Source organism: Urtica dioica, chromosome 4, assembly GCF_054948205.1.
Source record: "Urtica dioica subsp. dioica isolate 48M chromosome 4, U.dioica_male_clone48M_v1_H2, whole genome shotgun sequence".
Lineage (NCBI taxonomy): Eukaryota > Viridiplantae > Streptophyta > Magnoliopsida > Rosales > Urticaceae > Urtica > Urtica dioica.
In genome coordinates this window covers 30,422,146-30,494,234 of record NC_142759.1, presented here as the reverse complement: position 1 = coordinate 30,494,234, position 72,089 = coordinate 30,422,146, and the positions used below count along the sequence as shown (strand labels likewise).

At 37.0% G+C, this 72,089-nt stretch overlaps 3 protein-coding genes across 3 annotated transcripts; 1 reads left to right on the top strand and 2 right to left on the bottom strand.

The window, feature by feature from the left end:
- Positions 1-36: 36 nt before the first annotated feature.
- Positions 37-546, top strand: LOC149401475 (uncharacterized). Its single transcript, XM_089610735.1, has one exon. The coding sequence runs from the start codon at positions 37-39 to the stop codon at positions 544-546; it is 510 nt and encodes a 169-aa protein (XP_089466861.1).
- Positions 547-16,217: 15,671 nt separating this feature from the next.
- Positions 16,218-18,652, bottom strand: LOC149401474 (9-cis-epoxycarotenoid dioxygenase NCED2, chloroplastic-like). The gene has a single exon (XM_089611505.1). It carries the CDS (start codon positions 18,445-18,447, stop codon positions 16,636-16,638), a length of 1,812 nt encoding a protein of 603 aa, XP_089467631.1. The 5' UTR covers positions 18,448-18,652; the 3' UTR covers positions 16,218-16,635.
- An 18,758-nt stretch (positions 18,653-37,410) lies between these two features.
- Positions 37,411-39,681, bottom strand: LOC149401473 (uncharacterized). The gene is made up of 4 exons (XM_089610734.1): positions 39,507-39,681; positions 38,490-39,077; positions 38,324-38,408; positions 37,411-37,675 (listed from the first exon to the last, which is right to left on the bottom strand). Exons 1-4 carry the CDS (start codon positions 39,679-39,681, stop codon positions 37,411-37,413), a joined length of 1,113 nt encoding a protein of 370 aa, XP_089466860.1.
- Between the last annotated feature and the right edge of the window lie 32,408 nt (positions 39,682-72,089).

Below are 72,089 nucleotides of genomic sequence, written 5' to 3'. Positions count from 1 at the left end.
CTCAAAGCCAAAAGGCAGGGATATTTCAGGTCCACAATGATAGCTAATAGCTCGCAATGGGCTATGAGGTACGACAAATGTCAGAGGCACGCACCCATAGTCCGACAACCGGCAGAAGAGTTATCTTCTGTGTCTGCACCTTATCGCTTCATGAAGTGGTCTATGGACATAGTGAGACCAATGACCCTAGCTCCGAGTGGGAAAAGAATCCTAATCATTCTCACTGATTATTTATCTAAGTGGATCGAAGCGGAAGCATTCCCCAATGTGAATGACGTTCACATTGATGGTTTCGTCTGGAAAAACATTATATCACACCACGGAGCACCGAGGGAGATAGTGGCAAACAACGGATCACAATTCATCCCAGCTCGCCTCGATGGTTTCTGCAAAAGATGGGGAGTAAGGTTGAGCAAATCCACCCCACGCTATCCTCGGGGAATAGACATGCAGAGGCCGCAAACAAAACTATCATTAGTAACCTCAAGAAGCGGCTCGAAGAGAAAAAAAAGACGGTGGGTAGACGAGCCCCATGGAGCATTATGAGTATATAGAACAAGTCCCCGTCGAGCCACCGATGAATCCCCGTTCTCCTTGGTATACGGCATGGAAGCCGTGATACCAGCCGAGATAGAAGTGCCAAGCCCAAGGAGATAACTGGCTTGGAAGAGAGGTACGAACTGGCATTAATCCGCATCCAAGGGTACCAGCAGGCTGCAGCTCGGTACTATAACTCAAAAGTTAGGGAAAGACGATTCTCAGTAGGGGAGCTCGTCCTTAGGCAGGTATTCCAAAATACGGCCGAACCTAACTCTGGCAAACTTAGCACGAATTGGGAAGGACCATACTAACTTGCATGGTCAAACTGGGGGCTACAAACTGGAAACTATAAGTGGCATCCCGATGTTGTGTTCTTGGAATGCCCAACACTTAAGGAGGTACTTCTGTTAATCGACAGCACACCGAACTACATCATGACTTGATCCCACTAAATGGGTATGTAGGCAGCCCGCATGGGCACAGTTACCCCCTTTTTAATCCGCCTCATTCTTGTAAGAACTCGCCTAAATCCATCCCACTTTGTCTCTTCGAGGTCCCGATTAATTTCGGAAGCTTTCCACATACCAAAAAGCCGAGTTCACATGCTCGCACTCTCGTAAGACGAACTCTTCGCATAGAAAAAGTCGAACCCCACAGTTCGCATCTTCAGACAAAGGGACTTAGAGAATCATTAATCCGAACCCACGCGTTCACGCACATCGAAGCCGGGTCTCACCCCACAGAGTGTTTTGACAAAGAAGAGAAATCACACACGAACAAGCTCAACGCATAAATATAAAAACAATTACCAAAAAGAAATTTTTATCGACATCGTGTTGCCCCACTTGGGAAAAACAGTACTATGTACCACCGCCAACGGTTTAGTTCGAAAAACAGAAATATTAAAGTTGGAAAATATTCAAAAACCACACTGGCCCACCCGGGCAAAACAGTGTGCTGAAATTGTATGGAACGCGAGAGAAATTTACTAAATATAAAAAAATATTTGTAATATGAATAGAAGGAGATTGATCACTATTGATTGGCTTGATCGGCTTGGTTCAAGGTCCCAGCTTGCTCTTTTGCCGCATCAGCAGCTCCGGTCCCAGCCGCAGAAGCACTCGCTACGAGGCCAGCATTAGAGCCGAACTCATCGACGCCTTCAGGAACCACCTGCACGGAGTCCGATGCACCAACCTCTGAATATAGAGTGAAGGTAACATCAGACAAGTTGAAAGGAGGAATAGTTGTTTGGAATTCTTACCCACGAGAAGATGCTTATGTAAATTCTCGTTGAAATCATTGATAAAATAAAATTTTGTCATTTATAATTTATTCGAATCGAAAGCGTTATTTATTATACATTAAGATTCATCAAAAATTCATCAACCCATAGTCTCCGTATCAAACTGAGTCACATGCTCGGCATCTGAGCTTGAGCGGTGAACTAAAACTGGTCGATAATTGATTCATGCTTGGGTAGCTGAATTTGAAATCATATATGTGGAACACAAGTGAAAGTTGATCACTTAGTGGGAGCATTCTACGCTTGATGTAAGTGTACGACCCGTACATGTCTTGGTTGTAGATGTGTCGTTCAAGGATCGTTACGACACACTAACCGAGGTCGCTAATGATGGTCACAATGAGACTTGATCTACATCTTGAAGTGATCATGGACACTGCCTCATGTTACCGCACTCGTTGACTCATTCGCTAAAAGGCACTATCATCCTAATCATAGCTTATGTCTTGGGAGTTTCGGAACATGGTTCGAGTGGGAAGTGATTTACAGATATGGAATCCAGCCTTCCTGAAAGAAGGAAAATGTTCTCTCACCTAAGGGTTGATTCCAGAACTGATAGGTAGCGCGGATTTCCAAAGTTTGTACATTCGGAAGAATCTTTCGCTGGGGAAGCAACAATGCTTAGGGCTTATAGGTGTCAAGAAAAGTATAACAAAATAATTGACGTTTCTCGACACGGGATGAACCTGGAGGATCATGATCACGAATTGACTATATCAGTGGACACTTGTCACGATGAGTAAATATAATTCTAGTACCAAGAAGGATTCAATCTTGGCTTGCAAGGTGGAGTCTGACCAAGATTAGACAAATCGATGTAGAAAAGAGAAAGGAATTTTTTGTCTTTTCATCGAATTTGTTAAGCTTCTAACACTAGGTCCATAGTCCCCGATTCGGCTCTGATAAAGACCAATAAGAACTTTCGAATAACAATGTTTCATTATTATAATCTCACAAGCTGTAATTGTGATTCACAGCATCAATTCTGGGGATTTGCATAATTATATAATTATTTATGGTAGTATTAATTATTTATTGTTTGATCATGTAAATAATTAATCAATTACTTATTTGTTTATTGTTGGACCAAGTAAATAAATAATTAATTGACTTAAAGCAATTAAGCCTTGCACAAAATGAGGTGGACGAATTTTTTTGGGATTTGAGCACAAGGATTTGCGTCATCATTTTGGCCGTGTGTGTCAAATTCGTCCATCATAATATTGGTACTTACCAATATTTTCCCTTTAGTTGTTTAAATAAATGAGAGATAAAAATATTTAAAAGGAAATAAGTTATTGTCCTTTATTCTTTCTCATGAATATTATGAGAGAATAATATTTGAAAGGAAATAAGATATTGTCATTTATTCTCTCTCATGAATATTTGGAGAGAATACTATTTAAAAGGAAATAGATATTGTCCTTTATTCTCTCTCATGAATATTTAGAGAGAATAATATTTAAAAGGAAATAAGATATTTTCTTTATTCTCTCATAATTAAATATTCTCTATTTAAACGGAAAATAAAATCTCATAGATATTGATCTAATGGCTAAGAGAGAAAGTATGATTCATGAGATGAGATCCAATGGCTAAGCTTTGATTCACTAGTGTGAACACAATAAAAGGAAATAATATATTTTGGAAACTACCAAGAATATATCATTTCCACTACTATAAATAGGGGTTCATGACAAGGCAAAAAACAAGTGATTTGCATTAGAAAAATTCGACCAAAGCTCTCTCCCTCTCCTTGGCCGACCTCTCTCTCCCCCTCTTGGAACTCCGTGATTCCAACCCCATAAACACGGTGCGATCTAAACACATCGTTCTAGATCGTAGTGAGATAAAGATTGTGCCCACTCATCTTTCTTATTCGCCTCGGAGATTACGTCTCGGAAGACTACAGTGTCATCATTGTCGAGTCTAGATCGTCGAGGAGCTAAAACTTGAAGATAGTCTTTATAAAACTGAAGACGGAGGAGTGAAAGCTTGAAGATTCTGTACCTGATCCAAATCATGTGAGTCTCTCTGAATCTTTAAACCTTTCTCTTATTGGTTGCTAGACATCGTTTTCATGAATAATTAATAAGTAAATCTAGATCTTGTTAGATAACAATAATATTAATTAGCTCTTGTTAGTGTAATTAATTAATTCCACAACTAATATGGTTATTAAGGTGCTATAATCACCAACAAAGGCATCCAAGCCCTCGGTAAAGGTCGTCTCAAGACCCTTCATGTCTGCCTCCGTGACCATCAGCTCGTCCTTGACGGTCGAAGCCTATTCAGCAAGCGACTTGAGAAGGGAGACATTGGCACAACATTCGGTCATGTTCAGCTCGGCCACCTCCGTCTCCTCCTTCACCGCATAATGGGCCTTCATGGCATTAATCAAGAGTTGGTACTTCATCGAAGTCGACCTCTTTCCCTCGCGGACCCGCTTCTTGACCTCCTAGCCAAAAGACGTCTTGAGCTGATCGTGGAGAGATTACAGCCGGTCGAAGTCGCCTTGGAGCTTCTTGAATTCCTCGGCCTGATCATTCAACTGATTGGGAGCTCGGAAGTAGTCGACCTTCGCCGCCTTAACCCTCTCTTTTTCGCCTGTAAGCTCAAGCTCGAGCTCTCCCTCCCTCTCATTACGGGCACCAACCTCCTTTGTAAGCTCATCGATCTTCGCCTGCATCTCAACCAGCTGTATTGTAGGCATCTCAGCCTTCTCAATCATCTCCTGGATGAAACCGTCCATCTCCATGTGCTTCATCTCGGGCTTATGCTGGAGCAGTTCAGTTCGGCCGCCACCTGGTAAAACAAAAAAGATGTATTACTTAAAACTCATTCGAATAGCATGAAAAATCTAATCTTTTTTACCTAAGTAATCACGGCTTGGGCCCGACACTACTACTCGAATTCAACCAGTTCTTTGATTGGGGCCAGCTTAACCCCGGGCTTGTTGACTAGTCGAAGAAGAACGGCCGCGTCCATCGAGTCCTCGTACAGAGGCCTGGAACCCCTGAAGTCAAACTTGATGTGCAGCGGAGGGGACTCAGGCTTGGTCGGAAAAACCACGTCCTTTCTGGAGCGCTGCTTTTTCTGCGAGCTCCTGAGGGTTCTTTAAGGACCACTTCTTCACATCATCATCACAAGCATCGAAATCAGGGGACCGAGAATCCTTCTCCGACTCTCCCTTTCCTTTCGCTTTCTTCAGGTCACAATCGTGACCTTCTTAGGAACGGGCTTAGAAGCCCCCTTGATAGGGACCCCATCTTCTTATACTTATTCTCCCTCCTCCCCATCATCCTCCTCAATCTTCTTCTTCTTGCGAGCTTGCTCGAGCAGCGAAGGCTCAGACAATTCGGACTCGGGATGGGAAACCACGTGAGTGATCACCACATCCGAGTCATCAGAGCCCACGCGGGACGCGGGCTGAGCAGCTAAAGAAGCAACCACCATCTCCTTCCCAGTGGCCGCCGCCCGCGCAGCCTCCTGATCGGCAGCCCGCTTCACCGCAGCCTCCTTCTTCGCCGCCTCCTTCCTCGCTCTCTAACTGTCAGCTCTCATCTTCTTCTCTTCTTCTCCAAGGTCTCCTTGTCTTAGATCTTGGTTTTCCCTCGCTTCTCCGGAACCTCCTTGTCCTGGCTCTTCGTCTTGACACCCGGACCTCGAACCTCCTTGTCTTGAATCTTCGTCTTGTCGCTCGGACCTCGGGCCTCCTTGTCTTGGATTTTGGTCTTGAAACTCAGCCCGAGATGACAGGTTGTCCACAACTGCATCCGACATCACAAAAAGTTATAATGATAAACCTCTCAATTCGGCACGGTGAAGGACAACCAATCAATCAAAGGACACCTACTAGGATTCTCTATGCCCAAGAAGACACGGTCGAACCGCCCTTGCGTGAAAGCCTCCAACTCCACCGATCCTCTCCTCAGCGTCTCGACGCGCTCCTCGAGCCGGATATCAGAATCGATGGTCTTCAGAGAAACTGCACAACAAGTAACGGAACTCTTTTAGAAATGATCTGAGGCCACAAGACAAAAGATATATATACAAAATACACAAACAGAATCCAACCCGATTCCTTAGACCAGGCGTAACGGACGTAAGGAGCATAGCCACCCATGGTAAGTGTGGAGACCTTGACAAAGAAGTATATCTCCTTCCACCTATCATGCCGAGTAGGAATCCCCTGGATGATGGTCATCGCATGCTTCCACGAAAAATAGAAAGTCTCGGGGTGATGGACATTCCTTTTCGTCGTGACCAGGCGAATCGAGTCCTTCAGGACGATCATAACTCCTAGTTCCTCGGCCAGGCAGGGTAGCCCACACACAGTCCTCAGAGAGGACGGAGTAAGCAGAGGAATAGTAACCTTCACCTGAGTCATATACGCTAACATGAGCCTAGGAATAGGAAGCCTAAGCCCATAGTTCTCTAGAAAATCTCATGGACGCATAGGAATCCCTCTTTTACACTCTCGGTCGTTTCATGTGGTCCAGGCACCAAAAGTTCTACGTCGGTGGGGATATAGAATTTTTGCCTGATGGATCTAGGTCAGCCATATCGAGAAGGAGGACATTCGCTAAGAAAATCGCCGCAATGATACTCAGGCCGCCTGGGTTTAGATCTTTTCGCCCGGCTAGAAGTGGAGGCCACCGGGAAAACAATAAAACTAAGGCTCCTTCTCAAGAAAGTTTGTTTTTTTTACCGACTACACAACGCAGAAGCTCTAAACCCTAGCAGAGAGAAAGCAAGAAAGCGAAAGAAGAAAAGATGAAAAGTTTGGAACGTACCTCTTCAAATGCAAGATGAGATAAATAAATAGAAAATATTGATGGAAATGTCCCCTCAATATATAGCCACGTAAGTTCAACAGACCTGCACTTAATGCGCCGTCAAATCAATTATTTTTATGCAGATGAGCGGAAGAAGCCCCTCGATCTTCTCGAGATCAAATCTTTATAGTTTTTAAATAATATAAATGTCATATTTTCGTTCGTTTGCTGCATAAATATCGGAACACGTGGAAAACCAGGTAGTTTGATACTAACAAGAAAAATGTTTAGGCTGGTTGGGCGACCCGGCCTATATGTTGTTTATTTATAGTTTATCCATTATTATATACTGAATAAACCGGGGGACTGACTGTTGATGTTGGACTTCGTCCTAGAAATAACAAGATAGGGACTCGGCTCAATGTAATAAAGTTGGGCCCAAGCCCACGAATTTATAATAACAGGTCTAGGAAAAGCGCCAGCCCGAAGGAAGATTTAAATTTAGCTCGAGATAACTGTTCCCCGAAGACTCGCAGGTGCCAAGCCAGTCAGCTCGGACAATCCGTAACCGCCCCCAACGAATGAGTCTTTGAACGACAGGTGTCCAGAAATGCAGTAGTGAACTTTAACTGACACACGACGTGTCACTAGTCAGACCTGGAGCTCGCGACCTCATTTTTAGTACTATAAATATAAGATGATTAAACCTACGAGAGACATTACGAAACCTCTGTTTTCTCCCCTCTCATTTCTCTCCTCTCCGAATTTGAACAATTGTATTATTTTCAACGATATAATAAATAGACTCGAGCTCACATTTGCATTCAGTTTCCTTCCATTTTCATTAGTTATTTTGCAATATACGAAATCCTTTGCGTTGTCCATTTGGTCTTGTAAAGGAGGAGACTTGAGGCCCAGTTATAAATCCAAAACGACCCATTTATTTGCTTAAATTGTCATGACTGCTTTGGTGTGATTTCCCGCATCAACAATAATAATAACAAATTCATGTTATTAATAATAATAATAATAATAATAATAATAATAATAATAATAATAATAATAATAAATTCATATTGATTGTATTGCAGCAATTAATATTCCAAAGCACCAAACCACAATTCCTATATGAAATTGAGCGAAAATAGAAATTGTAACATCAAAAAGCCATTAAGCTCCAACTTGACTACACTTTTGGCTTTTCATTTTCTTTCTGTCTGCAATATACGAAACAAGTAATTTATCTTTTCTTCTGCATGATCATCACAAGGGTAATAATAATTGAGAACTTATAGAATATCTGATTCAATGTGTGCGTAAAATATCCATTAAATTATTTAAAGATAATTTTGGAATGTCTTCCGCTACGTTGCAAAATTACTGCAATAATCACATTAACTACAGTGTGTATATATATATATATATATTTTACAAGCTTACTTCTCAAAATATTTTGTGAACCCCTATGAAGAAATACCCTCATAAAAAATAGTCTTTGTCAATTGTAGAAAATTTTACCTATACCAACTTTTAATATTTATAGATATCGAGACATCAATATAAAAGTTAAATTGCTATAATTGTAAGCGGCATCAAGCTACGAAGTTACTGACATATACGCCGCTTCTTTTGATTTATGGATATATGGGCAAATTGCTTATTAAGTTGCATATTAATGTAAACACTCAACACTGTGATAGCTTAATATTTAAGTAGTCCAGTTATATGTGATTCTTTATTTTTTTAAAAACACATGTTATGTGATTCTTAGATTGATATATCTAGATGTAATTCTATACCACCTTCATATAGATCGTGGGTTCGAATTCACCAGGCCTTGAAAAAGTAGCGATGTGATTTTGTTCCGTTTGAAACCTGATAATATTAAATATAAATAATATTAACAATGATAAATACTATTTTACGTGGCAAATGATGGATAAAACTGCAGGTAAATAAGAAGAGCGATCATATATGAATAACATTTACCGGTGGCTACATATAAGAAGAGTAATCGTGAGTTAGCTTGAGCAACTCAAACCTGAAATAACGTTCTTACATTATAAGCAAATATCGGCACGTGGATAATCTCCATTGATGTAAGCCCATCGATTTGCCTACAACCTTGCCGTTATAACTTTTTTGCAAAGTTGAAACTCGTATGAAAGATAAAAATATCTATCACAAAACCCCAAATTTAGAATTTGACACTCCAATATTCTTGAAATATCTTATCGCCATGGTGCTGTGATTTTTTTTAATTATCAATTGTACTGTTTTATATATGTTAATTGTTGTGAAATGTTCAACGAAATTAGCTGAATTTTTGTGGAACTTTTAATTTGCACGACACATATATGAACTCTAAATAGTTAAAGAGCCATGATATATGATAAGATCGAGACCGATCATTGTGTGAGATTAGCGAAGAGAGAATCAAGTTATGACATATAAGTTCATTTATAACCTGAAAATTAAGAGAGAAAGGAAAATAAAATTCTTCTTAAATAAGAAAAAAAAAGTAGGAGAAAAAATATAACTAATGACTAAATTTTATTTTTATGAAAAATTGAGTGTAACATAGAATCCATGCAAACAATTTATACACGCACGATTATATTTGTGTCTGTTGAAATCTAGCTCGGCAGCTCGCTTTCCTTTGTCACTTCGTCACCTCGTCAGGCTTCACCTCACCACTTCGCCTAAGTCAGGCTTGACCTCGTCACTTCGCCCTTCCTCCTGACAGGCGTGTCTTGGGAACCCTCACGTCTTGGAACCCATCTCACATGGGAAAAGTGTTGCATTTATTTGTCATCACTTTTTCTATGTCTTGTTCTCTGTGTAATATTTATTATTCTCTATTTCCTAGACATAATTATTTCACGCATTTATTACACTCTCATGTATCTAGTCTATACTAATGTATCCACCATATGTATAAATAGGTGATACAAGTTCATATAAAAAAATATAAGAAATATTCAAATTCTCGGAACACTCTCTCTCATTTCCGATTCTCTCTTTCTTTATCCTTTCAACATGGTATCAGAGCCCAGAAATTCAAACATCATGAACTCATCCGCCATCAACACCACTTCGACCACCTCACAGACCTCGCTCACTCAGTCTCAATCTGTCAGTCTCAATCTGAATCTTTTTCCCAACATATCACGAGCCACAAACTCAATGGCCATAACTTCCTACAGTGGTCCAAATCCGTGCTCATGTTCATATCTGGACGAGGTAAAGATGACTACCTCACAGGCGTGGCTACATCTCCAAAGATTGAAGATCCAGCGTTTAAGAGTTGGAAGGAAGAAAACAACATGGTGATGTCCTGGCTCATAAACTCTATGCATCCCGAAATCGGGGAAACTTTCCTCCTCTACCCAACGGCAGCAGAGATCTGGCAAGCAGCTACAGAAATCTTCTCAAACTCCGAAGATGTGTCCGAGCTGTTTGAAACTGAGAACAGTCTCCATGACCTACGTCAAGGAGAGATGTTTGTTACTCAGTTCTTCAGTTCGCTCACACATCTATGGCAGAAGATCGACCTCTAGGAACACCACCAGTGGACCTGCTCCGAAGACTCAAAACTCTACCGCAGGATAGTGGAGACCAAACGTGTGTTTAAACTATTATCCAGACTCAATCAAGATCTCGATGAGGTCAGAGGTCGGATACTAAGTACAAAACCACTACCATCTCTCCGTGAAGCCTTCTCAGTGGTCAGACACGAGGAAAGTATGAGGAAACTCATGCTTGGAGTTATCCCATCAAGCTGGAGTCCGAGCTCATCTCCAGACTCGTCTGCTCTAACCACGCATGCAGAGGATGTAATTGCAACTCGCGTCTCAACAGAGAGACATCGCAAACCTCGCCCCTACTGCGATCACTGCAGACGACCTGGACACCTTCGAGAAACCTGCTGGAAACTGCATGGGAAACCACCGAGCTCGAAGTCACCTCGAGACACTAAGAATCCGAACTTAGCCAGAAACTTAGTATCCACCTCGTCCGCTGCCTCGACCTCGACCTCCGACTCCTCTCCCTTCAGCAACGACCAGCTAGCTATCCTCCAAAGGCTTATCCAACAAGTCCAACACAGTGGAGAACACTCAAGCGTTGGTCCTCTAGGTAACTCCTCTAGAGCCCTCCTTGTAAGCTCAGAGAATCCCACAGCATGGATTGTCGACTCCGATGCCTCTGATCACATGACTGGTAATCGAATTCTATTCACAACTTACTCCGTTTGTAATAGAAGCATATCAGTTACCATCGCCAACGGAGCCAAACCTCAAGTCACTGGTATTGGCACCGTGATCTTGACGAAGTCCATGAGGCTAGAATCGGTGTTCTTTGTTCCTCAGCTACAGTGCAATCTCTTATCTGTGCATAAGCTCAACAAAGACTTTAAGTGCCGAACTATATTTGATGAAATTTCATGTGTATTTCAGGAACAGGTCACGGGGAGACAGATTGGTAATACCGAGCTGAGTACTGGACTCTATGTCATCAAGCCAGATCAGCCCGCCATGTGTCAACTCGCCCAACACTCACCCCAGTACAAAGAGATCATACTCAATCACCTTAGACTAGGGCATCCAAATTTCATGTATCTCAAAAGACTGTTTCCTTCTTTGTTTATCAATAAAAATATCACTTCCATTCAGTGTGAAATGTGTGAGTTCGCTAAACATTCTCGAAGCTCGTATCACCCCACCTCGTACAAACCATCTCGTCCATTTGCCACAATTCATAGTGATATATGGGGGCCCTCAAAAGTTCTCAATATCACTGGAGTTCAACGGTTCCTTCTCTTTGTTGACGACCACACTAGACTCAGTTGGATATACATGATGAAACAAAAATCCGAAACATCCAATCTATTCAAAACCTTTAACAAAACGGTCCAAACACAGTTCGACACCTCTATTCAAATTATCCACACCGACAACGCTCTAGATTACTTTAATTTCGAGCTCGGCGATTTCTTCAAAACACATGGCATAATTCACTCCAGCTCGTGCGTTCACACCCCGCAACAAAATGGGGTAGCCGAGCGAAAAAATCGACACATTCTCGAGGTCGCCCGAGCCATCGTGTTCTCCTCAAACGTTCCATCTCATTTTTGGGGAGAGGCAGTCTTCACAACCACCTACCTCATAAACAGAATGCCATCTCGTGTCCTTGGTTACAAAATCCTGGCCCAAGTCCTTCTAGAGACATAACCTCATTCTCGTCTCATCTCAACACTACATGCGAAAGTATTCGGCTGTTCAGTCTTCACCCATTCTTATGACCAAGGTAAACTAGAACCAAAATCGCTCAAGTGCATCTTCCTTGGCTATTCAGCAACTCAGAAAGGCTATAAATGCGATGAACCCCGGTCACGAAAATTCATAGTCTCCATCGATGTATCTTTTCATGAGTTCAGTCCTTACTTCGCCAATTCAGCTCGTCAGGGGGAGAATAATGAAAATGACTTCCCAAATTGGCTCATCATAAACCCAGAATTCACCGCGCCTCTTAGTCCACCTTGTTCGCCTTCAAGTCCGACCTCACCTATCCAAAACACAATCACCTCGCCCCAAAGTCCGACCTCACCTGTTCAAGAAACCCCCAGCACACCCAGTCAGTCTCTGACTCCCAGCTTGCAAACCTCTGAACCCTCTCCATGCGAACTGAACTTCACCCAGAGTCCGGTACAAGCTCGCGAGCAAGATGTCTCTCTGAACCTGAACCACGACACTATTGAACAAGGTAACACCTCATCTCCGGACTTACCCATTGCATTGAGAAAACCTGCTCGGTCATGTGATCAATACATGATGGAGGATTATGTGTACTGTGGGAATCTATCTACTGGCTACCAAGCCTATGTGGCAAAGATAGATGAAAGAAAAGTACCGAACTCCATCGAGGAAGCCCTTCAAAGTCCCGAGTGGCGAGATGCGAGTCATGCCGAGATCCAAGCCCTCGAACAAAATGATGCGTGGGATATCGTCGAGCTACCACCACGCAAACGAACTGTTGGATATAGATGGCTCTTCACCATCAAACACAATCCAGATGGCACATTGGAGAGATACAAAGCCCGCCTTGTCGCAAAAGGGTACACTCAGGCATATGGCATCGACTATCAAGAGACGTTCGCTCCAGTCGCGAAGTTCAATACCATCAAAATCCTCATTTCACTAGCAGCCAACTTAGATTGGCCTCTCATTCAGCTCGACGTGAAGAATGCGTTTCTAAATGGCGAACTGGAAGAGGAAGTCTACATACAACTCCCACCGAGATTTGACAATGATGAAGGTGCCAACAAAGTCTGCAAACTCAAGAAGTCTCTATACGGACTAAAACAGTCCCCTCGAGCATGGTTCGGAAAATTCACCAATGTGCTCAAACGTTGCGACTACGAGCAGAGTCAAGCAGATCCAACACTTTTCTCAAAGAACTCCACGCAAGGCAAGCACACCATCCTTAGTGTGTATGTGGACGATATAGTCATCACCTGAGACGACCTAGTCGAGATCAAGAGATTGTAGCAAACTTTGTCATCAGAGTTCGAAATTAAGGACCTCGGCAGCCTACGATACTTCCTTGGCATGGAGGTAGCTCGTTCTGAAAAGGGTATCTCTGTCTCACAGCGCAAGTACACTTTGGATATCCTCAAAAAGACTAGCATGCTTGGCTGCAAACCAGTAGACACTCCGATGGATACCAATGTGAAACTTCTAGCTCGCACCACCGAGGCCGCCACTGACAAAGAAAGATTTCAGCAGCTCGTGGGAAAACTCATCTACCTCACCCACACGAGATCAGATATTGGATTCGCAGTGAGTATGGTAAGTCGATTCATGCGTAACCCTTCGAAAACTCACATGGATGCAGTTATGAGGATCCTCCGATACCTCAAAGCTGCCCCAGGGACTGGTCTCTCCTTCAAGAAAAGACGAAGTCGTGGTGTCGAAGTGTTCACAGATCCGGACTGGGCCGGATATGTTCCAGACAGACGATCAACATCAGGCATGTGCACATACGTCTGGGGAAATCTTGTTACCTGGCGAAGCAAGAAGCAGTCTGTTGTCTCAAGAAGTAGTGCTGAAACCGAGCTCAGGTCTTTAGCAAGCGGAGTATGTGAAGGCATTTGGCTAAAGAGAGTTCACGAAGACCTCAAGATCATCATCGAAGGTCAAATCAAGATGTTTTGTGATAATCAAGCCGCTCTCAGCATAGCCAAAAATCCAGTCCACCATGACAGAACGAAACATATCGAAATCGATCGATACTTCATCAGTGAAAATATTGAAGCAAAGATTATCGACATGGAATACATTCTGTCAGGTCATCAGCTCGCCGACATTCTCACCAAAGCCTTTCCTCGAGTGACATTCTCCGAGCTATGTAGCAAGCTTGACCTCCTCAACATATACAATCAAGCTTGAGGGGGAGTGTTGAAATCTAGCTCGGCAGCTCGCCCTCCTTTGTCACTTCGTCACCTCGTCAGGCTTCACCTCACCACTTCGCCTAAGTCAGGCTTCACCTTGTCACTTCACCCTTCCTCCTGACTGGCGTGTCTTGGGAACCCTCACGTCTTGGAACACATCTCACATGGGAAAAGTGTTGCATTTATTTGTCATCATTTTTTCTATGTCTTGTTCTCTGTGTAATATTTATTATTCTCTATTTCCAAGACATAATTATTTCACGCATTTATTACACTCTCATGTATCTAGTATATACTAATGTATCCACCATATGTATAAATAGGTGATACAAGTTCATATAAAAAATATAAGAAATATTCAAATTCTCGGAACACTCTCTCTTATTTCCGATTCTCTCTTTCTTTATCCTTTCAACGGTGTCTATTTCTCATCTTCTAGCCTTCTTATACGTAATATATTTTTTTTAATTTGTTCCTTTAATATTTTTTTCTTTCGCATATATTTTTATTTTCCCTCGTATAATACAATTATATGGAGACTACAAGTTATGATTTTAGTCTACTGTATGCAAGGGTTGTGACTTTGTTTCATTGATATTTTATATGCCTTTTGTAGTTCTAGTGCGATTGTGTATCAATAAAGGAAACGCAGTCTCTCATACAATTGTGTACAGGACAATTGATCTTACGAGTCATATTTTTTAAAGTGTTTGTCAGTATTAGGATACAAATCAAATTTCATGTGTAAATGTTTATATGTTATCAAATTACTCTACCAAATTAGTTCGAGTATTTTAGAGTTTGATATATGTATGTCATAAGCGTGGTAATATATAAAAATGATTCATACTTTTTACGTTTGGTGTATTTCTTCATTTGTATCTAATGGACCTACCTATAGTTATTAATAATGGTCGTGAACATAATAATTGTCAGGGGTATCTATTTAATTGTAATTTTTGATAACTTTGATTTAATTATTTATTCTTTCTATGTTGAATAAGATTTTTTTGATATTGATAAAATGATATATTGATAAAAGTCAAAAGCTTTAATTACGATAATAACACAACGGAAATTCAAAAAATTATTCACGGAAAAGATAAAAAGTGCACCACAAACAATCATAAATACAACAAAATAATATGTGAGTTACCTGTCTATGAAGGTAACCAGTTAATATCAGATTACTACAAGAATCACGAGTGAAAACGCCGGTCTTTGCTTGTTGCCAATTTTGGTTTTCGGGGTCTTGCCCGATTGAGATCCACGTCTAAATAAAATCATATCTTAGATTTGAAATTCAGATGAAGAAATATTCAAAACCACTCCGATAAAAAAAAACGGGTGGTACAAAAGCCAGATCTAATAAGTATGGATTAGTAAAACATAATCAAAAGAAAAATCAAAACTTGAAGAAGAGAATAAAAATAAATAGTATCTTCCTCTAAGTCGAGAGTTATGTATTGGTCGAGATCACTGGAGTCTTTGTATCTTAGAAGAGGCGACGACATCGAAAATTGAAAGCTCAAGTCTTGATTTTCCGAGAGAGAGAGAGAGAGAGAGACGACTAAACGTTAATTTGGTTTCAATAATTTTCACGCTCCATTGGCTCATAATTTCAAGGTGACAGTCCTGCGTGGTTTTTCCTTTTTCTCTTAATTTAAAATTTCAGTTAAAATCAAAGTTTAGTTCATTTAACCGGCTACATTTTGATCGACTGAAATTAATCAAGATTTAATTAAAAAGTTATATATAGCCGTAGCAAGTTATAATTTTTTATGAGGAAAAACATAAATAAATAGACTCAAATTTTTTTTTTTTTTTTATATTAATGGCACTTAGAGCTTCGTTTATTTTTTCAAGAGAAGAGACACTTTGTATATTTATCTTTCTATATTTCTCATTTTATTTATTTTACCTTCTAATACTAATTACAACTGTTTTTCATCACAGAAACATTTTTCCGAGAAAAATAATAAAACTCAAATTAGCCATGTAAAAGAACTATACGTAAGTTGAACAACCAAATGAACATAATACAAATCGAAATATTAAAGTTCATATGATACAAGTGAAGATTCTATACGACCTAAGAACAGAGAGAAGCTTTCCTCAAAAAAAAAAAAAAAAAAAGAACAGAGAGAAGCTGAACAGAGTATTTACATAGACAGAATCACAACGACGATTCAAAACACCATTAACACTCTTAATATATATCATTTTTTTTACGTACAGAAACATCATATATTCCAAATTAAAAGAAGAAGAAGAAGAAGAAGAAGAAAACTAAAGTGAAAGTATAAGCAGAAACCAGCTGAGCTTCGAACTCTACCCAAAAAGCTACAAGCCGTGTTTCGCTAAAACCTTTCACAGTATTCATATACAACCATATATAGATAGATATACATATATAGTCGACTAAAGCAGAGGAGAGAGATTCCGGGGACGTAGAATTGGCTGTATCACCATATCCCTCAGGTATATCTCCCTCCTTTATATATACATCCATACACAAATATCTGTATATATATATATATATATGTAAGTATAACCACCCACTAAGCCTGGGTCTCAAGATCCTTGGAGCTTATGAACGTCCCATGAAAACCGTACGGTACTCGAGAGGGAAGCTCAACCCTAGCCTCGAGGTCCATGGTCAACGCGTTGACTATATAGAGCTCCGATTTCCACTCCTTCTCGTCGTGAACGAAGGCGAGAATGTAACCGTCGTCCTCGGGGCCGGAGGGATGACGTGGCACGAACATTGGCTCGCCGCCGAATCTATGGTCGCCGTAGACGAACTTGGTGACGTCACCGGAGAAGAGGTCGACTTTGGCGAAGCCGGAGACTTTGGGCCAGGGCTCGGCGAGGGCCAGGTAAGCGAATTGGGCCTTACGGCCCAATTTGTTTCGGTTGACCATCCCAGCCTCGAGGTTGACTTGCTCCTCCGAATTCAAAATGGGCCACCGTGTGGATTTGCCGGTCTTGAGGTTGAGCCTGATCTCCGACAGAACTGATTTCAGATTCTCGTCACATTCGTTGAAGATCGAGTCCGGCGGAGTCATGCAAGATCCGATCACCACGATCTCCTCCGTCTCCGGCGACTCCCATGCGTTCCACAGGTGGAAGCAGAAGCACTCCGGCGACTCGATCCACACCATTTCTGATGAGTCCTTCGCGTCTTTCCTCAGTATTCCGAACCTCGACGCCTTCTCCTTGTCGTACACCACCGGAGATCCTCCGGTTATCATCTCCTGGAGCTTGAACACCACTTGCTGGTCTGGGACCACCACGAAGTTCTCGGTGATCGCGAAGTCGTGCATCATCGTCGGCTTATCCAGAGGAATCTCAACGTCTGGCGATTTCTCGCCGGATTCGGCGGAGAATCGGAAGTACTTCAGGTACGGCTTCTTGACCACGTCGTAGCTCAGGGCAAACAGGTCTCCGGACTCCGGATCGAGCTTCGGGTGAGCGATCATGGTGGAACTGAGCTGCGAGTCGAAATCGTACCTCCCGACGGTTTCGATGTCGCCGGAGGAAGTTAGGGCTAGCTGATACGGAAGATCATCCTCGGACATAGCAAGAAGGCGATTGTTAAAGTAGACCAGTCCGGCGTTGGCGACGCCGGTTCCGGCGGAGTGGTCAACGATTCCGAAAAGTCCACGCGTGTAGAACAACATGAGCCTTGCGATTCCCGAATGGCCGTGGAGCTCTCCGATGGCTTTCGGGAAAATCGGACGGCCTAGAGATTTCTCCTGAATCAAGCGGTGCGTCTCCGTGAACCGGCAAGCGTAGCTGGCGGAGCCGCCGTTGAGTTTAACGGCGTGGACCATTCCGTCGCCGTCGAAGAAGTGGTGGCCGGCGACTGGCTCGTAGTGAGGGTTCGCTCCGTTGCGCACGTAAACGCCGTCAATGCACTCCGGGATTCTCCCTTCCAAAACCCTAAGGCCTTGACGAGCTGGCTGCTCAGGCACCGGAGCAAAGTTTCCCGCGATCTGAACCCTAGGGTCGGCAGTCTTCGGGAGCTTGTGACGGCGCTCGTGAGACACCAAGGCGGCCTCAGCGGCGTCGAGAGCCGCCATGGCTGCTCTCTGAAAGAAGTTCCATTGATTCGCCGTCGCTTTATCATCGTCGTACGTCGGAGTCGGAGATTTTTGCGGCGGCGGTGATGGCGATGATGGTGGTGGTGTGGAAGTAATTGATTTCTTGTTGAGTTTAGGGAGAGACGGGGTTTGGAGGGAAGAGTTGGTTCTGTGGTGATGATTGGGCAGTGCTATTCTACTGCTTTTCTTGTTGCTATTTGAGCTCGAGGTTGAACAAGGAATGTTCATTACTCTAGGCTTAACCCAACTGCTTGTAGAAGAAGCCATGTTGTTCAATTGTAGAGGGAAATATGGTTTAAGAGGGAGTTATATAATGAGAGATTGTGATGTGGCTTTGTTGATTAGCTTTTGGGGGTTTGGGTAGAAAGGAATAGACAAAGAGAGGAGTGAGAGTGACAGTACTACTAGTTGTAGTGAGATTAGAATATTTATGAGTTTTGTTGTCTGAGAGAGAGAGAGAGAGAGAGAGGAGAGATTTGAGGAGGGAAGGGAAGAGAGACTTGTGGGTATTTATATATATACACAAAGAAGAGAGAGAAAGAGAGGCGTTTTAAGGTCCACCTGAAGTCAGGGAAGACCACGTGTAACATAGCTACTAAAAAAATAAAAATAAAGAAGCTGATCAAATTAAAATTGGGATATGCTATTAAGTGATAAAAAAAAAAAAAAACGAGGTGGGTGTGGGTCTGTTTTATAGGTCCATTGCTTACTGAGGTTTTGACACGATACCCCCCAACTTTCCTTTTCTTTTTGCTGCTTTACAAAAAGACCATATTATATTCTTGTTCTTTTTTAATTGTCTACTTATGTTTAGTATTCCATTCTATCCCTTATTCATAAAGTTGGTTTGGACAATTCTCTATAACTACTACGATCTCTAAATATACCAATTATTCGCAACTCTTTTTTGTTTTATATTAAGGAATGGGAAATGAGATTGAGATACACATACAATATTTAATTATATTTGCGGTTCTTAATTTGGTCTGATGGTAATCAGACCTACGGTGAAGCCAGCTAAATAATCGTTTAAGGTCCACAAAATTTGAGGAAAAAGAGGTCCCAGTTTTTTTTTTCTTGTCGCTGGATCATTCTTAGACTTCAAAATTTGTTCAAATAAGATCCAATTTACTCTTTGGTGTTTGCCCATTTGTTGTTGATCAAATAAAATCAAATAACGTCCATTTGATATTATTATCAAGAAAGGTAACGAGTTCACTTAGACATTATTGCGATTGTTCATTCGAAGTTTGATAAGATACTTTATTTGTTGTAGTTATTTTTAAAGGAAATAATATTTTTTAATATTGAGGCTTTAAAAAAGTGTTCGAGACTTAAACTATGAGGTAAAATTTGATAAATTGAGTTCTATTTATCTTTACGTTATTTTTTACGATCCCTAAAATTTTTTCTCTTCATCATTAGTTATTGTTTAGGATAGTTAGATACAAATGTATTAAATCACATTTAGCAATATGAGAAAAATAAGAGAAAAAGACAACTATCAATTGACTTTCAAGAATTCTTCATTAAAATTGAAGGTTTTATCTTTCTTATTCGATTATTTGAAACTTTAAATTTTTTGGGTTATTGTACTTCTTTTTTTTTTTTTTTTTTCCTTTTTGTATGTTGATTTGTGTTTTAGAATATAAAATAATCATGTATTTGTCGGAAATATGTTTTGGGTTATGGTAAAAAATAGTTAATCTATATGTTTTTGTTAAAAAAAATTTAATGCCTAATTTTCGTGTTTCGCTTAAGGCCACAATATTTGTTGGACCGGCCCTTGTGGTAATCCCACATCTACTTCCACTATAAGAATACTAGTGCAACTTTTTTTAAATCATTAATTCTTAATGTTTAATATATGTGAAACCTAAAGGATATACATGATGATAAAAAAAAAAAAAGCAATTATCTATTTAAGATATTTGAGATATGTTTTTCATATATGGTGCTTTTGGTTAAACTTATATCATTAAACAGTGATTATAAGAATACTAGCGTACAGCCTTTTATCATTTCTAATGTTTAATATTGGGTAATTGTAAGTTATTGTTTGTTTACGGAAAAAGTTAAACCGCAAGGATATATAAGATAACAGAAAACAAAAATTAAGGTAATTATATCCATTTCAGATATTTGAGATATGTTTTTCATATAGTATTCTTTCGGTTGCTCTATGATCATTTAACAATGTTTATAAGAATAGTAGTGCAACTTTTTATCATTCCTAATGCTTAATATTGCATTATTGAAAATGATTGTTTGTTTTGGGACAAAGTCAAACCGAAAGGAGATATCAGAGATATATGTGATACAGAGAACAAAAATAAAGTGAATGGAAAATATATATTTCAGATATTTAGGTGAGGTATAAGACTGAGCACTGCAAACAATATATATATATATATATATATATATATATATATATATATATATATATATATATATATATATATATTGGCAAAACTAAGAACTCTAATGGAGCAAATTTGAAAAAAAAAATCAGAGGGCAAATTTATAAAAATTATATAAATTTAGGCTAAAATTGTAATTTTTAAAATTTGAGAGGGGGATTGGACCCCAGGCCCCAAGGCAGCTCTACCTTCGTGTGAGTGTATATATATATATATATATATATATATATATATATATATAACGAGTTCGAAGCAACTGAATCCAAAGCAAAAGTTTACTTTGATCAAATTTTATCCAAAGTCAAAGTGTATTTACTGTTCGTAATGTCTTTTAACGATGTTCTTAACAAGTTATGTAACACTAGTGAATTTACCAAATTAATGTATCACTTAAAGTTGTAAACAAAGAGACAAGGAATTGATAACTGAGTTCGGCAAATCGTGCATACGTATGGAGGGATGCAATCCTAGTAGAAAAGAACTTCACTATATATAGAATAAGTGCAGCCGGTCCAATCTGAATGATCACCTTTCAGATGCCATATTTCAAAACTAGCTCAGTGAATTCCAGCAAGATCCCCCTTGAAAATGAGTCCCCTCACTTTCACTCTCAACACACTCACCAAGTGATTGATCAACGCCTATAACAATACGTGATCTACAATACCACGATTACAAAATCCAAATCTGTCAATTGCACGAACACTGGCAATAAGAAAACATGACAGAATGAAACAACACAACTAACAAAGTGGTTTTGCTCAAGAACTCTCACAAAAATTCTAAGTGCGTGAAAAGACTCCTAAGGATAGACTTTCTCTTTTATAGGAGTCGAAACGTAGCAATTGACTTCTTGCTAGGGTTTCCCAATTTGACCACCAAGTTATGATTCGGTGGTGAGAAAATTGGAAGCAAAACAAACTAAATAATAGACTTGCGTAGAATATCCACAGAATCAGATTTGTCACGATCTTCGCCAAAAACCAACCATGTCACAAAAAGATGTTCTAACACCTCTGAGAACATCGTGAGACAGTTTTTCAAAAATACAAAAGCACGAATTCAGTGTAACAACAAACTCCTCATTTGAATTTTTGTAGGCAAAACAAGCAGCGACATCTTCAACGGTATCTTCAGCAATCGTCCATGTACTCATAGTCACAACCTAAAAGTGAAATAGTTTCAAATCACATGGTCTAACATAATATGTGTTTGGCAAGAATAAAGAAAGTCAAACACACATGTCAAAATAAATGGCATGGTTTGCCTCAACAAAATCAAAGACATCATACATAACAAGACCAAGGGGAGATAAGGTGCAAAAATAAATTGCAATGACTAAACACCAACAAGAGCACAACACATGCACAAAAATAGTCTCAATATAATAGCAAGTGTCGAAATAGAAACAAACTGAAACAAAGAGAGTCTTCAAACATATCATGCATTATCTGAAATAAACTGATTTTCAACATCTGGAGCAGCATTAGTAGTACTACTAGAGGTAGAAGCAGAGGTTTTCCGGTGATGCACATCAACTTCAAGACTTCTTCAATCTCATTCTTCATGTTGATGGCACTTCTAATCACTTCCTCAAGGTGCTTGATCTCACTAAGCATGGAAGTCAGAGAACGAAGATAAGAGGACATGAGGGCACAATAGAAGCATCTTTAGTCATGTTGTAGAAGTTAAAACTCTAAGGCACACAGATGCAAGTGGGCCTAACAATGTCAACAACATGGTTGCATTGAAAGAGCTTGTAGTTGAAGTAAATCTTTCTAGACGAAACTAGAGAGGATCTAGAGTCTTTCTCCTACAATACATCAAGATGTTTCTTGAGAAGCATTCCACATATCAATGAGGGATATGCAAGGTGAAACTTGATGGCCTCAGATTCAGCATGGCAGATAACTTGATAAAAACACAGACCGACAATAGCCAGAGGGAAGCTCCAGTACTAATATGATAGATAAACTGAGAAAGGGTAAGAGAAATAACATTAGAATAAGCAGAGGGTGCCAAATTATTTACACAAATCTGGTGAAGGATGGCGTATTTGATGCCCAGTTTGATTGCAAGGTACTAGCCCTTGTCAGGCCAGCCGTCCTTGTTGCTTCCAGTGGTCTCCTTCACCAGCTCAAACTTTGAAGGCAGAGGGTCAACAGACAAAGGTGTAGTTCTCTCCATAAACTCATTAATCGCACAAAGAGAGAACCCAAAGTATTGACCCCTGACATACACCTTGAAGAAGTCATGTGATTCAGGATTTGCAAATCTTCTCAGGCAGGTTGACAATGAACTTTCTTACAAGCTGCACATAATAAGGACCCATCTTGATCACTTTCATCATCAAGTTTGCAACATTGATGTAGTTCATGATCTCTGTGCATTACAGAGCTTCCTCAAACAACTCATGTTCAAGAGCAATGTTTCTCCTGACAACAAAATCCCACTTGTTGGCATCTTGGACGGTCTGGATATAGATACCATCCAAGTTATTAGGAACGTCATTCTTGGACTTCTTATTCGCTTCTAAAGGCCAAAAAATCGCTTCTAATGGACCTTTAGAAGTGACTTTAAAAGCAATAAAATTGCTTCTAAAAGCCCACTTCTAAAGGTGAATCGCTTCTAAAAATTAGAAGCGACACTTTTAGAAGCGAGTTGTCGCTTCTAATCCCAAAAATCTGGCACCGGATATGGCTCCCGCGAAATGGCGGGAAGAGTGTAGACGCAGCATTAGAAGCGGATTGTCGCTTCAAAATTATACATGCTATTTCTCGGGAAATGTTTGGAAGCAACATTAGAAACGACTAGTGTCGCTTCAAATAATAACCGGGATCAATGTTGGGAGTTCATCCGCGTCCTCCGCGTCTTCCAACTGGTCCATATCCGCGTTTCTAATATCTAGGTCAGATTAAACATCGTCGTTTCGTAAAAAAAAATTACTGAGAAAATAACGAGCCAAAATTTTTAGATGTTTAAAAGCGACATTTAGAAGCGACTTGTCGCTTCTAAATTTAGCATACCACAAAACATCATCGTTTTTGTGAACATCTGAAATTTTGAGAGATTAGAAACGACATGTCGCTTCTAATTTGGCGGAAAAAATTTTGAAGCGACGTTTCGCTTCTAATGTCAAAAGTATGACTTTTTCAAGGCGAAATGTTTGGATTTCCATGGAATAGTTTTGAAGCGACTAGTCACTTCTAATTGACAAATGTCGCTTCTAATTTTAAGCGTCGCTTCTAAAAGTCATTTTTGTAGTAGTGCTTCTTATTTTCTGTCTTTTTCTCAGCTTCTTCTTCCTTTTCCAAGATGTCGGCAACATAATCTGACACATTATCAAGAACATCATGTTCCTGTTCTTCTTCATTCACAACTTTCTTCTTCTTATAATTATTTTCTTCTACTTTCTTCTTCTTCGGAGCCTTAGAGCTCCTAGGCACGTCTTCACTTCTCTTCCTTTTATTCTATTCTTTCTTATTCACAACATGGTTCTTCTTTTCAATCTTCTTTCCCTTTCTTTAAAAACATGGGTTTCTATGACAACACTAGAGCAAATGCAAACTCAAAGGAACCTCGCAGCCATAAGAGAGGAAAGCATATAGAACGAAAATACCACCTGATAAGGGAGATAGTTCGAAGGGGAGACGTGGCTGTCGTAAAGATCTCGACGCTGGATAACATTGCGGATCCGATGACTAAATGAATGCCTGAATATGTGTTTATTAAACACACAGAAAGGATGGGTCTTAGAATCATGCCACATCTTCTCTGGCTCAAAGTGGGAGATTGTTAGGAATTCTTGCTCGCGAGAAGATTTTATTTGTAATTCTTGTTGAAATTATAAATAAAATAAAGTTTGACATTTATTATCTATTTGAATTGAAAACGATTATTTCTTATAAAATATTTATCAAACATTCATCAATCTGTAGTCTCCGTATTAAATCGAATCGCATGATGGGCATCCGAGTTCGGGCTGTGAATTAAAACACGGTCAATGTCATGCCTGGATAGCTGAATCTAAAATCATATATGTGGAACATGAGTGAAGGTTGATCACTTCGTGGGAGCATTCTGCACTTGTGGTAACTGCACGGCCTAGACAGACTTTGGTTGTAGATGTGTCGTTTAAGTACCGTTACGACACACTAGTCGGGATCGCTTATGATGGTCACATTGAGACATGATCTAAATCCAGAAGTGATCATGGATGTCTAGGCCATATCGCCGGGTTCTTTGAATAATTTCTTTAAAGGCTATTGAGACAATGATTAAACTTATTTTTTGAGAATCTGGAATATGATCTGAGCGGAAACTGATTCACAGATATGGAATCTAGACTTCTTGAAAGAAGCTAACTGTTCACTCACCTAAGGGTTGATTCCAGAACTGATAGATTGCGTGCACTTTTGAAGTAAGTATCGTTAAGACGAATCTTTCGCTGATGAGGCAACGGTGCTTAGGGAATATAAGTATCAAGAAAGGTATAACATAATAATTGACCTTTCTCGATACGGGTTGAACCTGGAGGATCTTGATCACGAACTGACTATATCAGTGGATACTCGTCACGATAAGTAATTCTAGTACAAAGGATGGTTCAATCTTGGCTTACATAGTGGATTATTTGACAAAGATTAAACGAAACGATAGAAAATGAGAAATGATTATTTCGTCTTTTTCATCGGATTTGTTAAGCTTTTATCACTAGGTCCATAGTCTCGGATTCGGCTCTGATGAAGACGGATAAGAACTCTGTGGTTATAATGAATATTATTATTACAATCTCGCAGCTGTAAATTGTTTAGTAGCATTCATTCGGAAATTTGTCTATTTGCCGAATTATATATATATTGTGGAATTAATTATGTATTGTTGGATCAAGTAAATAAGTAATTGAATTTTAAGTTGGGTCTTATGGACACTGTAAATTCGAAATTACTTGGCCTAATACCAGTCATGTTGGACGCCTACTTTGAAAAAGAAACCAGGTAACTAATAAATAAGAGATAGAATAATAATGATAGAGATATTCTCTCTCCATTAAATAAGGAAATAAGATATTGTCATCATTATTCTCAAATATCTAGATTCCTTAAATATAGTAGAAAAATAAGGAAATATAATATCCTAGATTATTATCTTAACTACAAAATATGAAAGAATAAAGGACAATAAAATATATCTCATTTCTACCAGTATAAATAGGGGTCTAAGAGAAAGCATAAAACACAAAAGTTGATAGCTAAAAAAAATTCGACCAACTCCCCTGTGTTGGACGAAATTCTCTCCCTCTCCCTCAGAAATCCGTGATTCCATTCCCATAAACACGATACGATCTGAAATCATAAATCAGAGTCGTAGTGAGATTCAGAGTGTGCCCACAGTTTCTTCTTATTCGTCTCGGAGATTACGTTTCGGAAGACTAAGGTGTCATCATCAAGTCCATCACCACGAGAGTACCCGGAGATCTAATCGTGGGAGCTAAAGCTGGAAGATCGAGTTATTGGAGCTCAGAACGGGATCTTGAAGAACTCGATTAAAATTTATGTAGCTAAGGAGAAACCCGTAAGTTTTTCTAATGACTCTACTGTTTAATTCGGTTGCTTGATATTGCTCTCATTCTTAATATTAATTAAATTAAATCTAGATCTTGTTATATAACCTTAATTAATTAGTTAAATAGCGTGATTAATTATTTCTGCATGGTTATATGGGTGCATAATCACCAGCAAGTGGTATCAGAGCTAGTTTATTTACTTAATTAATCGATTCGTTCTTGTGATTAAATTTAATATGGTTTGAATGAAATTATATGTGATTATTTTTTTCATGCAATTCAATATACGATTATGTGAATTGTGATTTGGGGTTGATCGTAGAATATTTGATTCTTTCTTTTCTAGATTTTTTGTAAACCCAAAATTCAAAGGTTATAAGATTTTTGTAAATATTATTATTGTTGTTGTAATCCGACGAGCAGCGTTCTTGATCAAAACGATTGGCGAGAGACAGACACAATGAGGAGAAGTGAAGGATCGAACGAGGGCCTCCACGGCCGAAGAACCACCCCGCCATGGTGGCGGGGCCGATGACCAAAAGAGGCGGACTTGTTGTCCGCCTCTCTCCTCTGCTGCCTCTCTCCTGGCACACGGCCTGACCACTCAGGTCGAGTCCCACTGTGGCGGGTGGGCTCGAGGATTAGTCTGGGCTTAAGCCCGGATGCCATGTGGGCCCACGGGCCCACTTGATAAATAAATAAATAAATAATCTTTTTAAAATTAATTAAATAAATGGGTTGGGCCTTATTAATTATCTAAAAACATGGAAAAATAAATAATTTGATATTGATTTAGGACATAGATATGGTCCCATATAAAATCCATGGGCCAATGCGATTGGGCCCATCTTGATTTATTTATTAAGAATCAAATAGGACACGATCAAATCGAAACAAACCATACTTGCTTGTTGTGCTTGTTTATTTAATTGTTTTGCGATGTTTGATTGCTATAACTTAGATATTGTATCATGGATTAATGGTTATCATAGGCTTTCATTTATTTTAAATTATCTAATTGGATTAGAATAGTTTTAATAAATGAGTTGAACGGATCAGAGATCTTTGTCACCAAGCCGATCAGAGGCTAAACACAAAGGTTGTTAAAAGGCCTAGCTCCTTTCCTCTCTATTGGAATATTTTCCATGATGGAATACTATTAGGATAATCAAGACTAGATTTCACAAAATTCCTAATAACTAAGCTATATCGAAACCTATGTTTTAATGGTAGCTTAGAATCACTTGGATTTTTAATATGATTTAGTAAACCCGAGTGTATCATCTAGATTAATGTTTAATGCTAGAAAAATTAAAATACTAAAAGTATATTGAATCTTAGGCCTCCAACATTGACACAACACCGTGATGATGAAAAATCTCATCATGTCAGCAACTCTTCTTCGTGAATGCTATGTCTGACATTCGGAACGGAATGGATTTTCTGATTCCAATACCAAAGTTGTGTCTCTGATGATAGGTGGAAGGAGTAGATCTCAGCGTGGCCTAGCATTCCACTGGGCATTCGGCTAAACTTTCTTTAACCGAAATGTTGGGTCGACTCATGCATGAAACAACCGGTGATTGTGCATGTGGCCAAAGATTCCTATAAAATAGGTAGTTAGTGAGCATAGTTATGAAAGTGCATGTACTGTGATAGCTCGCTAATCTGAGATGGTTCTCATTTTCACTAGGTGCACTCGTTATGTCACCATAGTGAGACGGACTGTGGATATTAGTCAACTTACATTGGAATATAAAAACTGGGTCTCTTTATAGATTAGTATTTTTTCCCGTGCTTTAAAGGCGTTATGTTTTTATCTTCTAAACTATTATGATGAATGTTTTCTTTTCGATAGTAATTTACGTACTTGTATTTTATTAATTTCAGCATGGCTTCGAATTATGATCTCTTGAAATTTATAATGGATAACAAAATGAAGTATGAAGAATGTGTCGTTCTCTGTATGAGAGACATGGCTAATTGGATGAATGCAGCCGCCTATAATGGCACGAAGATTGATGAGGCATCGAAATCATTCTGAATTCGCTCGCCGAGGAATACGCCGACTTTGTCACTTACTTTCGTGGCTACGGCACGAATTATAAGATGTCTAAATTTCAAAGCAAACTTCTTGCTTGGCGTGATGGTTTGATAAAATATGCTTACCATCAGGTGCACCCGAGTGTGGCATCACCGTCCCGTCAACCTTCACCAGAAGATTAACCATTGGAGAATTTTTCTTATAGTGGGAGAATCATCACTGATAGTGATTCCTGTGATAATGACATCAGCCCTGAGTCGTGTGGAGGTAGTGTACCATTCATTCACTTGCATGTATTAAATGTATTTTATGCTGGAGATTCTTTCTCGTCCTGGATAATTGATTTAGGAAAAACTGATCATGTTTGTACAACCTTATAGGTGTTTGACTCGTGGGAGGAACTCAGGGGAGATAAACTACAGCTTAGAGTGGGGAACGGAGAGTCCATCACGGCTAAAGCTTTAGGAGTAGTTTGACTCCAATTTGGAGATATTTGATATTAGATTCAGTTTATTTTATTCTTGGGTTCTTTAGAAACCTTATTTCAGTTTCTGAGTTACTTAAACATAAATATTCTTTGTCTTTGATTGAGATTGCTATGAATGTTTCGTTTGATGGAAGAATTATATGTGATGCTCTCTTATTCAATGGCTTATATGTTTAACCCTTGAATTTAAAAGTTCATTTAATGCTGAAATGTCTAAGGTAGCTAAACTCACATCTAATAAAAGAATTAAAGTGTCTAGTGATGAACAAACCTATTTATGGCACTTAAGATTTGGTCATATTAATATAAAGAGGCTAGAGAGGGTTTCAAGGCTTGGGCCGTTGAAACAACTGCAAGTGGGAACTCTGCTTGTTTTTGAGTCCTGTATAGAAGGAAAAATGACCAAAAGATCTTTTACTAGAAAACGATTAAGAGCCACCGAACCACTGCAACTAGTTCACTCTGATGTCTGTGGACCTATGAGTGAAGTTGCGAGAAATGGTTATGAATACTTCGTCACGTTTGCTGATGATTATTCTAGATATGGTTTCATTTACCTAATGCATTGAAAATCTGATACTTTTGATAAGCTCAAAGAATTTCGAGCACGTGTTGAGAATTAATTAGGTAAGACTATTAAGTCCGTTCAATCTGATCCGGGAGGTGAGTTCTTAGATATTGAGTTCACCAATTATTTGTTGGAACATGGGATTGTGTCACAACTATCGGCTCCTGGTAATCCACAACAAAATGGAGTTGCTGAAAGGAGAAATAAAACTTTATTAGACACGATAAGATCCATGATTAGCTACTCTTCTCTTTTTACACCCTTTTGGGTTATGCATTACTAACTGCTATGCATATCTTAAATCAAGTTCCTTCAAAATCTATTTCCAAAACTCCCAAGGAATTATGGGACGGAGCTAATCCGAGCTTGCATCATTTCCGAATTTGGGGATGTCCTGCTCATGTCTTGAAAAAGAAATCGAGTAAACTGGAACCAAGAATAGACGTATGTATCGTCGTTGGTTATCCAGAAGGGACAAAATAGGTATTTTTTTATGATCCTATTGATAGGAAAACTTTCGTTTTTACTCATGCTACTTTTCTTGAAGATGATTATGTTAAAGCTCATAAACCATGTAGTAAAATATTGCTTGAGGAAACGATTAGACCAACTTTTGGGAGCGAACGAGTGGTATCAGACACGAACAATCACTCTGATACCACTTGTTGGTGAAACACGTAGGATATCAGACACGAACAATTGCTCTAATATCACTTGTTGGATAATACATTAGTGGTATCAGACACGAACAATCACTCTAATACCACTTGTTGTAGTTATGGAGGTGGTATCAGACACAAACGGTCGCTCCGATACCACTTGTAAGGAAACGAGGGGGTATCAGAACCAAACGATTGCTCCGATACACCTCGTCGAGATTATGTGCTCACCTTGATAACCATATAAGTTGCGGAATTAATTACTAACAAGAGCTAATTAAAAAGATGGTTATCTAACAACATCTAGATTTACTTTATTTATTAAAGAGTAAATGCCGGTAAAAATACCTATTGTTTTCGTGTACATCCGGTTTGCTACCTAAACTTTTTTTTCCGCGGAAAAACTACCTAATGTCTTGTTTTTGTGTTGCCGTTACTACAAGCACCGTTTTTGTGGTCAAAAGTTAACGAAAAGTTTAAATTGACTTCCAAACCAGCCTCAGATTCGCCGCTCTCTTCCACCATCGCAACCAGATTCCGACGATGCCCTCGCCGATCGAACCGACCTCGCTGTCGCTGTCAACGTCCCTGTACTTGTCGAGCAACGGAGGAGGCTCGTCGTTCTTCCCGGAGCAGAGCTGCTCCATTCATCGCCGACAGCCATGTCCGCCACCGCGCTGCTCCAGAAAGCCGCCTAAATGGGCGCCGCGGCGGCCTCGAACGCCTCTCTTCTCTGCAGCTTCGGCTTGACCACTTCCACGCCGGCTATGAACCACATCAAGTCAAGACCGAGACCGGGCTCGGCCTCGGGCTATGAACCATGGTCATGCCCGAATTATGGTGGTCTGAAATCCCGAGGCCGGGCTCGGGCGGCTTTCTGGAGCAGCGCGGTGGCGGACATGGCCGCCGGCGACGAATGGAGCAGCTCTGCTCCGGGAATAACGACGTGCCTCCTCCGTTTCTCGACAAGTACATGGACGTCGACAGCGACAGCGAGGTCGGTTCGATCGGCGAGGGCATCGTCGGAATCGGGTTGCGATGGTGGAAGAGAGCGGCGAATCTGAGGCTGGTTTGGAAGTCAATTTAAACTTTCCATTAACTTTTGACCATAAAAACGGTGCTTGTAGTAACGGCAACACAAAAACAAGACATTAGGTAGTTTTTCCGCGGAAAAAAAAGTTTAGGTAGCAAATCGGATGTACACGAAAACAATAGGTATTTTTACCGGCATTTACTCTTTATTAAATAATAAAAACATTCAAACATGTCAAGCAACCAATAAGATCAAAGAACAAGGTTCATAGAGAACTTATAGATTGGGCTCACGAACAGAAACTTCTAGCTTTCACAATCCGTCTTCAATCGCCTTGATCTCATTCTTCAAACTTTCAGATCCTCGTACTTGAACGCCTTGATCTCGTTCTTCAAGCTTCGATATCCTCATACTCCTCTTGATTACACCGTAGTCTTCCGAAATGTAATCTTCGGACGAATAAAGAAATACGGCGTGAGACCACACTCTTTAATCTCACACGATCAAGAAATAAATATTGTTTCAAGATCACAGTCTTATTTTCGAAGAACGGAATAGAGCAATTCCAAGGAGAGAGAGAGAGAGAGAGAGAGAGAGAGAGAGAGAGAGAGAGAGAGAGAGTTAGGCCAACAAAGAGAGGGAGAGCCTCTTGGTCGATTATTCTGAATGCACAGAAGTGTGTTTTTTTTCTTCTCATGAACCCATATTTGTAGTAGTGCAAATGATATATTCTTGGTAGTTTCCAAAATATATTGTTACCTTTTATTATGTTCACACTAGTGAATCTAAGCTTGGTCATTGGATCTTATCTCATGAATCCTAATTTTTCTCTTTAGCCATCAGATCAATATCTATATGATTTTATTTCCTATTTAACTAGAGAATACATATTAATGAGAGAATAAAGGAAAGATCTTATTCCCTTTTAAATATTATTCTCTCATGAGAGAGAATAAATGACAACATCTTATTCTTTTTTAAATATTATTCTCATTAATATTCATGAGACAGAATAAAAGACAATATCTTATTTCATTTTTAATATTATTCTCTAATTAATATTCATGAGAGAAAATAAATGACAATATCTTATTTCCTTTTAAATATTATTGTCTCCTTATTTTCAAGAAAGATAATAAAGGACAATATCTTATTTCCTTTAAAATATTATTCTCTCATTAATATTCATGAGAGAGAATAAAAGATAATATCTTATTTCCTTTAAAATATTATTCTCTCCTAATATTCATGAGAGAATAAATGACAATATCTTATTTCCTTTTAAATATTTTTCTCTCTCCTTTATTTAAACAACTAAAGAGAAAATATTGGTAACTACCAATATGGTATGGACGAATTTTGGCACACGGCCAAGGAGGAAATTCACGCAAATATTGTGTCGGGATCCTCAAAAAATTGTCCACCTCATTGTGTGCAAGGCTCAATTGCTTAAAACTCAATTACTTATTTATTTACATTGTCCAACAACAAACAAATAAGTAATTGATTAATTATTTACTTGATCAAACAATAAATAATTAATACTACCATAAAAAAATTATTTAATTATGCAAATACCTATATTTCATAATTGATGTTGTCAATCACAATTACAGCTAGTGAGATTATAATAATGAAACACATTATTAGTAGAGGTTCTTTATTTGCCTTATCGAAGCCGAATCGGGGACTATGGACCTAGTAATAGAAGCTTAACAAATCCGATGAATAGATGAAAAAGTCATTTCTCTTTTCCACATCGATTTGTCTAATCCTGGTCAGACTCCACCTAAGTAAGCCAAGACTGAACTCTCCTTTATACTAGAATTATATTTACTCATTGTGATGAGTGTCCACTGATCTAGTCAGTACGTGATCAAGATCCTCAAGGATCAACTCGTATCGAGACAAGTCAATTAATCCATATTTATGTACATTTGATGTTATATAGTCTTACGAAGACTCTTGCTTGTAATTGCTTATTCATTAATAAAGTTGAAACGTTCATTCATTCTTTCTTTGTTTGAAGCTTTATGATAAAACCTTAGTCTTTTAGTCCATAAACAAACTTAACAACTTACGAAGAGACAAATGTAGATTTGCATGAACAAACTCTTCGTAGTTTGCTTAAAACGATATATTCGCAATCTTAGGGTCAAAGGACTATTGACCTCAGTATGATTGTTAGAAGAATCTATGATGTCTGGTTATGAGGCATTGAGAGTTGGGGACTCTATAGTTCTTCTAGGTATCTTCCGAAGGTACTGAATTGACCAGTGCACTTCTAGAGACAATATAAGAACAAACCATTTAACCTCTTATGTCTCGAAGTCACTATGTATGAATTGCATCATGCTTACCTTAATCCTGAAATGAGACATGCCATTTCACACCTCAGTATTCTCATTTGAGAAAGTCAGAGTTCGGACTCACTATGTCATTCCGAACAGGGCCTATTGGTGAAATACTAAGTTGTGAGTATGTCATGAGTAACTTTGTGAAGTTCTCATAGATATGGAATTCATGTACAAGATTGCTGAAATGCAATGTATGTCACCTCATGATTTGTTCCTTGGAGTGTGAATAAATGAACTGGCCAGTGTCCAAATTGAGTCCTGACTCTTTTGGATGAAACAATGTGACTTGTTAGCTCCTCGTCAATACATTGTTTCTAACTTATTCACAAGCGACAAAGGAGTTGAGGAAATAACAGCTAGAAGGGTAAAATGGTAATTTAGTAAATCCCGACTAGCTGATGACATTCATGAAGGGTAAACATAGATAATATTCAGTGGATCCGCTCATCATAATTAGGTTGAATTCTTGAGTAGAAAACAAATTCATTTGAACCGAGAGATTTTCAGTGTCAGCTCTTTAGTGGAGTCAGTTGGCATTAAGCTAAACTTGGAAAAGGTTTGTGAACTTTTGAGTCCAAGTGTTTAGCTCAAGCTTTGTTCATTTGGGTCCATGAGGTCACTGTCACGAATCACATCGATAGGAATAGTTAAACTGGAAGCTAAGTCAAAACAAGAACGAGACAGTTTTACGAAAATTGTCAAAAGGGTATTTTTGTCTTTTTGGACATAGGACGAAAAGAATGGCAATAAATTTTTTTGACATTGTCATATGATGACAAATGAAATAAATATTACTCAGCCATATTAGTGTAATTGGGCCTTGAGGATTAATTTCATTTCATAGAATTTTACTTGAAAATTCTTAATGGGCTTTTCTTATGTTGTCATGAACAAATGAAGAAACATCTAGAAGCTCCTTCTAGAAGCTCAAATTTCGTCCAACCCAAGGAAAATAAGGCTGAATTTCGTTCATGCCATAGTGGGAAAGAGAGTTTATTTTGTGCATTGATGTATGAAGATACTTGCCAAAAGAAAAAGGGGAAACAAATTTCCTTAAGAAGGAAAGTGCATTTTCGGCCAACTAAGAGGAAATCAAATGAGGAAACAAATCCTAAGCCTTCATGAGGCATGTTGGACGTGCAAGGCAATAGGAAAAGAGGAAACTACCTTTTGAAGGTAATCCTCCTCCTATAAATAGGAGCCTCATTCCTCACATTTCATTCATCCAAGTTTAAGAGATTTGAGAGACTCTCTCTCTAGAACTTGTGGCCGAATTCCTCTCTCTCTCTCTAGTTTATTTTCGATTTTTTCTTGTCTTGGCACCTAGGTCCTCACTCGACCTAGTGTTTAGCTCTGCGACTTCGAGACTCGTTCTTAAGTCGTAGTGTTTAAAAGTGCCCACTCACTGATTCCTTCTTTTCGAGTGATTTAGTGATAGAAACTTTCGTGGTTGCTCGAGGTGCCAAGGAAAGAAAGAGAGACGTGCTGCGAGGGGAGACGAGCGTTGCAAACTTTCCACAAGCTTCTTCAACGTTCAAGCTTCAAGAAAGGTTAGTAAACTTCTAGCTCATATTGGTTTTTAATTACATGTACTTGCACTTGTCTAGGTTAGTAAAAACTGTTTTACTTGTAAAAGAAAATTTTTAAAATTCCGCCGCTTACCGAAGCGTTAATTATTTTCTCAAACCCTAGATCGATTCCAACACTCACAACTTAGTATTTCACCAATAGGCCCTGTTCGGAATGACATAGTGAGTCCGAACTCTGACTTTCTCAAATGAGAATACTGAGGTGTGAAATGGCATGTCTCATTTCAGGATTAAGGTAAGCATGATGCAATTCATACATAGTGACTTCGAGACATAAGAGGTTAAATGGTTTGTTCTTATATTGTCTCTAGAAGTGCACTGGTCAATTCAGTACCTTCGGAAGATACCTAGAAGAACTATAGAGTCCCCAACTCTCAATGCCTCATAACCAGACATCATAGATTCTTCTAACAATCATACTGAGGTCAATAGTCCTTTGACCCTAAGATTGCGAATATATCGTTTTAAGCAAACTACGAAGAGTTTGTTCATGCAAATCTACATTTGTCTCTTCGTAAGTTGTTAAGTTTGTTTATGGACTAAAAGACTAAGGTTTTATCATAAAGCTTCAAACAAAGAAAGAATGAATGAACGTTTCAACTTTATTAATGAATAAGCAATTACAAGCAAGAGTCTTCGTAAGACTATATTACATCAAATGTACATAAATAGACACTACTACTCTTCTTGTGGGCACCATTGACAACAAATACTAGGCCTTACAATGCCCAGAAGCTTGATTTCAGGTCTAAACAGTGCCTTTTCCTTGGCTGTAGTTTGAACCATAAGGGCTACAAATGTTTGGACTCTACTGGCAGGGTGTTCATATCCAGTGACGTCATCTTCAATGAGCAGGTTTTTCCCTATCTCTCAATGTTTTCCAATTTCACTTCTGTTTCTACTTCTCGTACATTATCCTCTCTAGTTCCAACACCTTTTCTACATATACCAGGTCCTATTCTTCCACCATATCCTCCCAGCTATCAACACACACCCTTTCACCAATCTCAAACTCTCCCAAGTTTACCCAACACTGCCTCCACTTCCCAAACACGGACCACATCAACAACCTTATCCACTCCCACCTCATCATCTTCATCTCTCGAATCTTCTACTTTATGTCCCACCTCATATATATCCCCTATCACAACTCCAATAATTAATGACCACCATATGCTCACTCGTGGTAAAGTCGGCATAGTCAAACCTAGAGTATTCATGGCAAGCAAAGAACCAGAAACCGTCATTGAAGCTCTTCTATGTGAGCCATGGAAACAAGCCATGACAGATGAGTTTCTTGCTTTGCTTCGTAACAAAACTTGGAGCCTCATTCCACTCCCTCCTGATCGGAAACCTATTGGGTCAAAGTGGGTGTTTAAACTCAAGGAAAATTCTGATGGCACGTTGAACAAGCACAAAGCTCGTTTTGTAGCCAAGTGGTTCAAACAGGTTGCTGGATTTGATTTCCATGAGACGTTCAGTCCGATTGTGAAACAAATCACTATTTGTGTGGTCCTCACGCTTGCTCTATCCAAGGGCTGGCTTGTTCGATAATTGGATGTAAATAACGCATTTCTCAATGGCGACCTCAAGGAGGAAGTCTATCTTGAACAACCAAAAGGTTTCAATGATAATTCAAAGCCTAATCTAGTGTGCAAGCTACATAAGTCGTTGTACGGGCTTAAGCAAGCGCCGTGGGCTTGGTTCGAGAAGCTTTACACGGTTCTCATTTCTTTTGGCTTTGTTTGTGCTCAATCGGATCAGTCACTATTTGATAAGCACTCATCGTCGCTGACATAGTACGTCTTGGTTTATGTTGATGATAATCTCATCATCAGTAGCTGTTATCGCAGTCTCGATGCTCTGGTCCGTCATCTCCATGCGCAATTCGCTCTGAAAGATTTGGGCGAGCTTGACTGTTTCCTTGGTATACAGGTTCATCATGACACAGGGTATTTCTTATCTTAGAAAAAATATATTGTAGATCTCTTAGATCGTGTCAAGATGCAATATGCCAAAGGAATTGCGTCTCCAATGACCTCTGGTGCAAAGCTCTCTGATTTTGACAGCGATCCTGTAGCTGATCCTGATCTTTATCGGAGTGTTGTTGGTGCTTTACAATATCTAACCATCACACGCCTAGAGATCTCTTTTGCTGTAAATAAAGTGTGTCAGTTTATGCAAACCCCGCTGGAAGTCCATTGGAAAGCTGTTAAACGCATTCTTCGATACGTTGCCGGGACTATAGATTTTGGCCTTCACATTCAGCGCCAACAACCCTCATCTCTGATGTTGACTGGCTTTAGTGACGCTGACTGGGGTGATGATAACGAGGGTCTACGACGGGTTTTTGTGTCTACTTGTGGTCCAACCTGGTAGCTTGGTCTTCACGTAAGCAACACACAATTTCTCGTTCTTCTGCAGAGGCGGAGTTTCGTACCCTTGCTAGCCTTGTATCTGAGATTACTTGGCTTCAGTCTCTCCTTAGTGAGTTGGCTCAGGCCCTATCATCTCGTCCCGTTCTCTGGTGTGACAACCTTAGTACCGTTCAACTCGCGGCGAACCCAATTCTTCATGCTCGTACCAAGCACATAGAGATTGACCTCTATTTTGTCCGTGACAAGGTCGTGCAGCGTCAGATTCATGTGCGTCATGTTCCAACTCTTGATCAGGCCGCTGATGTCCTCACGAAAGCTATCTCCAGCTTGCGATTCCCTGATTTGCGCTCCAAACTTCGTGTAGAGGACTTCTCTACCCTTAGTTTGCGGGGGGCTATTAGAGTGACATAGTCGTTTTATATGAAACGACTATCTTTTTCATTACGTTGTCGTTTTCTGTTTTTATACTGAGTATATAAACTCCGTAATTCATTCTCTTGAATAATAAGTCAGTTGTTTGTTTCAATCGTTTTGCCAAACACATTCTCTTTGTCAATATATACATACATAGTCTACTTTGCATGAAAATGAATATACAATGATTTAAATAACTACTAATATTGAATAGTATAGAGGATGATTAAGATTTCTCAAGCTAATACGTAACTTAAACTATATGGAATTTTTTATATAATATTGAATTACAACCACATTTTTGTGTGTAAATTTACACACACACTTTTTGTAACTCTAGTGTCTATTGAAAAACAGCGTGATATGTGTCCACTTTTGTAATAATGCTCGTACTCGGTTTAGACTAGAGCAGGGGCAGAACCAGGAATTGAAGTTGAGAGTGGCCAAGAAAAAAATGTCATAATACATAATTTAATTAAAATATTATATTATAAAAACTAAATATCATAAAAAAATGTATCCTAATACATAATTTAATTAAAATGTATCACGAAAATCATCTATTATTGAATCTATGCTAAAGATCTCAACAATTTCTTTCTCAATATTAACGATCAAACAATCCGACAAGAAATCATCTTCCATCTTGTTACGAAGTGCGGTCTTCACTATCTTCATCGATGAAAAAGAACGTTCAGTAGTAGCGGTAGAAACTGTAAGTGTGAGAATAAGAATTATCACTTTATACACCAAAGGAAATATTTCCGATTTTCTTGTTTTCACCAACCATTGACATAGATCAGAAATCGTTGTCAATGATATGAAATCTGGAAGTTGTCGAACCTGATCAAAATGTTGAAGCTCCATATGCAACAATGTTATCTCATATTCCGCAAAATCTTCTGAGTTAAATTTTTGCACAAGCTTACATATATCATCACCTCTGATTGATGCTCGCATCTCTTTTGGATCTAAAGCTGCACTGAGAATCATCAACTCTACCGTATTCTCATTAAATCTGCTATTCAACTCTTGCACTTGAGAGTCTATCAATGTATAGAAAATATCAACTTTATAAAAATCCTCCACTGTGATGTCACGAGCCATTCCCCTCCGTGCAACATGAAAAGCACTAAAATTAGGCACTTCTATATTGACACTTCCACAAAACGATCTCACTTTTTCAACCAAATTGCTCCATCCATCATCTCTAAGGTTCTGAAGGAGGGACTTAGTTGATGAAACAAGCTGCATTACATTTATAATATCTTGAGATTGAATCTGCAAAGCATTGCAAAGCATGCTAGTGATCTCTAGAATTTCTCTCATCAGATGCATAATGAAGACAAAGTAATAAGAAGTCATTGTCTCGTAAGCTGAACCTGCTTCACCACGTTGGTTATGTGTAGCTCCATCATCAATGATGTTTAATAACACTTCACATGTTGCACTAAACATTTTAATCATACTAGAAATTGATTTAAAGTGAGAAGTCCAACGCGTATCACCCGGCCTTTGCAAAGAACCTATCTGGTTAAGGCCTTTCCCACTTTCAAGCTCTTCAATATTAAGCAAGTAGGCAATATTTGAGGCATGAGCATCTTTAAGTTGATCGTTACGCTTACATGATGCACTCACAATATTGACAATAAAAGTAAGCTTAGTAAAGAAAAAACTCACATGATAAACTTCTTTGGACGCCGCAACTAGTGATAATTGGAGACGATAGGCAAAACAATGAACATAATAAGCATACGGGCATTGGTTTGATACTAAGGCTTGCAAACCATTCCATTCTCCACGCATGTTACTTGCACCATCATAACCTTGCCCGCGTATAGATTGCACATCAAGACCATAACGAGTGAGCATCGAGAAAATACCATCTTTCAAAGTCAATGCTTTAGTATCTTTGACATGAAGTAAACCAAAAAAGCGCTCTTTTATGCAACCATCTTTGTCAACAAATCTCAATACAAGTGACATTTGCTCCCTTTAAGATTCATCTCTAGCTTCGTCCACAATTATACAATACTTCGCACAACCAATCTCTTCTCGGATATACTTTTTTGCTTTACTTGCCAAGACATGTAATATTTGCTTTTGTATCTTCGGTGATGTATACGACGCGTTTCGTGGAGCTTTATCCAAAACGTTTGCTACATCATCACTTAAAGCTGCAGAATATCTCAACAATTCTAAAAAGTTTCCGCGATTTCTTGATGTGCTAGACTCATCAAGACCTCTAAATGCGCATGCCTGGTATGCAAGCCACTTAGCTACTTCAATGGAGGTTTTAAGACTAAGTCTATTATCTATTATATCTTGTGATATAAAATTCTCGAACCGGTTTGGAATATGAGCAGACTGATTCAAGAGATCTGACAAGGCATGTTGTGCCTTTTGATGAGGAGAATTATGATCCTTTCCAACATGTGCCACCAGTGAACAATTTTTCCCTCCCACTTTACTCCATGTCGGAAACCCATTAACAGTGAATGCATTAGATCCTGATGGTCCATCTTCTTTATGAAATAAGAAGCACAACAGACAAAATATAGCATCTATTGCATGAGCATATTCCAACCATTGATGAGAAGCGGGTAAACATAGATGACTGAAAACTTCGAGAATGTTTTTCACCTGATTTTCGATACATAGAAAGTATAGGCTGATATGGTCCATTCTTAATATAAGATCTTCGAACTTCGTCACGCTTATCGAATGGATACTTCCATATTTGTGGTCGTAAACCTGGATCACGTTCTAATTTATCGATATCATATTCAGCAACAACTTCAACTCTTTGCAATTTTGAAGCATGATCCTCAGACTGTAATTGACTATTTGAAGATGAAGATTCAATATTTTTTCTTTTGAAGAATGAATGAATTGTGGGTGTTTTCATCTGAAAAAAAATAATGAATTAAAAAAAATAAATGAAGTTGTTTCCGCATGGTTGTCAATTAAACTATATAACAATACAAGTTGAATTAAAAAAAAAAGGCACTATCTTAAGCAAAAGTATAGTCTGCCGCAAATAGGCTATATCTAAAGTTCACAAATAGGCAATATACTTTACTTCAGGCTTTAACAAGTATAATGTATAAAATAAAGTGAATTTTCTGATTTGCGGCATAATTTTCTGATTTGCTGCAAGTATACAAAGAATTAAATAAATAAAACACTTACCTCTGCTCTGATTTGCGGCAGGAAGTGGCAGAGAGGCACAACGCAGAAGTGAAAAGTAGAGAAAGATGAAGAATATGGTTTTTTTTTAAAATTTAAATAGAAAACATTAACGGAAGCCCTGGTTTTTTTGTTTATAATTATTTTTTTTATTTATATTTATAATTAAAATATTATTATTTTCTGCAAAAGTGGGGTGGCCCGGGTCACCCCCGTAGTCTACGTGGGTCCGCCTCTAGTCACTAGAGTACGCACATATTTAATCCACCAATCATGTTAATAAAGCTTTATTCCTAAAAATAAAAAAGAAAATAGAAACAAACAAACTACGAGGAGAAGATTTTTATTCCACCAACTATGATAATAAGGCTTTATCTTATTTCTTTCTTTTGTTAAATATGTCTCTAGCCTACTTCATGTGGTTATGGAGGAGAAGATCGGTCATGGACACAATTTTTATTTCTTTTTAATATTGATAGTTAAAAGTTTTATGTGAACTCCTAAAGTCGTTCTAAAGCTACAGAAAAATATTTGAAATAATTTGTTATTTTAAAAGTATATATTTTTAATTTTAAATAGAGAAATATGAACACTAAAATGTGTCACTATTTTAAAGATGATGACAATTTTTTAGAAACGGATTGTCGCTTTTAAAAGTTAGTTCAAGATTTTGTGAAATTTTGAGTGGTCTAAATTCTCCTTTTAATTTTTAATACAACATTAATAGCTTATAGTCGGATATAAAGTCGGAACAAACTTTTGTGAAAATTTGGGAGGTTTAATTCATTTTTTTTATTTTAATATCATAAGAAGCGACTAGTCGTATCTAAAAGTCATATATCTTCATCGTTGCGATTGTTGCTTTCAAACCTGGTTAGTTCTCTCTCTCTCTCTATCTCTCTCTCTCTCTCACACACACACACACATCGCATCATCACTTTCTCTACCCCAGCTTTTGTACATTCGATGACTAAGATCACCTCCCTTGACCCTGGCGAGTATTATCCTTCTTTCTCTCGATCACTATTATTTTTCACTTAAGTTCTCCACTGTCGTGCATAACCCAACCCCTCTCCTTCCTCTTGGCCCACCTCCACTCTCAACCCTACAGTGCTCGTTTGCCGCCATAGTTGTCCTTCCACATCTGCTAGTTCTTCTCCGCCATAGTTGTCCTAAAATTATAGCACAGTTATTCAAATATTAAAGAAATAGTTCAATTTATGCTTACGTCTCCATAGTATATATGGCACATGCATCTTGCTTTAATTTGGGTTATTTTCTTAATTTTTAAATAACTTTGCTAAACTTTAACATAGAGTTTAAATGAACTATATGACTACATTTTTTTTTTGAATATTTAGAGATGATTGTCTTCTAGCGAAATTAGAAGGGGCTCTTTATTTATTCTAAAGTCACTTCTAAATGATTTTTAGAAGCGATTTTTAAGCTTTTAGAAGTGGAAAACATCCCAATTTGTTATAGTGGTGATTAAGTTTATGTACTAAGATAAATAAATAATGTTACTATCTAACCTGAACACATTGACACTATGCTTAAATTACTATTTTATCTTTCTTTTTTAAATTAACGTTTTATTATATAAAATAATAGCTCTCAATAGTTTAGAATGTAAATAAATTTGATAATTATGTTTTTGTTGGGCTATTATTACTTTTTTTTAACTAATTAATAATTTATTCTACACATTTTCTTCAAGTAAAATCTCACAATTTTTGCAATGTCATTTTTGGTTAACGGTGTTGGAATATGTGGAGAATTTTAATAATATTGAGTATTTATTATTTTGTGGGCTGGTAAGTTTTGGCAAAGATTTGAGTTGGGTCCTCTTATCGGAAATGAGTAATTCTCGCGTATTATTGTTATTATTACTTGTGGAAAGAGGTATAATATCGATTATAAAATTTTCGAAATCGGAGCTATAATGAATGAATGCTCAAAGTATACTCAAAATTTTTATTAAATTAAAAATCATAGCATCCAAATCTTTAAAATATTAATCTTAATATAAGTACATGTTTTTCATGATCCTTCTTTTGCTCTGGAGTCATGTACGATGTATCAACAATGAGATAATCCATATACCGCTTTATCATATTATTTTCTTCCTCTCTTTCTCTTATCGCCACAAAATTTTCCAATGATGTTGCTTTTCTTGCTTGAGTTTCTAGGAATGTCGTATGAATATCACGCTTTACCTCTTCTTTTCCCTTTCTATTGGCCGCCTTCTGGCCAATCGGACGAACCTCCGTACTTCATTGTCGTTCAAGTTTGGATCAGATGACAATGTATAAGCCACTGCTTCTGAAATTTTTGTCCTCTTTTGCACCTTCCCTTTGGTACATCGTATTCCAATTAGGTTTATCCTTCAACAATCTCGAACAATAGTCGAGCATAAAATTGGAGTTATTATTTTTTAACTTGTACATCTGATGGGCATTCTCAATAATCTGCTTATCTAACTAACTACTATGACGTGCTTATTGTACTCGTTTATAACACCCATTAAAACGTGCTACATTTTGATTCATTTTACACCAGTCGTCTTTGCATTGTTTTCCTGATCTTTTATTGCTAATGTCTTTGACGATTAAAGTTTAAGTAGTCGGCGATCCGATCCCAAAAACTTGTTGAAGTTTTATCATTACCAATTATGGCATCTTTAGACGTATTGAGCCATCCACTTATTAGTAGTATGTTTGCTTCTTGGCCCCATTTCACATTGTGTTTTCCTTTTTTCCGAGTTTCACCTTCTTCGGCAAGTGTAGGTTTACTTTGTGACGTAGTTTTGGAAGGTGAAGGTGTTTTGTAGACATATGGTGATGTAAGTTGTGGCGGAGGCCCATCATTTAAGTAAGGGAAATAGGACATAGAAAAGTTAAAATTCGGGTTTAGAAAATTTGGAGGTAGCGAATTTGATGAATGTTTTAAGAATTGAGAATATAGAAAATTTAGAGTTTGGAAGGTTGTAGATGGAGAATTAGGAGAATTTTGTGAATTGAGAGATATAAGTGAATCTATTTCTTAAGTGGGGAATGGAAAGACTTGAGAAATCTTGATTTTTGTTTGGAGGTTATGAATAGCAAGATGTTTATTTATATGAAAAAATTGGGAATATGGTAAAATGGTTGAGAGCATGGAATATGAAATCCCATAATTTTTTTTTAAATATTGTTGAATTTTTTATTTTAGTATTTTAGTAGATTTATATATATATATATATATATATATATATATATATATAAATGTCGTTTATTTATTTATATATACAAGGATAATGTGTTTGTGATAAGTATATATATATATATATATATAATATATAGTATGTGCTGGTGATACGTATATATGATATATTGTGTAATTATATTATATAGTGTTATATATGAGGTTATTTTCTTATATATAAATTTTAAATGTGTACAAATGTACGTGTATTGATACATATATATATATATATATATACGTATGTATAGATATATCTACATTACTGTAGTATTTGTTTTTTACATATATCGAGTATATACTTGTTACATAGCTACATATGAATATATAATTAGTGAAAAGTTGGTATATTGGAAATATGTATATAATATAAGTTATTTATGTATAAATTATATAAAAGTTGTAGGTTATATATTATATATGCGTACGTTTTATATAAATTAAGTGGTTTTTGGACGTTTATATATAATAAAAGTAATAATTAATATATTAAGAATATGAGTATGATTAGGTTTGGGCTTTTAGAGTTTGAGCTTTTAGGGTTTAAATAAGTCCTATATATACATACACTCATTTTCTTTTCACGCTTCCTCTCTGCTCTCTCTCCCTTATTCTTCTTTTTCTTTGGAAATTCGTAGCTCTAGTTAAGCGACTCAATCCTTGAAAAAAAAAAATAGGTATGTATTGTTCGGATTCAATAAAAATCGTTTCTTAAAACGTATACAGTGGTTTCAAAAGTCATTATTTTGCAACGTTTCTTTTTGGAAAAACTAGGTTTAAATGTCTTCTATCTAAATTCTTAATCGGATAATTTTTATGAAATACAGAATATTTTCCGATTATTCTCTAATCAGTGCGCAGACCTGATTTGCTGGTTTGACATAATTCTGATTTTCAAACTTTGTAACGTTTACTGTGGATTAAAAAATTATTATTTTGCGTTGATTCTTTTTGAAAACGCTACGTTTACATGTGTTCTATTTAAAAATATAATCCAAAAATATTTTCATACTATACATAATATTTTCTGATTATATTACAATATGTGCGTAGACTAGTTTTGGCACAAATTTTTAAAGTAAGATTTTATACTTGTTTTATTTTTAAGAAATAGTTAAACGATGTTTTTGGCCGTGCTAACTTTACAAAAAGTGCTCAAAATTATGTTTTATAGTTACAAAAAGTTTTACACAAGTTTTTACAGAGTTTTAGTTTTCCCCCGAAACCCTAATAGTCAAGGGTATTTTAGTACTTTTCACGTTGCATGTCGTTTCTAATTAGTTTAGCGATAGTCTATTATCCGAATTAGTATTCGAGTCAAATAGAGCTTCTAATTCCGTCTTCGACCAACGAGCTTTACTCCCGATTCGTCAATGTGAGAATAATCTCATTGTAACACAGATTAGTTCAAAAATAAATTTGATCAACATATTATTTATGAGTCATATATGTAGTTTTATATACTTAAGTATGCGTTTTACTATCTGATGGCGTGTTTGTTCTTTTGTGGTTTGATATTTGTGTGAGCTATTATTTGCAAGTTATGTGTTGATGGTATTTATTAGATGTAATTCAAAGTAGTGATTTATGTCTGGTAAACTATGTGATGTTAAAGTAGATTTGAGAATGTATATGTTTTATTATTTAGTCATGTTTTTGTATGAGCATATGTATGAAAGTTTTTATTTACATGTCATATCTGTATGTAACGTAATTCTCAAAGTGAAAAGATAAGAGAAATTACCCCATTTGCCACCAATTTCATAACATTTTCCCACTTTCCACCAAAACACTAATTTGTCCCAAAATGCCACCGAGATGTCAACATGTTGACATCTATGTCAACAATATTGACATCTCATAGTGAAAGGAAAAAATAGATGTCAACATTGTTGACATGGATGGTGGCATTTTGGGACAAATTAGTGTTTTGGAGGAAATTGGGAAAATATTATGAAATTGGTGGCAAATGGGGCAATTTCTCAAAAGATAAAGATAAGTAAGGGAGTCGTATCGCCTCGAGAGGTATCAAGGAAAAGTTTCCCGGGCCGAGGCTCAAATGGGGAAATTTCTCGGGCCGTGGCCCTAATAGGTTTATTAGATAGAGCGAACTGTGGGACATTGCAAACCTATCTCTTCGTCTCTTTTGTACGCACTGAAATGTTTGAATTGATCTAGGGTTAAGAAAAAATTTTAACGCTTCGAGCAAGCGGGGGAATTTAAAAATTTTCTTTTAAACAAATAAAACGATTTTATTAACCTAGACAAAGAGCAAATAAATGTTCATTTAAAACTATTAAAAGCATTACTCATTTACTAACCTTTGTGAAGCTTGAACGTTGAGAAGCCTTAGGAAGGTTGAAACGTTCGTCTACCCATGCAGCTCATCTTTCTTCGTTCCTCGGGATCTTGAGTTACCACGATAGTTTCTATCACATGAATCACTCGAGATTAAAAAGAATTAGTGTGTGGGTACTTTTAAACACGACGACTCAAGAACAGGTCTAAGAGTCGAAGGCTAAAACACTAGGTCAAATGTGGACCTAGGTGCCAAAACAAAAACGAAAAGAGAGTTCTAGAGGGAGAAAGAGGGGCGGCCACAATGTCTAGAGAGAGAAGCTCTCAATCTCTAACTTATGTGGGATGAATAAAATGAGAGGAATGATGCCTCTATTTATAGGAGAAGGGTTACCTTCAAAAAGGTATTTTCCTCTTCTATAGACTATCACATATTCATGAGCAAATATTCGATCCTTCTCTTTCTCATTTGGGCGTGTAACATGAGCCTTCTAGAAGCAAAATTGTTTCCTCTTTTGCTTGCCTTCTCCTTGCCTTGGCCGCCCACTATTCTTTCCTCCTAGAGGAAATTTATTTCCTCTTTTTCTTTTGGCAAGTATCTTCATACATTAATGCACAAAATTGCTCTCTTCCTTGGGTTCGGACGTGCAACCCTTCTAGAAGGTGCTTCTAGATTTTTATTCACTTGTTCATGACGACATGAGAAAAACCCACTAAGAATTTTCAAGTAAAATTCCATGAAATGAAATTAATCTTCAAGGTCCAAATTCTTTAACTTGGCCGAGTGGATGAATTGCATTTGTCGTCATATGACAATGTCAAAAAAATTTATTGACATTCATTTCGTCCTATGTCCAAAATGACAAAAATACCCTTTAGACAATTTTCGTAAAACTTGTCTCGTTCTTGTTTTGACTTAGCTTCTAGTTTAACTATTCCTACTCGATATGATTTGTGACAGTGACCTCATGGATCCAAATGAACAAAGCTTGAGCTAAAATACTTGGACTCAAAAGTTCACAAACCTTTTCCAAGTTTAGCTTAATGTCAACGGACTCCACTAAAGAGTTGACAATGAGAATCTCTCGGTTCAAATGAATTTATTTTCTACTCAAGAATTCAACTTAATTGTGATGAGTGGATCCACTGAATATTATCTATGTTTTCCAAGTTTGATCCTCTTTAGCTCCCTAATTAGATCATTATCTATTTCGGTGTCTAAAAGAGAAGGTTGAGTGGGATAGATGTAGAAAAGAGCATTCTTCATACATGCATCAGTGACAAAAGAATTATCAGGAAACGAAATACGAATTCCATTCTTAATGAACTTTAAACAATAATCTTGCTCAAGAAGACGAGCAAAGGATATTAAGTTCTTCCCAAAGGTAGGAACAAAATAAATATTATTCAAGTTTAAAGTGCGGTCTTCAAAAGACAGCATCACAGATCCCACAGCCTTCGCAGACACCAGGCTCCCATCACCCCATTTGAAACAGAACTCGCCTTCCTCTAAGCTTTTGGTTTTCTTGAAACCATTCAAGGAACAACAAATATGGTTAGTAGCAGCGGAGTTAAGAATCCACGTTGATACATTATCAGCTACTAAGCATGCTTCGGTAACTAGTACAATACTATGTTCCTTTGCTTTGAGATAGGCAGGACAGTTCTTTTTATCGGCTTTGTAAGGTCTGTTCTTAGTTCCAGAGGCGGAGGCTTTTTGCTCAGTAGCATGTGCCTCTCCTTGATTCCTCTTTCTCTTAGTGAGACCTACAGCAGTGTGAAGTTCCTTCATAAGCTTGGTAACAGTGTACTCTAGCTTGTTTATGGAGTAGTTCATCTTGGAGGAATCAAGAGATGCGGGGAGAGTTTCTAAGATCATATCTATGACACTCTTCCCATAAATCTCAGATCCTAGGATTTCCATTTTATTCAGAAAACTAATGATCAGTATCATAAAGTCTCCAACAGGAGTCCTAGCCTTCATGTGACAGTTCATAAACTGTCGGACTGCTTGTTGCCTTGTTTGACGCCCTTGCCCTCCAAACATCTCAAGGAGATTGTTGAGCATGTCGGCGGCAGTCTTTATGTCACGATGTTGTTGTTGCAACACATTGTTCATTGATGCTAAGATATAACACCTCACAATCTCATCGGAGCAGAGGCAGGCCGCCAAGGCGTCTTTGTCGTCTTTAGTTGAATCATCATTTGTCAGAGGAGGACACGGGGTGGTGAGTACCCATTTGTGCTTGTTAAACGTAGGTATTATGTCGAGGTTATGTTTCCAACTAACGTAGTTTTTGGTTTCGAGTTTGTTCGAGGAAATGATGAAAGAGAGAGAGTTGGGAGACATTTTGCCTATAAAAGTTGAAACAAGTTTATGATTAGTCTTTTGGTTTAGGATTTAAGTTTTATTTAAGACTTGATAAAATCCAAAGGAGTTATAAACCAAACGATAATTTACTCCCTCAAGAGAAGGCCGCAAAAAATCTCCATTTATAAGTAAATGACACATCATTAATGCTTAGCCAAGATGTCAATACATCAATTTTGACTAGCCACCTTTTAAATTGGTTTGATCACTCACATCCTTTCGCAGAGCCTCAAGGGAGGATTACTAGGGATTGAGCCTAAGTGTGCAACCAACCACTTAGTCCAAAAGGTCAACTTTGAAAAACAATCCCCCAAGGGGAGGCCTTGTCATCATCGTCTCTCTCTCGGACATAGCTCATTGAGCAATGATCGAAGCAAAAACGCCTTGGAGTACTCCCATTTAAGAGAGGGTCGCAAGAACGGCTCTTAGTCCCACGTTAATTGCTTCTTTCATTAGTGTTGGGGATCGTGGGTTACAAACAACAAATATAACCCTCCCACTTAGTTTTTGGAGTTGGTTCATCGGCTCTTATAAGTTCGGAAACGGATTTCCTAGTTAGAGAGTGACAGAGCGGCCAACTAGAAGAGAATCCTAGATCTTCATGTTCAGAGCAGTGTTAGTGCATAAAGGCACAAAGGGACATACTCGGATCTTTTCCTATTTTCTATTTCGGGAAAGTGCATGAGGGAAGTGTGAACTTCAACTCACTCGAACACTTGAAAGTTTGAGATTACACATCTTTTTATTTTTCGGCTTGTCTACAAGGAGACCTCCCACTTAAATTTTCAAGAGCTTATAGATTTTTAACATATGTGATATAGATATAGTTTTGAAAACATTTTGAAAACTTATTTGATTTGGATGACAAAATATTTTCAATTTTGAAAACGAAAACGGTTTTTCAAAATTCAATTTCAATTAAACTTTCAAAAATCAAAACATTTTAATCTTTCACATCATGTTTACAATCTTATGAAAAACATTTTTGCTCAAGAAATTTTTCTCATTAGAGTTCTATAACTCATTGTAGTGGGGCTGAAAATCCGGATTCCTAATAAAAACTGGACTTTCGGAACAGCCGCGCACCTCGGAGTAAAATCGTCATAACTGGCGGCTCCGATGTTCTTTTGACCTAAAACCGATGGAATTGGAAAGAGGAGAGAAAGAGAATTAATTTGATTTAAGAATCATTAAATTTATATTTCTGAGCAGAGAGTTATGCCACTTTTACTGCGGGTTTTACTCCAGCTCAAAGAAAAAGAAATAATTAAAGTTCGGTCTTTTTAGGTGCGAAAAAGAATCGAGTGTAACGGAACGTTTTAGGAAGTTGTTAAAGCTTTAATTTGTGTTTTATTAGCAAGGTAATAACATGGTATAAAAGAAATAACATCATGCATAAAACGATTCAAGTAAATAAAAGAAACTAGTAAGACAAGAAAACTAGTTACAAAATTTACTCGAAATTTTCTCAAACTTAAAAACACGTTTTTCAATATAAAAAATTAAAAACTTTTAGAACTGATTCTAATGTGTTTTAATAACATCCCAAAATCATAGAAAATCAACATGATTTTTAATTTAAAGGCAATAGCAATAAATTAAAAAAAATCTAAGATAATAATTCTAACTTGTCACAAAATTAGTAAACTTTCGAAAACGATTTTCAAGCTCATAATTTTAAATACATGTACATGCATATCTTTGACCATAGCTCTGATACCATTTGTTGGAATCGATCTAGAGTTTAAGAAAAAGTTTAACGCTTCGGTAAGCGGCAGAATTTTAAAAAATTTCTTTTAACAAGTAAAACGTTTTTACTAACCTAGACAAAGAGCAAGCACATGTAAATAAAAACTAATATGAGCATTTAAAGATTACTAACCTTTTTAGAAACTTGAACGTTGAGAAGCTTTTGGAAAACGTTGCAACATTCATCTCCCCTCGCAGCACGTCTCTCTTCCTTTCCTCGTTAACTCGAGCAACCACGAAAGTTTCTATCACTAAATCACTCAAGATAAAAGGAATTAGTGTGTGGGCACTTTTAAACACGACGACTTAAGAACGAGTCTTGAAGTCGAAGAGCTAAACACTAGGTCAAATGAGGACCTAGGTGCCAAAATAAAAAACCGAAATTGAATAGAGAGAGAGGAGAGTGGCGGCCAAGGTTGTAGAGAGAGAGTCTCTCAAATCTCTAAAACTTGGATGAATGAAATGTGTGGAATGAGACTCCTATTTATAGGAGAGGTCTCACCTTCAATAAGGTAGTTTCCTCTTCTATAGAATATCACATATTCATGAGCAAATAATGCCTTATTCTCTCACAAGTCACACGGCCAAAGGAGCCTTCTAGAAGGCTTGTATTTGTTTCCTTTTTTGTTCCCTTGCCTTGGTTGACTTGTCTTGACCGATTCCCTTCATGCATGTGTGGGAAATTTGTTTCCTCTTTTTCTTTTGGCAAGTATCATGATACATTTATGCACAAAATATTCTCTCTTTCTTTGGGTATGTTGGGCGCCCAAGGTCATCTAGAAAAGGCTTCTAGAAGCTTTTCCATTTGTTCATGACAACATGAAAAAGGCCCATTAAGAATTTTCAATAAAATTCTCATGAAATGAAATTAATCCACAAGGCCCAATAAATCTAATTTTGGCCGAGTGTTACTTGTCATCAAATGACCATGTCAAAAAATTTATTGACATTCATTTCATCCTATGTCTCAAAAGACAAAAATACCCTTTTGACAAATTTCGAAAAACTTGTCTCGTTTTTGTTTTGACTTAGCTTCTAGTTTAACTATTCCTACTCGATGTGATTCGTGACAGTGACCTCATTGACCCAAATGAACAAAGCTTGAGCTAAACACTTGGACTCAAAAGTTCACAAACCTTTTCCAAGTTTAGCTTAATGTCAACTGACTCCACTAAAGAGTCGACACTGAAAATCTCTCCAGACATATACTCACCACCTCGATCGGATCGAAGTGTTTTGATCACTTTGCCAGTTTGCTTTTCCACTAAAGCCCTAAAGACCTTAAATACGTTAAAGGTCTTGGATTTGTGTTTGAGCAAATAGACAAAACCGTATCTCGAGTAATCATCGGTGAAGGTAACGAAGTATTTGTATCCTCCACGTGCCTATTGGCTGAGCGGACCACATACATCAGAATGTACTGGTTCCAGCAACTCAGTGGCTCTTCAACCCTTATCGGAGAAAGGTCGCTTAGTCATTTTTCCTTCTATGCAGGATTCACAAATAGTTAGTGAACCTATTGCAGAGGCTTGGAGTGGACCGTCCCTCACAAGTCTCTTAATCCTATCTAGACTGATATGACCAAGTCTTAAGTGCCATAGGTATGTTGATTTTGTTAGATCGGAGGATTCAAAAAGTTTGATCCTCTTTGGCTCCCTAATTAGATCATTATCTATTTCGGTGTCTAAAAGAGAAGGTTGAGTGGGATAGATGTAGAAAAGAGCATTCTTCATACATGCATCAGTGACAAAAGAATTATCAGGAAACGAAATACGAATTCCATTCTTAATGAACTTTAAACAATAATCTTGCTCAAGAAGACGAGCAAAGGATATTAAGTTCTTCCCAAAGGTAGGAACAAAATAAATATTATTCAAGTTTAAAGTGCGGTCTTCAAAAGACAGCATCACGGATCCCACAGCCTTCGCAGACACCAGGCTCCCATCACCCCATTTGAAACAGAACTCGCCTTCCTCTAAGATTTTGGTTTTCTTGAAACCATTCAAGGAACAACAAATATGGTTAGTAGCAGCGGAGTCAAGAATCCACGTTGATACATTATCAGCTACTAAGCATGCTTCGGTAACTAGTACAATACTATGTTCTTTTGCTTTGAGATAGGCAGGACAGTTCTTTTTATCGGCCTTGTGAGTCTCTTCTTAGTTCCAGAGGCGGAGGCTTTTTGCTCAGTAGCATGTGCCTCTCCTTGATTCCTCTTTCAATTAGTGAGACCTACAGCAGTGTGAAGTTCCTTCATAAGCTTGGTAACAGTGTACTCTAGCTTGTTTATGGAGTAGTTTATCTTAGAGGTATCAAGAGATGCAGGGAGAGTTTCTAAGATCATATCTATGACACTCTTCCCATCAATCTCAGATCCTAGGATTTCCATTTTATTCAGAAAACTAATGATCAGTATCATAAAGTCTCCAACAGGAGTCCTAGCCTGCATATGACAGTTCATAAACTGTCGGACTGCTTGTTGCCTTGCTTGAAGCCTTTGCCCTCCAAACATCTCAAGGAGATTGTTGAGCATGTCGGCGGCAGTCTCGATGTCACGATGTTGTTGTTGCAACACATTGTTCATTGATGCTAAGATATAGCACCTCACAATCTCATCGGAGCAGAGGCAGGCCGCCAATGCGTCTTTGTCCTCTTAAGTTGAATCATCATTCGTCAGAGGAGGACACGGGGTGGTGAGTACCCATTTGTGCTTGTTAAACGTAGGTATTATGTCGAGGTTATGTTTCCAACTAACGTAGTTTTTGGTTTCGAGTTTGTTCGTGGAAAGGATGAAAGAGAGAGAGTTGGGAGACATTTTGCCTATAAAAGTTGAAACAAGTTTATGATTAGTCTTTTGGTTTAGAATTTAAGTTTTATTTAAGACTTGATAAAATCCAAAGGTGTTATAAACCACACGATAATTTACTCCCTCAAGAGAAGGCCGCAAAAAATCTCCATTTCTAAGTAAATGACACATCATTAATGCTTAGCCAAGATGTCAATACATCAATTTTGACTAGCCACCTTTTAAATTGGTTTGATCACTCACATCCTTTCGCAGAGCCTCAAGGGAGGATTACTAGGGATTGAGCCTAAGTGTGCAACCAACCACTTAGTCCAAAAGGTCAACTTTGAAAAACAATCCCCCAAGGGGAGGCCTTGTCATCATCGTCTCACTCTCGTACGTAGATCATTGAGCAATGATCGAAGCAAAAACGCCTTCGATAGTCCCATTTAAGAGAGGGTCGCAAGAGCGGCTCTTAGTCCCACGTTAATTGATTCATTCATTAGTGTTGGGGATCGTGGGTTACAAATAACAAATATAACCCTCCCACTTAGTTTTTGGAGTTGGTTCATCGACTCTTATAAGTTCGGAAACGGTTTTCCTAGTTAGAGAGCGACAGAGCGGACAACTAGAAGAGGATCCTAGATCTTCATGTTCAGAGCAGTGTTAGTGCATAAAGGCACAAAGGGACATACTCGGATCTTTTCCTATTTTCTATTTCGGGAAAGTGTATGAGGGAAGTGTGTACTTCAACTCACTCGAACACTTGAAAGTTTGAGATTACACATCTTTTTATTTTTCGGCTTGTCTACAAGGAGACCTCCCACTCAAATATTCAAGAGCATATAGATTTTGAACATATGTGATATTGATATAGTTTTGAAAACATTTTGAAAACTTATTTGATTTGGATGACAATATTTTTCAAGTTTGAAAACGAAAACAGTTTTTCAAGATTCAAACTAGTTTTGTAAAAATTCAATTTCAATTAAACTTTCAAAAATCAAAACATTTTAATCTTTCACATCATGTTTATAATCTTATGAAAAACATTTTTGCTCAAGAAATTTTTCTCATTAGAGTTCTATAACTCATGGTAGTGGGGCTGAAAATCCGGAATTTAAAAAACTGGACTTTCGGAACAGCCGCGCACCTCGGAGTAAAATCGTCATAACTGGCGGTCCGATGTCCTTTTGACCCAAAACCAGTGGCATTGGAAAGAGGACAGATAGTTATGCCACTTTTACTGCGGGTTTTACTCCAGCTCGAAGAAAAAGAAATAATTAAAGTTCGGTCTTTTTAGGGTGCGAAAAAGAATCGAGTTAGGAGGTTGTTAAAGCTTTTATTTGTGTTTTATTAGCAAGGTAATAACATGATATAAAATAAATAACAACAAGCATAAAACGATTCAAGTAAATAAAAGAAACTAGCAAGACAATATAACTAGTCACAAAATTTACTCGAAATTTTCTCAAACTTTTAAAACACGTTTTTCAATATAAAAAATTAAAAACTTTTAGAACTGATTCTAACGTGTTTTAATAACATCCCAAACTCATAGAAAATCAAAATGATTTTTAATTTAAAGGCAAGAGCAATAAATTAAAAAAAATCTTAGAAAACAATTCTAACTCGTCACAAAATCAGTAAACTTTCGAAAACGATTTTCAAGCTCATAGTTTTAAATACATGTACATGCATATTTTTTACCATAGCTCTGATACCATTTGTTGGAATTGATCTAGGGTTTAAGAAAAATTTTAACGCTTCGGTAAGCGGCGGAATTTTAAAAATTTTATTTTTCAAGTAAAACAGTTTTTACTAACCTAGACAAAGAGCAAGCATATGTAAATAAAAACTAATATGATCATAAAAGATTACTAACCTTTTTAGAAGCTTGAACGTTAAGAAGCTTTTGGAAAAGGTTGCAACGTTCGTCTCCCTCCCAGCACGTCTCTCTTCCTTTCATCGTTAACTCAAGCAACCACGAAAGTTTCTATCACTAAATCACTCAAGATAAAAAGGAATTAGTGTGTGGGCACTTTTAAACACTACGACTTAAGAACGAGTCTTGAAGTCGCAGAGCTAAACACTAGGTCAAATGAGGACCTAGGTGCCAAAACAATAAAAACGAAATTGAATAGAGAGAGAGAGGAGAGGGGCGGCCAAGTCTAGAGATAGAAGCTCTCAATCTCTAAAACTTTGGATGAATGCAATGTGTGGAATGAGGCTCCTATTTATAGGAGAGGTCTCACCTTCAATAAGGTAGTTTCCTCTTCTATAGAATATCACATATTCATGAGCAAATATTGTCTCCTTCCCACTTATGTCACACGGCCAAGGCAGCCTTCTAGAAGGCTTGGATTTGTTTCCCTTTATGTTCCTTGCCTTGCCTTGACTCTACTTGGCCGATTCCCTTAGTGCATCCATATGCAAATTTGTTTCCTCTTTTTCTTTTGGCAAGTATCTTGATACATTTATGCACAAAATATTTTCTCTTTCCCTTGGGTAGTAGGCGCCCATATTGTCTAGAAAAGGCTTCTAGAAACTTTTCCATTTATTCATGACAACATGAAAAAATGCCCATTAAGAATTTTCAATAAAATTCTTATGAAATGAAATTAATCCACAAGGCCCAATAAATCTAATTTTGGCCGAGTGATGCATTTCATCAAATGACCATGTCAAAAAAATTATTGACATTCATTTCATCTTATGTCTCAAAAGACAAAAATACCCTTTTGACAATTTTTCGTAAAACTTGTCTTGTTCTTGTTTTGACTTAGCTTCTAGTTTAACTATTCATACTCGATGTGATTCGTGACAGTGACCTCATGGATCCAAATGAACAAAGCTTGAGCTAAACACTTGGACTCAAAAGTTCACAAACCTTTTCCAAGTTTAGCTTAATGTCAACTGACTCCACTAAAGAGTTGACACTGAAAATCTCTCGGTTCAAATGAATTTATTTTCTACTGAAGAATTCAACCAAATTATGATGAGCGGATCCACTGAATATTATCTATGTTTACCCTTCATGGATATCATCAGCTAGTCGGGATTTACAAAATTACCATTTTACCCTTCTAGCTGTTATTTCCTCAACTCCTTTGTCGCTTGTGAATAAGTTAGAAACAATGTATTGACGAGGAGCTAACAAGTCACATTGTTTTATCCAAAAGAGTCAGGACTCAATTTGGACACTGGCCAGTTCATTTAGTCACACCCCAAGGAACAAAGCATGAGGTGATATACATTGCATTTCAGCGATCTTGTACATGAATTCCATATCTATGAGAACTTCACAAAGTTACTCATGACATTCTCACAACTTACTACTTCACCAATAGGCCTTGTTCGGAATCACATAGTGAGTCCGAACTCTGACTTTCTGAAATGAGAATACGTAAGGTGTGAAATGGCATGTCTCATTTCAGGATTAAGGTAAACACGATGCAATTCATACGTAGTGACTTCGAGACATAAGAGGTTAAATGGTTTATTCTTATTTTGTCTCTAGAAGTGCACTGGTCAATTCAGTACCTTCGGAAGATACCTAGAAGAACTATAGAGTCTCCAACTCTCAATGCCCCATAACCAGACATCATAGATTCTCCTAACAATCATACTGAGGTCAATAGTCGTTTGACCCTTAGATTGCGAATATATCGTTTTAAGCAAACTACGAAGAGTTTGTTCATGCAAATCTACATTTGTCTCTTCGTAAGTTGTTTAGTTTGTTTATGGACTAAAGACTAGTGTTTTATCATAAAGCTTCAAACAGACAAGGAAGAATGAATGAACGTTTCAACTTTTTATTAATGAATAAGCAATTACAAGCAAGAGTCTTCATGAGACTTTATTACATCAAATGTACAAAATAAAGACTACAACTCTTCTTGTGGGCACCATTGACAACAGTGAAATGGCAGGTCTCATTTCAGGATTAAGGTAAGCATGATGCAATTCATACGTAGTGACTTCGAGACATAAGAGGTTAAATGGTTTGTTCTTATTTTGTCTCTAGAAGTGCACTGGTCAATTCAGTACCTTCGGAAGATACCTAGAAGAACTATAGAGTCTCAACCTCTCAATGCCTCATAACCATACATCATAGATACACCTAACAATCATACTGAGGTCAATAGTCCTTTGACCCTTAGATTGCGAATATATCATTTTAAGCAAACTACAAAGAGTTTGTTCATGCAAATCTACATTTGTCTCTTCGTAAGTTGTTTAGTTTGTTTATGGACTAAAGACTAGTGTTTTATCATAAAGCTTCAAACAGACAAGGAAGAATGAATGAACGTTTCAACTTTTTATTAATGAATAAGCAATTACAAGCAAGAGTCTTCATGAGACTTTATTACATCAAATGTACAAAATAAAGACTACAACTCTTCTTGTGGGCACCATTGACAACATTAGGATCTCCATTTCGTTTAGATAGCTAATGATCAGCATCATATGATCTCTAACGGGAGTACCAGCCTTCATGCGACGGTTCATAAACTGTCAGACCGCTTGTTGCCTTGCTTGACGTTCTTGCCCTCCAAACATCTCATGGAGATTGTAGAGCATAAAGGCGGCAATCTCGATGCCACGATGTTGTTGTTGCAACACATTGTTCATAGATGCCAAAATATAGCACCTCGCAATCTCATCGGATCGAAGCCAGGCCGCCAAGGCGTCTTTCTCCTCTTGTGTCAAATCTTCATTCGTTTGAGGATGACATGGGGTGGTGAGAACCCATTTGTACTTGTCGACAGTAAGGACTATCTCGAGGTTACGTTTCCAGTCGACGTAATTTTCGCCTTCGAGTTTATTCGAGGAAAGAATGGTTGAGAGAGGGTTGAGAGACATTTTGCCTATAAGAGTTGAAACATCCAAAGGTGTTAGGATTTAAGTTTTTTAACATTTGATAACATCCAAAGGTGTTATAAATGAAATGATAATCTACTCCCTCAAGAGAAGGCCGCAAAAATTTTCTTTTATAAGAAGATGACACATCATTCATGCTTAGCCAAGATGTCAATACACCAATTTTGACTAGCCACCTTTTAAATTGGTTTGATCACTCACATCCTTTTGCAGAGCCTTAAGGGAGGATTACTAGGGATTGAGTCTAAGTGTGCAACCAACCACTTAGTCCAAAAGGTCAACTCAGAAAAAACAATCCCCCAAGAGGAGGCCTTGTCTTCATCGTCTCACTCTCAGACGTAGCTCATTGAGCAATGATCAAAGCAAAAACGCCATAGAGTACTCCCATTGAAGAGAGGGCCACAAGAATGACTCTTAGTCTCAAGTTAATTGCTTCTTTCATTAGAATTGGGGATCGTGGGTTAAAAACAACAAGTATAACCCTCCCACTTAGTTTTTAGAGTTGGCACATCGTCTCTTATAAATTCGGAAACGAATTTCCTATTTATAGAGCGATAGAGTGGACTTCTAGAAAGGAATCCTAGATCTTCATGTTCTACGAAGAGCAGTGTTAGTGCATAAAGGCACAAGGTACATACTCGAACATTTTCCTATTTTCTATTCGGGAAAGTGCATGAGGGAAGTGTGAACTTCAACTCACTCGAACACTTGAAAGTTTGAGATTACGCATCTTTTATTTTTCGGCTCGTCTACGAGGAGACCTCCCACTCAAATTTTTTGAAGAGCATATAGATTTTGAACATATGTGATATAGATATAGTTTTGAAAACATTTTGAAAACTTATTTGATTTGGATGACAAATATTTTCAAGTTTGAAAGCGAAAACGGTATTTCAAAATTCAAACTAGTTTTGTAAAAATTCAATTTCAATTAAACTTTAAAAAATCAAAACATTTTAATCTTTCACATTATGTTTATTATCTTATAAAACAAAAATTTCTCACTGAAATTTTCTCATAAGAGTTCTATAACTCATGGAGTGGAGTCCTAAATTCGGAATTCAATAATTCTAAAAAAAAAACTGGACATTTGGAACAGCCGCGCACCTCGGAGTAAAATCGCCATAACTGGCGGCTCCGATGTCTTTTTGACCTAAAACAATTGCATTGGAAAGAAGACAAACAGACCTTTTAATTTAATTCAAGAATCATTAAAGTTCGAATACTGAGCAGAGAGTTATGCCACTTTTACTGCGGGTTTTTCTAGAGCTTGAAGAAAACTGAAATAATTAAAGTTCGGACTTTGAGTGCGAAAAAGGATCGAGTGTAACGGAACATTTTAGGAAGTTGTTAAAGCTTTTATATCTGTTTTATTAACATGATATAAAAGAAAATAACAACAAACATAAACCGAAACGAGTAAATAAACGAAACTAGCAAGACAATAAAATTAATAACAAAATTACTCGAAATTTCTCAAACTTTCAAAACATGTTTTTCATTATAAAAAATTCAAAACTTTTAGAACTGATTCTAATGTGTTTTAATAACATCCCAAAGTCATACAAAATCAACATGATTTTTAATTTAAAGGCATGAGCAATAAATAAAAAAAAATTTAAGAAAACAATTCTAACTTGTCACAAAATTAGTAAACTTTCGAAAACGATTTTCAAGCTCATAGTTTTAATTACATGCACATGCATATCTTTCACCATAGCTCTGATACCATTTTTTGGAATTGATCTAGGGTTAAGAAAACATTTTAACGCTTCGAGCAAGCGGCGGAATTTAAAAATTTTCTTTTAAACAAGTAAAACGATTTTAGTAACCTAGACAAAGAGCAAGTACATGTTCATTTAAAACTATTAAAAGCATTACTCAGTTACTAACCTTTGTGAAGCTTGAATGTTGAGAAGCCTTAGGAAGGTTGAAACGTTCGTCTCCCCACGCAGCTCGTCTTTCTTCGTTCCTTGGGATCTTGAGTAACCACGATAGTTTCTATCACATGAATCACTCGAGATTAAAAGGAATTAGTGTGTGGGTACTTTTAAACACGACGACTCAAGAACAATTATAAGAGTCGAAGAGCTAAAACACTAGGTCAAATGTGGACCTAGGTGCCAAAACAAAAACGAAAAGAGAGTTCTAGAGGGAGAAAGAGGGGCGGCCACAATGTCTAGAGAGAGAAGCTCTCAATCTCTAACTTATGTGGGATGAATAAAATGAGAGGAATGAGGCCTCTATTTAAAGGAGAAGGGTTACCTTCAAAAAGGTAGTTTCCTCTTCTATAGAATATCACATATTCATGAGCAAATATTCGCTCCTTCTCTTTCTCATTTGGGCGTGTAACATGAGCCTTCTAGAAGCAAAATTGTTTCCTCTTTTGCTTGCCTTCTCCTTGCCTTGGCCGCCCACTATTCTTTCCTCCTAGAGGAAATTTGTTTCCTCTTTTTTCTTTTGGCAAGTATCTTCATACATTAATGCACAAAATTGGTCTCTCTTCCTTGGGTTTGGACGTGCAACCCTTCTAGAAGGTGCTTCTAGATTTTTATTCATTTGTTCATGACAACATAAGAAAAACCCATTAAGAATTTTCAAGTAAAATTCCATGAAATTAAATTAATCCTCAAGGCCCAAATTCTTTAACTTGGCCGAGTGGATAAATTACATTTTTCATCATATGTGAATGTCAAAAAATTTATTGACATTCATTTCGTCCTATGTCCAAAAGGACAAAAATACCCTTTAGACAATTTTTGTAAAACTTGTCTCGTTTTTGTTTTGACTTAGCTTTTAGTTTAACTAATCCTACTCGATATGACTTGTGACAGTGACCTCATGGATCCAAATGAACAAAGCTTGAGCTAACATACTTGGACTCAAAAGTTCACAAACCTTTTCCAAGTTTAGCTTAATGTCAACTGACTCCAGTAAAGAGTTGACACTGAGAATCTCTCGGTTCAAATGAATTTATTTTCTACTCAAGAATTCAACTTAATTGTGATGAGTGGATCCACTGAATATTATCTATGTTTATCCTTCATGAATATCATCAGCTAGTCGGGATTTACAAAATTACCATTTTACCCTTCTAACTGTTATTTCCTCAACTTCTTTGTCGCTTGTGAATAAGTTAGAAACAATGTATGAGGTGCTATACATTGATTCATCCAAAAGATTCATGAATGAATTTGGACACTGGCCAGATCATTTATTAACATTCCAAGGAACAAAGCATGAGGTGATATACATTGCATTTCAGCAATCCTGTACATGAATTCCATATCTATGAGATCTTCACAAAGTTACTCATGACATCTTCATAACTTAGTACTTCACCAATAGGTCCTGTTCAGAATCACATACTGAATCCGAACTCTGACTTTCTCAAATGAGAATACGTAAGCTATGAAATGACATGTCTCATTTCAGGATTGAGGTAAGCATGATGCAATTCATACGTAGTGACTTCGATACATAAGAGGTTAAATGGTTTGTTTTTATTCTGTCTCTAGAAGTGCACTGGTCAATTCAATACCTTCAGAAAATACCTAGAAGAAGTATAGAGTCTCCAACTCTCTATGCCCCATAACTATACATCATAGATTCTCCTAAGAATCGTACTGAGATCAATAGTGCTTTGATCCTTAGATTGCGAATATATTGTTTTAAGCAAACCATGAAGTGTTTGTTCATGCAAATCTACATTTGTCTCTTCATATGTTGTTAGGTTTGTTTATGGACTAAAGACTAAGGTTTTATCATAAAGCTTCAAACAGACAAGGAAGAATGAATGAACGTTTCAACTTTTATTAATAAATAAGCAGTTACAAGCAAGAGTCTTCGTGAGATTTTATTACATCAAATGTACATAAGTAAAGACTACAACTCTTCTTGTGGGCACCATTGACAACATGAGATAGGTACGACTACCCTAGGGTCACCCCGAACTAATAATTGATAGAATCAAGAAAAGAAAGATCAAGTTACCAATTAGTTTTAAAATACTAATGACAGGTTCATGCATTACATTAATCTTTTCATTTTGTGAGCTTTATATTATTCTCGTTGAGCGTAAGCTCATTTCTTCGAAAAAAAAATATACGTTTGTGATGTAGGTAAATAACTTGCAAGGAATTGAGCAGAGCGGACTAGTGGTGTCGATGGCGAGAGGATTGGGGTATGGTTTTCATTTACAAAATAAGTCTTCTGCTACAAGTCTTTAAGAAATAAATTTCAAATTTTTTATTTTCAATTATTTCAAAGTTACGAAGTTTCAAAGAGTTTTCTATTTTGGTTGAGATATAGAACATGGATTATGTCTTAGTATTCTCGCGGCTATGTTTGGTTTTAAATTTGTATTTTCAATTTTGATTAAGTACTGCGCATGAAACGTTTGAAATCCAATCTTCATATTTCTTTTATTTTTTGTTTCTTTTTTTAAATTCTTAAAACTTAAGTTTGCTTTTATACGATGTATTTTTAAAACAAATTCTTCCAAGTTTTCTAAAGAATTTTCTAAAGTTTAAAAAGTAAGATAAGTAACACGGTCCAAAAAGTCGGGTCGTCCCATGGAATAAGTAAATGTAGTTGTTACATGCATGCAAATTAATAAATAATAATTTTTAAAAATTGGGAGTGCTTAAAAATTAAAAATATGGTAAAATTGTTGAGAACATGAAAAAAAATAAATGTAATTGTTACATATAAATTAATAAATGTCAATTTTCTAAAATTTGGGAATGTGTAAAAAAAAACTGAAAATATGGTTAAATTGGTAGTTGAATGGTAGATAAAACTAATTTACAAGTACAAATATTTATTGATAATTTCTAAAAATACATTTATTTGATTGTGTAGATAGAGAATTATTATCTTATCATTTATTTATTCATTTATTATTGACTATTATTTTATTATTTGTTTCAAAGAGGTGAGCATCTGTGCCAGGCAGGGGCACCGATGCTCGATTTACTTTACCACTAGCGTTGCCAACAACGGTTGCAGCAACAAGAGTTACCTGCGCAAAGTTGCTCGTGTTGGAGATGCTATGATATAATACATATAATATATAAATATGGCCAGTGAAGTTTAGTGACCAATTTTAAATGTAGAATTACCCTCACTTTTTACACGAAAAAATGACTTGAAAAAAATAGGAATTAGTAATAAATGTCTATTAAACAAAATTATACAAATCAGTAACACGTAACCAATCATCGTTTTTTTAGTAGGAAAACAATTTATTAGTAAAAAAATAGAAAAAACCAAGAAAAAAATTCGACGGGAAGATGAATAAGATTATTAACAAAAATTAATGATTATTAACAGTGTGAAAAACATAATATTAGTAATTATTAACAATTATAAACATTGTATATTTGTTAGAAAACCCAGAAAATAAATTATACCATATTCGGCAAGGGACGACTACCCTACTAACAATAATTGATGATTATTATCAATGCATATAAATAAGAGAAATTGTCCCATTTGCCACCAATTTCATAACATTTTCCCACTTTCCACCAAAACACTAATTTGTCTCAAAATGCCACCGAGATGTCAACATTATTGACATCTATGTCAACAATGTTGACATCTCATAGTGAAGGAAAAAAATAGATGTCAACATTGTTGACATAGATGGTGGTATTTTGGGACAAATTAGTGTTTTTGTGGACATTGGGAAAATATCATGAAATTGATGGCAAATGAGACAATTTCTCTATAAATAAGAACCTTGAAAACGAAGTAAATAATTATCAATTATTACTGATTATTAACTGTGTATACTTAAGAAAATATCAGAACATAAACAATACAATGTTTGACATCGTGAAAGGAAATACCAATCAGTGACTAAAATAAAGAAGATATCGAATTCAAACGTTCTAGTAAAATCCAATTGTTTAAATATCAATCATAAGAATGAAATCTAATTTGTGATTAAATTCTTTTAACTTCCATTGTAGTAATCCTAAAGCATATACGTCAAATTCATCTTTTTTAATGTTCCCGTGAGGAAACATGAAAATTAGTAAAGAATAATTAGAGATACGCTTAAATAAAGAATTAAATGGATTGACTTTTTAAATTAGTTTAAGTAAATCCCTTTATTTAAGAAATTAATTGATTCTTTTATATATAAAAAAAAAATCTGATTTTTTAAAGGGCATATTAGGTACAAAATATTTGACCTTACTTGCCACATCAACTTAATGACTATTTAAAAAAAAAATTAAACGTTGCTTAAAATGAAATCGATTTAAACGACTTAGTTAGTATGAAATCTCTATAAATATTTACATCCGCCATTACCTTTATAATGTTATATCTATACGCCATGCGAAACTGTATTTTGGTTTAAGTGTACCGTTTTAAATGGAGATAAATATTTTGGTGAATTGATTGTAGTTAAGGTTTGATGTGACAAGCTTAATTTCTTAACATTTAAGAAGTTTTTACTTCAGAAAAACCTAAATTAATTAGCCCCCATAAATAAATATAATACGAATCTTATTTTACTGCAAGTTATATAATTTATTACCCTAAATTAGGAGACAGATTATAGTTAGGTGCCCTGGTCAAAAGCATATTTCTGGTCTGATCTGTAAATTTTGGCATTTATTTGCGACCAAATCTCTAGCAGAAGATTTTCGTCCAGACTTCAAACAAGTATGTGTATTATATTCATCTTAACTTTAACGATTACATTTATAAATTCCGTGATAATTTTTTTTAGATTTTGTAGTTAGATAAAGATTCCTTTTCAATACAGTTTGACACCGCATGTAGACCATATGCTTTCACTTGAATTATTATTAATTTTTATTCAAATATCACGAATCTAACAAATAAACATTTATAACTTTTCCCAATCATAAGGCTTAACCACCATATCGTGATCTACCATGTTCTTCCCACATAAAATGTATTGACGTAACTACCCTAATTTATAAGTGGGATTATTGTTTACTTAATATCATGGATGACCCTATCAACATCATCTTAAGGTTCGTTTACGTGTTCCATTATATATATATATATATATATATATATATATATATATATATATATATATATAATATATACTAAAAGTCCATTTGAATTAGTACTAAATATCAAGGTTAATTTTTTTTTAACAATTACCATGAATTTAGTGATACTTAAAAAATGTACCGCAACTAGCCAATCCTCTAAATTTTTTTTTTTTTAAAAATTTTAGCCAAAGTTCAATTTTATTAAAAAAAACTAACCCACAAACTCGAAGTGAACTAAAGGAAAACTGATATATATATATATATATCATTGTTTTAGTGAATTGTCGAGTTTAATATTTGGTTTTAAAAAATGTCGAGTTTGTACCATATGTTTGATTAAAATGACAAATTTATACCATAAAATAGATAACAGTGTCACGAATCTTCTTTTTACCGACTTTTTATTGATGTTAACCCTAATATTTATATGCGAACCCCATTTTTTCCTTATTCATACGATACCTAAATATAATTTACTTAAAAACGAAAAAACAAACAACAATCACTAGATCATGGAAAATAGAAACTGAAGAAAAAAGTAAAAGTTGCACTCGATAGTTATCAAAATCACTGATTCGAGCGTCAAATCCAAGACTTGGAGTTGCAATTTGAACACGAAAGAAGCCATCTCTTGGAAAGCATGAGTTTTAGTAGTTGTTTTCGATTTAAGACTATTTTTTATCTGAAAATTGGGAATTTGGGGGCTGGAGTACTCGCTTAGGGTTTGGTTCGCTTTTTATATCAGAGTTAACATAAATAAAATTTCAATATAAGGAATATTTGTGATACTATTATCTATTTTATGGTATAATTTGGTCATATTAATTAAAAAGAGGGTACAAACTTGACATTTTTTGGAAATCAAAGATTAAACTCAATATTTCACTAAAACACAAGATATATGTGTCATTTTTCCTAAATTAAATTAACTAAAATAATTAATTTAGTTTACGGTAGATAGACTGAAATAAATAAATCAACTAAAAAAGTTTATTTAATTTACTTCTGTCTAATAAGCTATTTTCTTAATAAAATTGAATTTTAGCTTTTTTTTAATAGAATAATGAATAATTGGACTACTGGTTTAACCGTCTCAATTGAGGAGATTTGGGGGAAGAGGGAAAACCAAGGTTTTAAATGCCGGAAAAAATCGGCGAATTTCGTTTCGTCGTCGTTTGTCGCTTGATTATCGCCGAAATGGTACTTCGTTCGACTAAAAAAAAGGCCATCAAATTTCGTTAATTTTTAAGCAAAAAAAATGCAATCAAATTGAAGAAAATCAGCGGAAATCGGAAAAAGAGGGAGATGATCGATTTTCCGTGTGCACGGAGAAGTGATTGAGAGCTTCACAACGCCGACGAGACTCAGTCCTGGCGATTTGAGTTTTTTTTTTCCAGCTCAAAATTACAATTTGTATTATAACGACGATGTAAAGTATATGTTTGGTGTTGTTGACAACAGTCTGAGGTCTGATGGAAAGGAAAACAGCTAGGTCAAATATAACGTTATTGGGCTTCGCATTAGTGTGCTTCATTTTTTTGTTGTAGCCCATTTCTTATAATATTAAGCTAATTTAAAACCCTTTTTGTAATTTAAAGGGGCAGTTGTGAGGGTGAGTGGTGCATGGATTGGTTGTTTGAATCAAAAGCAGTTATTATATATATATATATATATATATATATATATTGTTGTCAATGGTGCCCACAAGAAGAGTAGTAGTGTCTATTTATGTACATTTGATGTCATATAGTCTTACGAAGACTCTTGCTTGTAATTGCCTATTCATTCATTAATAAAGTTGAAACGTTCATTCAATCTTCCTTGTCTGAAGCTTTATGATAAAATCATAGTCTTTTAGTCCATAAACAAACTTAACAACTTACGAAGAGACAAATGTAGATTTGCATGAACAAACTCTTCGTAGTTTGCTTAAAACGATATATTCGCAATCTTAGGGTCAAAGGACTATTGACCTCAGTATGATTGTTAGAAGAATCTATGATGTCTGGTTATGAGGCATTGAGAGTTAGGAACTCTATAGTTCTTCTAGGTATCTTCCGAAGGTACTGAATTGACCAGTGCACTTCTAGAGACAAGATAAGAACAAACCATTTAACCTCTTATGTCTCGAAGTCACTATGTATGAATTGCATCATGCTTACCTTAATCCTGAAATGAGACATGCCATTTCACACCTTAGTATTCTCATTTGAGAAAGTCAGAGTTCGGACTCACTATGTCATTCCGAACAGGGCCTATTGGTGAAATACTAAGTTGTGAGTATGTCATGAGTAACTTTGTGAAGTTCTCATAGATATGGAATTCATGTACAAGATTGCTGAAATGCAATGTATGTCACCTCATGCTTTGTTCCTTGGAGTGTGAATAAATGAACTGGCCAGTGTCCAAATTGTGTCCTGACTCTTTTGGATGAAACAATGTGACTTGTTAGCTCCTCGTCAATACATTGTTTCTAACTTATTCACAAGCGACAAAGGAGTTGAGGAAATAACAGCTAGAAGGGTAAAATGGTAATTTAGTAAATCCCGACTAGCTGATGACATTCATGAAGGGTAGCATAGATAATATTCAGTGGATCCGCTCATTATAATTAGGTCGAATTCTTGAGTAGAAAACGAATTCATTTGAACCGAGAGATTTTCAGTGTCAGCTCTTTAGTGGAGTCAGCTGGCATTAAGCTAAACTTGGAAAAGGTTTGTGAACTTTTGAGTCCAAGTGTTTAGCTAAAGCTTTGTTCATTTGGGTCCATGAGGTCACTGTCACGAATCACATCGATAGGAATAGTTAAACTGGAAGCTAAGTCAAAACAAGAACGAAAATTGTCAAAAGGGTATTTTTTTCTTTTGAGACAAAGGATGAAATGAATGTCAATAAATTTTTTGACAAGTTCATTTGATGACTTAATGTCACTCGGCCATAATATGATCAATTGGGCCTTGTGGATTAATTTCATTTCATAAGAATTTTATTGAAAATTCTTAATGGGCCTTTTTCATGTTGTCATGAACAAAATGGAAAAGCTTCTAGAAGCCCCTTCTAGAAGGTGATAGGCGCCCATAATACCCATAGGAAGAGAGAATATTTTGTGCATAAATGTATCAAGATACTTGCCAAAAGAAAAAGAGGAAACAAATTTCCCCTAAGAGGAAACATGGTGGGCGCCCAAATGTGGTCAAGAGAGAAGCAAACAAAAGAGGAAACAAATCCAAGGACTTACTTGTTTTGTCTTGGACGTGCACCTCTTTGAAGGAAAAGGGAAATTGGCTCATGAATATGTGATATTCTATAGAAGAGGAAACTACCTTATTGAAGGTGAGACCTCTCCTATAAATAGGAGCCTCATTCCACACTTTTCATTCATGAAAAGTTGTAGAGATTGAGAGCTTCTCTCTCTAGACTTGGCCGCCCCTTCCTCTCTCTCTCTCTAGTTTATATTTTCGATTTTTCTTGTCTTGGCACCTAGGTCCTCACTCGACCTAGTGTTTAGCTCTGCGACTTCGAGACTCGTTCTTAAGTCGTAGTGTTTAAAAGTGCCCACTCACTGATTCCTTCTTTTCGAGTGATTTAGTGATAGAAACTTTCGTGGTTGCTCGAGGTGCCGAGGAAAGAAAGAGAGACGTGCTGCGAGGGGAGACGAGCGTTGCAACTTTCCAAAAGCTTCTACAAGGTTCAAGCTTCAAGAAAGGTTAGTAACTTTAATAGCTCATATTAGTTTTTATTTACATGCACATGCTCTTGTCTAGGTTAGTAAAAACTAGTTTTACTTAAAAAGAAAATTTTTAAAATTCCGCCGCTTAACGAAGCGTTAAACTTTTTCTCAAACCCTAGATCGATTCCAACAAATGGTATCAGAGCTATGGTCAAAGGAATGCATGTGCATGTTTTTAAAATTATGAGCTTGAAAATCGTTTTCGAAAGTTTACTAATTTTGTGACAAGTTAGAATTGTAATCTTAGATTTTTTTTAATTTATTGCTCATGCCTTTAAATTAAAAACCATGTTGATTTTCTATGAGTTTGGGATGATGTTAAAACACATTAGAATCAGTTCTAAAAGTTTTTAATTTTTTATATTGAAAAACGTGTTTTAAAGGTTTGAGATTTTTCGAGTAAAATTTTGTGACTAGTTTTGTTATCTTGCTAGTTTCTTATTTTTACTTGAATCGTTTTATGCTTGTTGTTATTTCTTTTATGCCTTGTTATTACCTTGCTAATAAAACACAAATAAAAGCTTTAAACAACATCTTAAAACGTTCCGTTACACTTGATTCTTTTTCGCACCTAAGTAGGACCAAGCTTTAATTTATTTCTTATTCTTCTAGCTGGAGTAAACCCGCATTAAAAGTGGTATAACTCTCTGCTCAGAAATCGAAATTTAATGATTCTTGAATAAAATTAAAGCTCTGTCTGTCCTCTGTCCAATGCCACCGGTTTCGGCTCAAAAGGACATCGGAGCCGCCAGATATGGCGATTTTACTCCGAGGTGCGCGGCTGTCTGAAACTCCAGTTTTTTTAGAAATCCGGATTTTCAAACCCCACTACCATGAGTTATAGAACTCTAATGAGAAAATTTTCTTGAGCAAAAATGTTTTTCATATGATTATAAACATGATGTGTAAAGATTAAAAGTTTTGATTTTTGAAAGATTAATTGAAATTGAATTTTTACAAAACTAGTTTGAATTTTGAAAAACCGTTTTCACTTTCAAACTTGAAAATATTTTGTCATCCAAATCAAATAAGTTTTCAAAATGTTTTCAAAACTATATCTATATCACATATGTTCAAAATCTATATGCTCTTGAAAATTTGAGTGGGAGGTCTCTTTGTAGACAAAACCGAAAAATAAAAAGATGTGTAATCTCAAACTTTCAAGTGTTCGAGTGAGTTGAAGTTCACACTTCCCTCACGCACTTTCCCGAAATAGAAAATAGGAAAAGATCGAGTATGTACCTTGTGCCTTTATGCACTAATACTGTTCTGAACATGTCGATCTAGGATTCTCTTCTAGTTGTCCGCTCTGTCGCTCTTTAACTAGGAAATCTGTTTCCGAACTTATAAGAGTCGATGAACCAACTCCAAAAACTAAGTGGGAGGGTTATACTTGTTGTTTGTAACCCACGATCCCCAACACTAATGAAAAGTGCAAGTGTCGCCGGACTAAGAGTCACCCTCGTGGCCCTCTCTTAAATGAGAGTACTCAAGGGCGCTTTGCTCTGATCATTGCTCAATGAGCTACGTCCGAGAGTGAGACGATGATGGCAAGGCCTCCCCTCGGTGGATTGTTTTTCAAAGTCGATCTCTTGGACTAAGTGGTTGGTTACACACTTAGACTCAATCCCTAGTAATCCTCCCTCGAGGCCCTGCGAAAGGATGTGAGTGATCAAACCAATTTAAAAGGTGGCTAGTCAAAATAGATGTATTGACATCTTGGCTTAGCATTAATGATGTGTCATTTACTTATAAATGGAGATTTTTTGCGGCCTTCTCTTGAGGGAGTAAATTATCGTATGGTTTATAACACCTTTGGATTTTACAAAAGTCTTAATAAAACTTAAATCCTAAACCAAAGACTAATCATAAACTTGTTTCAACTTATATAGGCAATATGTCTCTCAACCATCTCTCTATCTTTCTTTCCTCGATCAAACTCGAAAACGAAAACTACGACATAATACCTACCGTTAACAAGCACAAATGGGTACTCACCACCCCGTGTCCTCCTCTGACGAATGATGATTCAATTCAAGAGGACAATGACGCCTTAGCGGCCTGGCTTCGATCCGATGAGATTGTGAGGTGCTATATCTTGGCATCTATGAACAATGTGCTGAAAGAGCAATATCGTGACATCGAGACTGCCGCTGACATGCTCTACAATCTCCTTGAGATGTTTGGAGGGCAAAGGCGTCAAGCAAGGCAACAAGCAGTCCGATAGTTTATGAACTGTCATATGAAGGCTAGGACTCCTGTTAGAGACTTTATGATACTGATCATTAGTTTTATAAATAAGATGGACATCCTAGGATCTGAGATTGATGGGAAGAATATCATAGATATGATCTTAGAAACTCTCCCCGCATCTCTTGATACCTCCAAGATGAACTACTTCATAAACAAGCTAGAGTACGCTGTTACCAAGCTTATGAAGGAACTTCACACTGCTGTAGGTCTCACTAAGAGAAAGAGGAATCAAGGAGAGGCACATGCTACTGAGCAAAAAGCCTCCGCCTCTGGAACTAAGAAGAGACTTTACAAGGCCGATAAAAAGAACTGTCTTGCCTATCTCAAAGTAAAGGAACATAGTATTGTACTAGTTACCGAAGCATGCTTAGTAGCTGATAATGTATCAACGTGGATTCTTGACTCCGCGTCTACTAACCATATTTGTTGTTCCTTGAATGGTTTCAAGAAAACCAAAAGCTTAGAGGAAGGCGAGTTCTGTTTCAAATGGGGTGATGGGAGCCTGGTGTCTGCAAAGGCTGTGGGATCCGTGACGCTGTCTTTTGAAGACCGCACTTTAAACTTGAATAATGTTTATTTTGTTCCTACCTTAGGGAAGAACTTAATATCCGTTGCTCGTCTTCGTGAGCAAGATTATTGTTTAAAGTTCATTAAGAATGGAATTCGTATTTCGTTTCCTGATAATTCTTTTGTCACTGATGCATGTATGAAGAATGCTCTTTTCTACATCTATCCCATTCAACCTTCTCTTTTAGACACCGAAATAGATAATGATCTAATTAGGGAGCCAAAGAGGATCAAACTTTCTGAATCCTCCGATCTAACAAAATCAACATACCTCTGGCACTT

Bases quoted from the DNA above. Each gene is read 5' to 3' on its own strand.
- LOC149401473 (XM_089610734.1), bottom strand. From the start codon at position 39,681: ATGTCACTTGTATTGAGATTTGTTGACAAAGATGGTTGCATAAAAGAG. The intron at 39,078-39,506 runs GTAACATGCGTG...GTGGTGAAGCAG, and splicing joins GCAAGGTTATGATGGTGCAA to GTTCAGCTTACGAGACAATG. The intron at 38,409-38,489 runs GTCAATGGTTGG...TCACACTTACAG, and splicing joins GACAACGATTTCTGATCTAT to TTTCTACCGCTACTACTGAA.
- LOC149401475 (XM_089610735.1), top strand. From the start codon at position 37: ATGATAGCTAATAGCTCGCAATGGGCTATGAGGTACGACAAATGTCAG.
- LOC149401474 (XM_089611505.1), bottom strand. From the start codon at position 18,447: ATGGCTTCTTCTACAAGCAGTTGGGTTAAGCCTAGAGTAATGAACATT.